Source organism: Athene noctua, chromosome 2 (genome assembly GCF_965140245.1).
Source record: "Athene noctua chromosome 2, bAthNoc1.hap1.1, whole genome shotgun sequence".
NCBI lineage: Eukaryota > Metazoa > Chordata > Aves > Strigiformes > Strigidae > Athene > Athene noctua.
In genome coordinates, this window is record NC_134038.1 from 99,292,852 (window position 1) to 99,364,940 (window position 72,089).

A 72,089-nucleotide genomic window follows, 5' to 3' on the forward strand; every position below is an offset into this window, starting at 1 on the left:
TGCACAGCTTGCTTTTTTTTTTTTTTTTTTTTTTTACTCTGATTACATTATTTTCTTTCCTTATACAAGGATACTTCCTCCACTCTTCACCCTTCCTTCTCACCTTCCCTCCCCTGACATGCCTCCAGTGCCAGGATGACAGCTCTAAGGCTGCTGGCAGTCCGTTGGCTGTTGCAAATCAAGGACTTTAATCACAGCATGATGCCATCATGTGAGCAAATATGATATTGATGGTGTTTGCTAATATGCTTTTTTAAAAATAGTGAAAATGTTGAAAATAAGTCTTTTAGGGGAATTTTACATATTAATGCATGGTAATTTTAATATGTATTAATACTTTTTCCATTCGGAATGCTTAATTGATAAAGATTATGTGGATAAAAATCTATAATTAACTGATAAACATTAAAACATTAACAGATAAAGATTTATATTGTTCCTGAGGAAAATGATAAGAGTTTTCCTCTTGGCTGCACCTTTTTAAGGAGTGATAAAGGAAGAAAAATAGGGATATGGCATTTAGTAGGGCTTAAATGTAACTTGCTTTATTGTGCCATTGCTGAATTAAGGTAATTAAACTTCACACAAACTTTTTTTTTTTATTATTTTTGAAAGAGAAATTAATTTCAGCCTAATTGTAATACTTCATTTTCTCGGAAACTGTTCTGGACCAAGAATTGCCATAATCAGGGATCAAAGCAGACAGTTTTCCTTCTGTATTCCTCACCCAGAACTCAACAGAAACCACAGCTTGCATAACAAAAGATTAAAGGCTGTGCAGCCTGTCTTCATGAGACTAAAAATTTGCTCACATATGAGGAAGTCCATCAAAGCTTGTCTAAAGGTTGTATGTGACAGGAAATACGCTAATTTTACAGAGTGGTTAAATGGATTTTCCTACCAAATCAAAAGTAGAAGTAGAACTAGAGCCAAATCCACCCACCAGTGGGAATTCAGTGGAAACACCTTCCTTGACTTTGCATCTGGAATTAGTCCATCAGACCTCAGGACCTCACTCCAGCTGATCCCACCCTGGACCCACCAGACTTTGCTGCTGCTCTGCTAAGGAGACTGCAGCGCTTGACTTCTGAGGGCCAAGTGCTTGGCTTGTTCACTGCTCAAGGCTGCACTGAACCTTCCTTATTATTGTGCCAGTGCCAAATCCAGCCTACCTTTTTTAATACGTCTTGTGTGTAACCATTTTCAACCACTGATATTTTCCTTTTCTTAGCTTTTTTTAAAAGGTTTTTCAATACAGATGTCTTGAAATAATACTCCTGCAGAACAATGCTAAGATGTAATGATCAGCACAGTCCTAATGATGTTGCTCCTTTAGCCTCTGTGCACTAGGTATTTGCAATGTAGAATGCATTTATGATCACTTCTCCCAGTGAAGAGAGTAATTATTAGTAATGTATGGGCTGTTTACCAGGTTTTTTTAACACCTGTGTCTTTCACTGTGATAATCTACTTTTGCATCAAGAATTTTGCATTTATCTGGGTGAGTTATTATCTTTCACTCTGTTTCAAAATGAAATTTGTGCCTTCATACTTCTGAATACAGATCTCACAGTCTCAAATCAACTACACTGAATATGGAAGGTCAGTGCAATCCCCGGGGATATTTTTTGAAAAAAGAGGACACCCCACCCAGCATCTGTATTTTGTAAGGAAAAAGGACTCTCTTGTTAGCAGAGAACCAGTGTGTTTTCTACGTCCCAGGACATGCTGTTGCCAATCCTTTATCCTCTCAGACATTGAGAGCAGGCATCGGCCACGTCCAGCCCTTCGTATTCCAATAGCCATCACCATCCTCCCCAACTCCTTTTCCCAGCACATCCCTGCCTAGGAAGACCACCTGTGTCCAGGCAAATGCCATCAGCAGGTCGTAGCCCTTCTCAAAGGCATCTCTGGTGACTTCTACAGGCTGACGTGATATGTCTGTGCCACTGGTCTCTCTGACTGCATGCTCACCTGCAAAGAGAAGGGCCCTTCCCACATGAGCAGAATAAATAGAGGTGCAATAATGGTGTGGTGTGATTATATCCAAACTAGCCAAAACCAGAGTCCCAGCACATCTGAACATGCATACAAAATGGGCACCCTTCCCCCAGAGTTTTGGCTCTCTGCTGACAAGGAAGCACAACTCAAACTCCTTTCACTGTTTTCTTAATACAAAAATAGTCTCCCTTGCCTTGAAAAATTATTGTGGCATGACTAATTACACCTAGAAACATATATATTTTTTCTAAATATTGGTAACTGGATGATTAGCTTTATTCCAAAATCATGTCCAAAGCAGTCAGCTACGTTACCGCTGATCTCTTTGCCTGTACTTCAAAACTGCAGCTTATTTGGGCACACTCAAGTTTAGCTTTCCCTGGCTTCATTGGCTAGTGTAACTTCACTTGGAGAAATAGCTTTAGGAAATGTTGATTAAAAAAGAAAAAGATCAGTCATACTGCTCCGCTAATTACATTGGCCATATTAATGGCACAGACTGCTCATTTTCAGGCTCTGTTGGAAAGATTACCCAGAGAGGTATTATTCTCTCAGTACAGTGTCAGATGTCACCCTGTGGGATATTAAAGCCATGTCAAGATTGTGTTGAAAAATATTTTTTTTTCTTCTGTACAGTAACACATACAGCACTAGATTGCATTAAAAAGAAATCCTTTTGCAGAAGAAATGTTAATGTGGGCTGCCAAATGGGAGAGATTTTCCATAGTTCACTGTTAATATAAGACCTCAGCTCTTGTGGAACATGCTGTCCTCTAATGAACAGCTCCTTAATGAGAGCAGAGAATCAGGGTTTCACATCTATACGAATGACAGCAAAGTTTGGAAGGTGTTGTTTCTGTTTTTCTTTCTTATTCCTTTTAATACAAGCACTAATTGGCTTTAAATAAACCTGGGTAGAACACAATAGATTTATGATATTTTTGTGAAGCAAAACCAGATCTCAGCCATTCAGAGAAACAGGCTCCCCTTTTATGAGGTAATTATGATTTAGTATTTACTGTCTCCCCGTTGAGTCTGTGGGTTGCCTTTAAAGTGGCTCTGGGATGAATGTCAAAAGTGGAATTTGCCTTCTCAACATGTAAAATGCAGGAGATATTTATTGTTTTCCTAAGTAATATTTCTCTTCTGCCTCTACATTGCTTTTTTTCCAAAACAACACCTATAAATTACCCCCAGTGGACAGGTTGCTGCATCATCAGATAATGTTTTTTTTGGAAGAGTTTGGGAAGATTTCCAGGAATGTAGGTATTTCTTCTAGTAGCAGCAATAGTCATCTTCCAAGGTTTCTTTCCATCTTTCACTTGATTTCCAAGTTTTTGTTGATTTAACAGGATGTAAAATCCTTAAAGTACAGAAGGTGACACTTTCATACAGGCTTGCCATTGGGTTCGTTTCTTGGTTTTGGGAGAAGACTTGGGAGCAGGCTCTCTTTAGGGTTTAATTTCACAGGACTGTGACCCAGCCCCAGGACTTCAGTGAGAGCTCGTTCTGCTATGCAGAGCTGGGCCAGCAGTATAGTTCTGGAAGGGCAACTGAACAGATTGCTAACAGGTCTCAACCTGAGCTTTTCCAGAGGTCCTGGGAAATCAGGCAGTGTTCTCTCTTTCTTGCACCCTCTGCTCTTTGTCCATTGAATTAACCCGCACATTCAGCAACCCACCCTAATGGCATGCTGGAGCTGCATGCTCAGAAAACCCAGCATCTCACTTGCATCAGTGCAGCTCTCACAAAAGTTCCTCCAAAAAAAAAGTCACCACGTTGCTGATTTCACACCTGCACAATTTATTTTTAAAGCCCCTTTCCCTTCCCTTCCCTGCTACCAAATTCAGAAACACTGAGTAGGATTTAGGAATGGTTTAGGGAAAAAAATTACAAACAATGAAAAAAATAGAAATTGCGAAGAATTGCAATAGTGTGGCAGTGCACACCATGTACTTCAGCTGCCGTCAAGACAGATTGTGGGCTACATGTGAATTTGGCAGGGCTGCAGGTGTTCAAATCATGCCTTTGTGCAATCTAGGAGATTTCTTCTACTTTACAGTCTCTCAGCATACAACATCTCCAAAAGCCCAGTGGCACTGAAAAAGTGTGTTTCAACCCTGACAGAAAATATCAATAAAAAGTCCACGAAAGCTATTATCCTTAGAAACAAAGATGGAAATGAAAAGAACACAGGCAATTGGTGAATCTGCATCAGCTCTTGGTTGTGCGTAGCAGAGGATGAATCTAGCATAAGATCAATAAACTGAAATACTGACTCATTAAAAACCAGCACAAAACTCAAGTGGTTTATCCGTGAAGATATCTGGTCATATGAGGAAGCCATTGATCAAAAAATGGGCTCAGTGCAGATGGAGGATGAAAATCAGAGCTTTCTTCCTCTATGCTCTGGTACTATTTGGCAAAAGTAATTGAAAATGTACACATCATTGCTATACACAACAGCAGGTGGTCAGCATGGCTGAAGGAGGACTCTTTTGGAAACCTGCTCCACCAAGAACCTTTATCCCTTCATGGGAGAAGTGAGTGTCAGGACTCAAGGCTGCAAAACACAGCCCAGTGTACACATTGTGGGGTGATGCTGCAGGCACCCACCCACAAAATCCAAGGGTATTGAAGGCCTACATGACCTATGGGGGTCACATGTTCACTAGTTTTCAAATAAAAAGGCATGGGTGGTTTCCAGTATTTTCAGTATCACAAGCCTTGGTGATCCTCAGTAACATACTTACGCATCTGTCTCACTCAGCTGATTTGCACCCAAATGCTCAAGTTGCATTTTTGCCACCACCCCAGGTACACAACTGCCAGCCCAAGGAGCAATTGCTAACTCTAAAATTTTTATTTACAACAAACATTGGTGCAATTACTTGGAGTGATGGACAAGGCAAACAGGACACCGGTTGAGCAAGTTCTGGAAGAGTTTCAACATCTGACATGTCTTGGAAAACATTCTTGCCTTATGGGACTTGATAACCAGCAAGACAATCAATGGTGTTTGGAAAGACATGCGGAAGGAGTGCACTCAGAGCTCTGGAGTATCTGAGGAAGATGATGGTGTAGCTCAAAGAGTAAGCCTTGGATGGAATGCTGTAATTGATGAAAGAGAAGAGATGGCTATTCAAGAGAGTTACTTGAATTTGAACCTGCTGAAGAAGAGCAGAGGAAGAAAGAAGGTGGTACAAGCATGGAACAGTTAAAAATCTTTCTAAATTGTTAGAAGAGACATATAGCTAATTCTTTTTATGTTAGAAATAGATCTGAACATGAACTAAAGCCTGAGATAAAGATTGTCAAGGTTATTGCAGTTTGTCAAGAAATTTATTAACACAAAAAGCAAAGTGATTCATTTCATGTGGGTTTTTTTTAAAGAGCCCATTGACCCCTGGTATTGCCTTTCCTGTTTCAAGTGGAATTCAACCTGTTGCACCTGAAACTGTTTTGCTTCTCTGTTCCTACACCACCTGTGCTTGATGATGACCCAGATGAACCTTCACTGCCAGTAGTTTCAATGGTATCTTTCCCATCTGTGTGGCAATGTGTGCATACTCTACATTTTTTTCAGGTACATTATTACTGCCTTACATTTATTCTTATGTAGTTTTGTTGCCTTATAATTAGCCATTGTATTCCTACTATCTTTTATTTCAATACATTTCTATGATGACAAGTGTGTATGGGGTGCATTAGGGAGTTTGGTGAAAGGAGCTGACATACGTTCCCCTTACTTTCTGTTGAAATAACAGTTTGCAAATGCTGGCTTGACTACTATGGAGTTCCCTTAAGAAGGCATGTGTTGGTATTATGGAGGGAGCGTCATACGCTAATCCCAGTCTTACTGAGCAGAACCCATCCTTACCTAGCACTCTCACCCACCTCTTCTTGATAAACCATAATTATCTAAAATTTCTGGAAATGTTGATGATGTGAGAGAAAAAAGGTCTTGTGCTTTTCTCATCTCCTTCTGTATCTGGATGTGAGAGCAGAAAACTGAAAGCTATGGTAGCTACTTAAAAAATAATCTTTTATATATTTCTTTAAGAGTCTGAACTGTATTATGTAGATTTAGTGATGGTGTATAAAATAGTGCTAGGTATGCATACCTAGTTCTTTATTTCTGAATAGACCTAAAATGCCTACTCTCCAAGACTGCCATTTTGTGCACTAGTATACTTCAGGTGTATTTTTCGTCACTAAAATACGAAGGAAAGTAAAATTCTGAAAATAGAAAGTATTATAGGGTCATATATAAACAAAAAGGAAGGCTTTTTACAAAAAGCTAATAATGCAGCTACTGTAAACTGTCAGGTTTCTATAGAAGAATTCTGGAAAATCAGCATATGACATTCATAGATGCTTCAGTGTACTTCTGTGTGTTGTTGATAATGTAGTTAATGTAGCATCATATTAAGGATCAGCACTAAATTTCATTTGTGACGTATCAGACAATATAAAATGGTTTTGAAAAAAGTAACTCAATTTTATGCGCTAACTATAAAAAATAATTCAATGTACATCAGGAAAAGTCTAACTTCAAACCACATTCTAAACATCCCTTCAATGACTATACTGTGATAATATATATCACATAATAATTTTTTCATTTTTTCCTAAGCTTTTCCTTACTTTCCTTATCAAGCCCAAGGCACAGGTATGGGGGGAAAAAGTGAAAATTTTCTCAAAATAGTTTTTTGCTGCTGGCTTTGACATCTGTAGTCAGGGTAGAATAGGTATGAACAGACCAGTGAAACTGGGTTATGATAGGAGGACAAGGAAGGACATTTTCCTGAAGGCTTAAGACCCAGAGCACCTAGTGTTTGGCAAAATGTCAGAACTAGAGTGAAAAAAAAAAAAAAAAAGGGGGGGGGGATATCTTAGGGGCTGTTTAAATAAAGGCAGCTCATCTAGCTGGAAAGATGGGTATCTCTGTCGTGTGTATGGCCAAAGAGGTGACAGTCCCAGCTGCAGAACACGATGAGGAGCATGTGAAAGAGAAGTAAATGAAAGGTCACACAGCAAAATACAGGGAGTCAGAGGAGAGCTTTGGAAAATGGGTAGAGCATTTTGAGATATATAGAAGGGGGTGGTGAACCTGATAGGAATCAAAATTATGTGCACATGGTCTCGTGTGTGAAGGACCATTTTAATTACACCAAACTTAAACTTTTGGAATATCCTTTCAGAAGAATCTCAGAATATAATTGTAGCATTGGATGTGGAAAAGGATTAGTTGGCAACCAGGATAAGTCAAGAATGGAATTTAAAGTTATATTATTTTTAAACAAAAAAATGAAAAAGCTTCCTCAGAGGCCAAATTAAAGCAATGATATGTATTGTTTTCAGTACTGACATGAAGTAAACCTGAAAAAATTAACCTTCCAGAAAAATTATATCAGATTGCCACTTTAATAATGGCCTAAAAATGGCAGGGTCCTATTTTAGAAAACCTAACTGAGAACAAATATCTGAATGGCTTCTTGCATTAAGGCAATGCGTTTCATGAGGGTGCAATAAGCACAAAGAGCAGGGACAAAGTAACTGTCCCTGCATAACTGGAGCCAAATAATATAATTTCTAAGAAAACACGTGTTAGTGAATTTCTGCTAACGCTTTAGGAAGGCAAGACAAGAATTGAGAATAATTACTTGTGATGGTTTTATTCCCCAAGCAAGCAAGGAATTAAAAAGAAAAATAGCATTGAACAGAATTTTATCTTTTTTTTTTTTCTTTCCTCCTTGCTAAACCAAAATCTGAAAACAAAACATGGGACAGGAAACCTTCAGTGAAACCCCAGTTACAGCATTTGGCACTTGTAAGGATAGCAAAAGGAAATATCAGAAGTTTGACTTCCCTTGCACCTGGGGGAAATTTGAACCCCTGTTTGTAACTTTCCAGAAAAGTGCTCTAAGCATTAAGTGCTGATGATTTAGGGGTAAGGAGTTGTCCCATTTAATGTATGAGAGTGTTCAGTGGTGCAGGGAGAAGGACAACCCCCACCCCCGTGTCTGCATGTGTTCTTGGAGGGGCTGATATGTTTCTCCTCCCCAAAACACCCTCAGGGTGAGCAGTCTCCATTCCTGGGGGCTGAACAGACCTTAGTGATTCAGGGACGGTCAGCAAGGAATCACATACTTTCTCCAGTCTTCCTGGGCAATCTGAATGCAAGTAGTGCTTTTTATGAAGAACAATGTCTCCTCTCTCCATCAAGTTACTTTTGAGGTGGTGGTGAGCGTGTCTAGGGAGAAATCAGGAAAAGTGAATCCAAATTTTCCGAGTCATTCGGAAGGAGGACTGTAGAGGATGAAACCATGCAAAAGCACCTTGTAAAGGGAGAAAAGGAAGCCCAAGTAGAGGTTTACCACATAACATATAGAATTAGACTAGAAGGTCACGTCTGCCCTGAAGTAGGAAATTGTATATTCCTGCCTACAAAAATAAGCAGAGCCTTAACCATTCGACTGTAGCTCCTTATAAGCAGGGTTTGTACAATGGTTCCACCGAAACGAATAGGCACGTAAAGTTCCCCCTGCTCTGGTAACAGGAGTCCACTAGAGAGACTGGCGCTATGCAGTAAATAAGCTCCCTTCAGGCACGATGTCAGATATTTAAAATATTTTGCCAGGCAGTGTAGCCAAGGCGAATGTGCCAGTTTATGTGTGCTACTTTTAAAGATAATTTGCTACAGAAGTTCTCAAAACCTTTTCAGTGTGACTCCAGGACTGTCTGAAATAACTTCAGGTTTTTTTATTTATTACTGGTATTCCATCAGGAATAATTAACTTTGTAACCTCCCCAAGCCTGTGTGCATGTATGTGTGTGTGTCTTTCCTCCTCCTAAGTGAACATCCCTGATACATAGATAATTTATGAAAACAGAGTAGATGCTTTTTAATAATTAAGTAACAGATAATAGGAGGAGACTTTTTCCAACAATGTACAGTGGCTTTGAAGTAGAACACAACCCTGAGAGGTTAGTGGCTGCGACGAAATTACATTTAGAAAAAGAAAACCTGAAGAAAGCTGTTACCCTCACACCGTATCATTAAGTAAATTAAAACACTGAAAAGGTTCTTTTTATTTTGCACTGCATGCACTTCATTGCAGTAATGTGTAAGCAGTAGTCCTGTGGCAAAAAGCCAGCTGACTGCCCCAGACTAAATCACGTAGCATCAACATGGCCAATTCTCTCTAAATTACAGGGCAAACAATAACACAGGTAAAATTAGCCCCAGCTGTAATTATACAGCAGAAGTGTGTTAAGGACATAGAATGATAAACGGCAAACGCAGAATGTGTTGTGTCATATCGTGTAATCTCTCCTGCTACAGAGTTGAAAAACAAAGGGAGAGTTGTGCCTTGTTTGTCTAACATGCTCTATATCACAAATTAGAAATCCTTCCTAATTAAGATATTGTTAAATTTCCTTTGTTAACAAATTTTTAACAATGTTAATTAGTGATCATTGATGACATTTTAACAATGTTAATTAGTGATCATTGTTCATCTAACAAACAATTAGGGCGATTTGCGCTGGAGTTCTCAGGCACAGAAGTGCATCCCAAAGCCTTCCTGCCTTTTTACCCCCAGGCTGCTTGAGCCGAGGGAGGGCATCTGGGAATGCTAATGTAATACGTAGCCACTCATTTAGCAGAAGCATTGCAGGGAAATCATGTCTGGCTTATGAACGTTTAATAGTTCAAAACAGCTGTAGCTTCACAAGGGTGTTCTCATCACACAAGTGCTCCATGAGGTCACTCAGGCCATTTTTGCACTAATGTAATATAATACAATATAAGGTACACATGATCATTCATTTCCCACTATTTCATTAATTCTTGTCTAGCTGTGTGGATGGCAGTGACTCTTGGAGGCCTGAGGTTGTCAGGGTGGTTGCATTTTACTGTGGTGTCTGCACTTTTACTGTGGTTACTGCATTTTCTGGTCTACGTGCTGGTGAAAGGAGTAGAAACAGCAATGTGTACTGTGGCCCACACCCCTGCTGCCTTTGTGAAAATTGGGACCAAAAGCATCTGAACAAGAACCACTGTCACCTTTACACTACCAGCCTCAGAGTTGCAGTACCACGTTGATTTGCAAGAAACATCCCTGAGAAAGAAGGATGTTAGCATCAAGAGTTATGAAGGGGCTTGAGAAATCAGATTGTCAGTTAGACCACAGGAGCATAGAAATTGGACTGCATTTCCTGGCACAGAGAAGTGGAAAGCTACAGGCTCTGACAGATGTCAGGCTTGATGCACACTTCCTCTCCACAGTGGTCAAAACATTATCTCCATCTAGAGTCAAAAGACCTAGCTCCTACTAGGGGAAGTTAGGTTAGATGCTAGTTCAATTAAAAAAAAAAAAAAATTAAGACCTTCACTGAGGAAAATGGACAGTCTGGAGGTTCAGCGGTGGGATGATATTGCTCGAGAAACCTCCTACTGATGTCCTGCTGCCAGTGATAGCAACACTGGGGCAATCAGATGTAGGGCCACCCTGCAAGTGTTGGCCAAGAACGCAGATGGGGTGCTAGCAGCTGCCTATATTATTCCTGTGTTTGTGCTTCTGCTCCAGACAAGGTTAGACAGCCTGGGTAATAAAATATCAGCTTATGGAATATATCAGTGCTCCTATAGTAAGTGTTGTCTGTGGACCACCAGAGTAGCTATGCAATGTGGAAGGCTCTTAGAATGGGTTTTGGTGCTGGGGGGTGTTACTATGCTTACCACAGCGCTTAGCAAGTGGCATGAATGCACTTTTCTGTGAGCCTTGCCTAGGCAAACAGGCTTGAACCCAGATGCATTACAGTTTCTTTCCTTGTTTTATATTTGCTTATGATGCGAATACCTACTGTCCACCTGTGGTTCAGTTCTGTAAACTGATCCATCTTCCGTTCACATCCATAGTTTATCCCCTTCGTGATATGAGCCCTGAATTGTCTTCTTGTTGCTATACTCAAATGTTTCTGCTGCAAATGGTAGGTGAAAATGAGTGCCAAAACCCCCACAACATCTTCTAAATGTGATCTGTAGATTTGGAAAATCATTGCTTATGCAAGCCTGACATAACAGGTATGTTCTTGCATTGTCTAGGTTAGTGGATCGCATTGATATGATTAGATTATAAGGGTGAGCCATTAATCCCTCCTTTTCCTGATTATTATTGACAAAATTGGAGTGTAAACTAACACTAACCTTCTTAGCTGCAGCTACATTCTCATGAATATAAATGTATCAGTCCAACAAATTTACATTTATAAAATACCCTTCACTCAAGGACCTCAGAATGCAAGAGGCAATCAATATAAAAATAAAATTGTTAGCCTTGATTCAGTATGAAATGTTCATCTTAGGAATTTCAAGATTTTCTGCTGGCTCTTTCTACACTGGAGTTGAGTGGGATATGCCTGAGTTATGTCTTTCACCAGGCCACTTGGTCTTGTTCTTGTGCAAATCTAAATGCTGATAGAAGCAAAGGATTAGCACTGCTTGCTAGGATAATGCTTTGTACCTGTTTTTAAAAAAAAAAAAAGTAGTGCTGTTTTGACTTGCCGTTCCCTGGGAATGGCAGTACATATCTTTTCAGCAAAGACTTACAGCTGCAAAGACTTTGCATTTCAGCAAAGACTTCCAGTTGCTCTAAAACAAGTAGCAGTTTAGAGACCACTAAATAAATGGCTGCAGGCAAAGGCTGTGAAGCTACTCACATCACTTTCTGCACAGAAATCAGATGCTGACCCTTGGAGAAGCAGCCAGATTGCTGTGTGTTATGACAGTAATGTGTTTCCAGTTTTCCAGGTTGAGAACCTGCAACTGGGAGCCTAAAATCACCTTTTAAAGAGCAAATGCATTTAGGTGCTGCAGAGCTTGTCTATGGCAGGTTTGGGCAGGAGCATCTGACTTTAAACATCTTCATTTGGTGTGGTGGGAGAAGGAACCGATAAACGCTTGCCTGTGTTTCTGGGTACCTTTTAGTCATAGGGCAAGGAAATTTTATTATTGTTTGTATTATGGATTATGATTGTCAGACACAGATGTAAAAGTCAAAACATATTTTGACTTCCATGGGGACAGATGGAAATTATAAACTGATTTTCACCTTTAAAAAATGACCAATCACATTGTTGAATTAATTTGTTCTGTTGCTATGACTTTGCTGCGTTCTAGATCCCAAGCAACTACATTTTATTTTTCCAAAACAGAAGCAGGTACCCCTAAGGGAAAGTGGAAGTGTTTTGAGAAGGTAAGGCTGGTAGTGTGTTAGCTGTGGAGGAGTGGGCTGATTTTTATTATGGCTAGATCCATTTGCACCCAGTAATTTTCTGTTAGTATCTTCAAGTGACAGTAAGGTGCTGCATTCCCACCATCCTGTGGATTTACATATTTACTAATTCTCTGTGTCTTCACACTCCTAAAGTCAGTTGTTTCTGGCATCATTACGTGACAGCTTTCTAAGCAGGATATTCCTAAGAGCCACAGCAGAAACATGGGACATCTCAGTAGCAGAGAAAGGCTAAAAATTTCCTTTGAGCTCAGACTAACTGACTTTCTTTGCCGGTCAGAAGTCATCAGTAAGCAATACCTACACAGCACCTCTGTGACTGCTGTCTTGTGTTGTAATATTAAACTAGGCTTCTCTTATGTTAGGCAAAGGTAGCAACAAAAGGCAGTAAGCAAAGGAAGAAAAAGGATCCTCGGCATCTGATCTGCTCATTTCCTATTTCAAATATCTCATGTACACTTGCTCCTGAAAATCTGTTGGACTCTCTTGCAACTATACTGAGGTTTGGAGATTCCTTAGTCTGGAGGAAATCAAGAGCAGGATGAGGGAACAGCCTTTTTTAGCCCAGTGTATCTGCCCTATTTATATGCTTTCACAAAAGAAGGGCTAACACCATCTACACAGATAGGCATTTTCCTGGATTACACTCAGCACCAAACCCTCTGGGATCGAAATCCTCAAAGATCTGCAGGACCTATTCCATTCCTAAGATCTGCAGGACCTATTCTACTCCTAAGTCACCAGGTATTCTAGTGACTTGCACTGTGTGGATGCTACAGCAAAGATGTAGCACCAGCCAGTCTGCTCTGTTTAAAATACCTGTGGGTGCAGACAGGCTGCTAGCTGGCAGGATGAACTGAAGTTTCCCCTGACACTTGCAGTTCCACTGGGCATGGCTGTCATGCACTTTTATGCAAAACATTCACCTTAACTGGAATTAGTTGTTTTCATTAAAAACTAACAAGTCGTTCAGAAAATGGATTAAAACAAACAAACAAACAAACAAACAATAAACCGAGCACCACAAAATGGAATCTCCAAAAAAGCCAACCCAAACCAAAATGTGATGGTGCAAGTAACATGCACATTGCAGTTTTGTGATATGTTCTTGGTCATTTCCCAGCTGGAGCACAAAGGAAGAAAGCACAGGAAAAGAATGCAGTATATAGATCCACATCACAGGGAGAAATGCTGATAAATGTTCAGGAAAATTCCAGTAGAGGTGTGTATTAGTTTTCTTAAACGGGTGCAGATAAATAGTGTAATGTAAGAAATCTAAATCAGCTATTTTTGTACTTGTACAGAGAGCTACATCTCCTTCTAAATTCAATTCTTTAATCAGTGGCAACTGTACCTCATAGGACAATCAAAAGATCATCATCTATGTTTTTATATTTAATGCTAGATACATAAATGAACTGTCTGAAATATAAGAAACCAACTTGAAACACAGACTCATATTCTGTGCTCTCCCCTGTTCTTTCTTCTGTCTTTGCTTTGAAGGCTGCTGCTTGGGAAAACATGTGGAGCATTCTTCCTGAATGAAATACTGGTATTTTATATTGCTATGAATTTATGCGTGGATAATTAGCGTCAAATTCCTCCCAAGTGGCACACTCCTGTTCTTCTCTCTTTTGCTCTGCTCCGTCTTTCACAACTCTACTTCCTTTTTCCTCCTCGTTCCCACTCTTATTTTTGTCACCAGTTTTTATCTCTTCAGACCCTGCTGCTACTTTGTTCACCCTTCCTTACCTCTCAGTGTCCCACGTTGTAGCCCTTCCTCCATGTGTGATGCCTCCTCTTCACCCCATCTTCCCCTGGTCAGTTCTCAGCTCCCTTCCTCTCTGGTCTGTTGCCCTGTGGTCTTCATTTCTCTGCTTATTCCTCCTCTCTGTCCTTTATTTTCTTTCTGCCACTTGGGTGTGTGAGACATAACTAAAGGCCACCTGCCTTATCAGGAAGGCAGGTACTTTAGGAAGGCCCTAGTTAACTTTATGGTTGGTGGGCTGCCTGGCACCAGCCCGTAATAGGCTTTACCAAGCTAGAAAATTAAAATGTAGCATGGAAATGTTCAGTCCATCATATTATTATGCAAAGTGTCATCTAGTGGCTCATCTTATCAAGAAAACTGCCCAGTGCCATCACAGCTTTCTTCAGTCTTTACAGCCCTGGTCATTGCCTCATTTCCAGACAGGAAGGATTTTCTTAAACAATAAAAATATCCATAATGAGTCTGCGCTCTAAATTATACTCAGACATGCAATCTCTCACTCTAATTTTCAAACCCAATTGAATAAATGAAGGCACCCGGTTCTAAATTTTAATTTTCAGACAGGCATTTAGGCACCCAAATACCCATTTTAATCTCTTAAGTGCCAATCTGAGCACTCCAATACAGCAGGTGAATGGGGACCCTCACCTAAGCCGTCAAGTTCAGAAATATGGTTCTGTCTCATTGAATGCAATCACGTGGCCATTCACCGTTACCGTGCCACCGGCACCCTACTCTGTGAAACCGCTGCTCCTCCAGCAGAGCTCAGCGCTGGGTACTGGGGACACTCCCCCATGAGGCATCCTGCTGTCGTCCCTCACCAGGGGACCAGCTTCACTGACACATCCCACACTGCAGATCTTGGCGTGGTTTAACCAGGAACAGGAGGAATGGGAGATAACTGAAAGATAACACGAGTGCTTTGGCTTTGCAGCAAAGTTGCTGCCTTTGCAGACAGCTGCTAAGTCCCGCACCCCGTAAGAAGAGGCGGCGCTCAAAGCATCCCCCAGGAGTATCAGTTTGCAGCGTGGTCTCCTTTGCTGGACTTTGACTTGCTGTGTGTGAGTCTGTAGCACGAAGGACTGCTTCTCCGCTTAAAGCACCTTCTCAGCTAATTTAATAATCTGTCTAGGATCATCCCAGCTGCGTCACACACACACAAAAAAAGAATTTAAAAATCCCTAGCATCCCACTGCTCCTGGGCAATGGCTTGATGGGCTCCAAATGTGATTGCAAAATCGGACATTTCTGGCAGAGGTGGACAGCAGGAAAGCATGGCTGAGCTGCCCTGGGTTAGGCAGGCCGCGGCAGGCAGGAGCTGGCAGCTGCCGTCAGCGAGGCCCGAGCTGCCCCGAAACAGTCCCAAAATGAAGCGATAAACCGCATCGGTCGCACGCGGCTCACCAGCGTCGAGGGCTCTGGCTGCAGTGCATACAATGCACCGGGAGATACGCAGGCGTTTGTGCCTGAAAGCAATCATATTCTTTGTTTCCCAGTTTAATGGAAGCCTCCTCCAAAGCACCCAGCGGCTGATTTAAATCACAATAAGGCGCTGACTCCAGCTCACAAAAAAACAAGGAAACAGACATTTATGGCTTAAATCTGGTCTGACACCTGACCTTAACTGTGACTGCCATGCCAGCAAACAGAAACAACAAAAAAAGAGGCTCAATTTAAAGCCTGTTCTTGTTAACTAGGAGTGTTAGATATAACTGTGAAATTCCGGCTTTTGTGGGGTTAATTGCATAACTCTTTGCTGTGCTTTAACAAGATGTTTTGTAGCTGAATAGCTGTGATTTCCTTTGTTTCTTTCTGTGGGCCGAAGGTAGTTTAAGAGGGGAAATTAGCCATTTAATTATTATGAGTGCAGGAGAAGTAAAAAGACCATATGGTTTGCTGTTGAAATTAGTCACAAGAAACTTTTTTTTTAATAATATGTGATATTTTTAACAAGCAGATGTGAAGCCACAGCGTCTCCCACAAGAGCTTTGCCAGGCTTATCTCTTGTACCAAGTGCTGCAGGGGGGTATTTTTAGCACAGGGGGTCACTGCATGGAGGAAGAGGGTAAGGAGAAGGGGGTTACAAGGCAAGCTGGAGGCACAGCTACAGGGAGGGGAAGGGCAGCGGGAGCTGGCCACTGAGCCCAGCACATCTGCAGTTAATCCATGGGGCTCTTGCTCCTAGAGCAGCAGTGGAGACAGTGCCAAGCTCAGACCTCTGCTGCAGGGTATTTGCTCCGTTACTTGCTGTCTTGAGCATCTCCTCCCTGGCTTGGGCTGCTGTTTGTGGTCCCAGCACCAGCGTTTCTCTATTGGCATGCCTCCTGTCCTGATTCCCTCTCCAGTCCCTCACAGGCATCCCTGGAGCTTTTTTTCTGCCTTTCCGTGACTCGCTCACCTTTCCAGGCTAGTCACCAGCACAGCAGGCCTGTGGTGGTATACCAGGCAGTGCTTGCCTTCCCAAATTACAGTTTAAAAACAGTGGTAGGAATTCTGCAGGCACCAAACCGTGTTGCTTAACAAGGCAAAATGAGGCCCGTTGACTGATTGGTGTGAGATAAGGACGTGGGGCTGGGCGAGATGTGTACTTGGCTCCCTGCTTCCCTCAGGTTTGAGCTTGGTGGGAGCCGGGAGCAGCTGCCTCTCGCAGATGCACAGCTGCTCCCTCTTCCCCATCCTCCCAGCAGACATTGGAAATCTTTGCATGATATCTTTGGCACCTGTAGCTACAGCGTGTTGACCCCTGTACCTGATAACACAGATCTCATTGTGTAGCTCTGGAAATTCATTCCTCGTGTGTTTTCTGTTTCTTAGCCACCTTTGTGGGTTTTTTTGCTCCTTCATCTTAATCTCTTCTATCTCATCCTTTTTTTTTTTTTTTTTTTTTTTTTTAGGAGGACTTTCATAAATGAAAACAGGGTGATAACCTTGCCTTTATCCGCTGTTTGTTGCCACCTGTCTAGATACAGAGGTCATATCAGAGAGACACAGATTTTCTCTATGAAAGTCGTGCCCAACTTTACTTTGTATTAAAATTTTGCAAAAAACAGAGAAATAATAAGAGAAATTAAGACCAAGGGGTGTGAATATCGCTATAGAATTCTATAGAAAAATTTCAGAATATTTGAATAATAGTAACAACACCGGGTTACTTTTGCACTGGCTTCTGGCCAGACCAATAAAGTACCACCCAGCAAGAAATACTGTTTTCACTGCTAACCCATGCAATCCTTTTGAAGTTGGTGGTTTTGCAAAAAAGGCTAAGTCAGGGCAGGATTTGAGCCCTTCAGGAAATTTTGAACAAAGTGCTTGATCATTGCCTTGCTCATGCTGCAGTTCAAGAACTCAATTAGGTTGGCATTTACTGTGTGCAAGAACACGTATGCTCCTTTTCAGGTCTCTCTGACACCGGGGAGCTGTAACGCCGTATTGAATTGTAGACAGTGCTCCTAAGCAGCACTGCTTTTTAAAATGGGAACTTCAGGGTTTTACTGTGGATCCGATGCTCAATTTGAATCTTCTTGGCTAAGTTTGTATTCTCACCTCTCCTTTGCTGCCCAAGGGTTTCTGATACTCCTATAATACAGACAATGAAGGGGCCTGGTTTGCTTTTCCTTGAACTTCAGGAATTATTCAAGTCACCTTAGCAAGATAATTCAATAAGGTCTTCCTGTTCAAAATCACCCAACTGAATGGCCTACGATGTCTGTTCCTTCCGTTTCTTTCTTCCTGCCTTCCTTCCTCCTTCTTCTCTGGTTCTTTACACCAGTTCTAATTATTTGACGCTCAAATGATAAATGAGTTTCAAATAATTAGAGGCCATATAAAGGACTGCAGCCGGGAGATTTACGCCAGCCGAGCTGTCTGAACAAAGAGCCTTCTGTGGGTATCGTTTTTCTCTCTGGACTTTGAAGCCCTGTTCTGCTGTCTCCACCTTCAAAGAGCTATATCATTTTTAACCCACATAATTTTATTCCCTTTTTTCATACCTGGGCAATGTCACAGGCCCTTATTAAGGAGCAGACCAAATGTCAAAGTTTTGTTGTAAATCAGCAGGAAGCCAGTAACAAGTAGGGGTGAGAGGGCTCAAGAGAGGCCCTATACAAGGACCCAAGTCAGATGTGTTGCCAGTTCATTAGAATGGAGCACTGTAAAAGATAAACCGCCTCCAACTTTCTTTAGGACAACTTAGCAACAATAACAACATTGGATTACTTTTGCATGGGCCCATGGCCAGACCAGTCCTGTCATCTGGAAATAAAGGTAAACCTGTCTGACTTCTGCAAATATTAAGCAGGGTTCTTGTCTGCTGCTAAATTGCTTGTGAAAAATTATGAATTTTTAAAGTCAGATAAATAAAAAAATGCCTGTCCAGGACAAGGACGTGCTGAGAAAGAGCCCCTGAGAAAGAATATGTTATTAGCAATCCTCTTTCCTTTCTCTTACTCCCCTGGCGACTCCATATAAACTTTGTAAGGAGCCAGACTTGCCCTGTCATAAAACAAAACAGCTGAAAGCCCTCCTTCTTCCCTCTGAGGCTCATGCAGGGCTTCGTATTCTGTCTGTGAAGGACTTCTGCTGAATCAGAGCGATGGTTTGCATGCTGCTATCTAACAATTGAAAGATGAATTGCAATGCAAAACTGAAGTGAAACCTGTTTTATTTTCTCTTCAGGCAGGACCCTCAGCTGTGCACATGTGTTCATGTGTGACTGTGTGAAGGGAGGGAGACTGAAGGTGGAGGAGAGGTGGATTTAGCACAGAAATATTTTGGTGCAGACTGTGGAAATTGTTTCTTTCTCTGGGGAAGCCTCCTGGACTCTCTAGTTCCAGTATATGTGGTGATGGTAATGGTATAAATATTGTATAATGCAACTTCTCTTGTTTATCTGTAAAAACTAGGGTGTAAGGCAACAATTAATGTTTAGGGGAAGGCCTAAAGTGATTTCCAATACTTTGGCTGAGGAGTGAGTGAGGAAGGCTTCAGTTTCTCAGATACAGGATGGTAGGAAATGCTGCCCATGATGACACTGGCTCTTTTGCTTAAAGCTTTGTTTTGCTTTTCTGTCTGGGTCTTTGTTTTTTAGGCTGTAGGCTCACTGGCATACTGCTGAGTCCTTTACAGTCTTTTGTAGATCTACTTGTGTGCTGCTGCTTTGCTGCAAGGTACTGTCTGGCTGTAGAGTAGGCATCAGTGACTATCAGTATTTTCACAGTGAAAAAGGGATATCTTAACTTAAAAGAGTTTATTTCTCTACTGAACTTTCTACCATGGCTTGCCTTGCTTTGCCAGGTGCTGGAAAATCAGAACTAAACTGAGAGCAGTGAGTTTGAGAGGGATGCATCTTCACTCTCTTCTTCTCCAGGATGAAGCCGCAAACTCCCTCTCAGTTCTCTGGAAATACTGTGTTTATGCAGCTTAGCATGGGAACATGACCAGAGCTTTTCCTCTCATTTTTCAGCCAGGAAGGATGAGCAACCACACATCAATACAGTGACAGAAATAGAGCATTTGTGAATGTTGACTGAAACATGGGCACTATGTACAACAGTTTCGATCACAGTAAAACAATTGCCATGAAGATGTGCCATCAACATTTGTTTGACATCATCACTATAAATCCTTTAGTAGAGTTGGGGAGCTGTATGTCTAGGCAGACAGTTGGATGAAAGAAAGATGAACCCATATTTTCAGATATAGCGACTTTAGTAGCCTATTGCTTTGGCATACAAAAACATGTAATCTGGAGAGAATATGGCAACACTACAAATCAGAATATGTGGAGTATTTCCTCCTAGACAGTGCAAAAAATGTGATGAACACAAAAAAAAGAAGAAACTTCTTCTAAAATAAGCCTGTTAGAGGGTAGCTGTTGTAAGAAAATTGAATTAGAAAACACAAAGATAGGGAAGCAAAATCAGGAGCATGTGACTAGCCTGTGGAATCTGCTGAAGGCAAGAATTAATTTCACACCAGAGAAGGGTTGAAGAAGCCTGGCAAACTACACCTGCACAGAGCACAGAAGAGGCAGTGGTGTTAAAGGTGGAGAAGAAAGTAACAAAGGAAAAGAAAAAACAAAGTGTGTCTCAGCAGAACAAAGCATCTAATGCCACACTGGTAGGACTGATGCCTTGTGGATGTGGTCCTTGGGAAAAGGATCCCATACTTTACATGGCTAAACTACATGGCCCAGTAAATGGCTGACTTGCCTGGACTCTGTTGCATGGATCAGCTATCTGTGCCACACTTATCTGTTCAGCAATTGCATGTTATAGATGATGAAGCTCAAAGAAAGGTCATTTGATTGCACAATGGCTTGTGAGCAGTGTTAGTTAAACCCCTTACTGAACCTGGCCCTCTCTCTCCAAACCCTTTGTCAGGGTGATGGCCGGTCAGTTATCTCAAGGGGTACCCAGCAGGTCTCTAAAGGCTCTGTGCCCAGCAGACACTAAAAACACCATCTCTGAATCAGTGTTTCCATGGGCTTCTGGCTGGTGCACAAGCATAAGACCATCCTGGCAAGGTGTGATCTTAAAATTGGGAGAATACTAAGGAAATTTTGTTAGCAGAGCAGTGCAAAATGATTTAACTTAAAAGTTTTTGTGATCTTGACCAAACACATTTACAACATCCAGCTCATTCTCTAGTTAGGTGGTCTGGAGACAGAATTCATCTTGGGGGCCAAAATATGAAATATTTGAGAATTCTGGCAGGCTCCAGGCAACTATTCATGCTTCTTGTTTATCTCACAGTGTTTCTTTGCATAATGAATGGGAAGGGGTGAAATAAACACAGCGATGTTTAAAACAATAGAGCAGCTTGGATTGAGACATTACTGACCCCCATTTAGATTTTCAGCAACCAGGCAAAATGGTTGCTTTAGAGATAATAGCGCTTTTTAGATTGGCTGTGTGTCCAAGAGCTTGCTTTCTGCTTGTGGCATTGCTTGGGAGGGAGTAGAAATGCCTTCCTACGGTTAACTCCTGCCCAGCTGGTTTTTAAAGCTCAAAGTGCCACTTCTCTTGCCCTTGCAGCAGACAGAGGGTGCCCCAGACAAGAGATTAATTACAAATTCAGGCTCTTGCAAACACGTTTGACCAGCAATTAGCGACAAACTTTCCATAATATTTTCCAAGTGAATGGAGATGGTTTGGTTTTTACTATGGGCAGAGAAGTGTCAAAAATGCTCAGCTTGTTTGTGGATGTGTGTGAGGCTCACACAAAATAGTTAAGGTGCCAGTGGGCAGCACTCGGGAATACATGGCAGTGTTCTGGGTACTCACAGAACAAATAGAGTCTGTTGCTGGGACCAGTAAATGGTGTTCTTCCTGCACATCTTCTGCCCTCAGCACTGCCCTCCTGCTTATGGGGCTTCTGTTTAAAAGAGACAGATCTATTACTGTTTAAGTCATTGTCAGGGGGACAGGGCTCCTCTTGTCTCTTTGATGTCCAAGTGCTTGGGCTGTTGGTAAGAGGGGACTTGAGCATCTCTGTCTTCTATTCGTTTTCTTTAACTGAAAGGGAGTTTCAATACTGATTTTGGAGTCCCGTACACAAAACCATACAGTACAGTTTTAATGCAAATCTGATAGGCCAAATTCTGTTCAGGTTTTAGGACGATGTGGTCCCTCTGGCTTTGACGAGTGTGCGCACTGCATAAATCTGCATGAAATGTGGCTCGCTCTGTCTGCTTGTTCACAAGCCCAATGATACATTTTGCATTGAGGGAGAGAATCAACAACTTGCATATGCATCCAGGGATTTAGCTAAGCACATCGCCACATACAGACATCAGAGCTCACGTACCCAGGGCAGGTTCTAAGTGCACAGTTAATGGTCACTCCTTGCCAAATCTTCCCTTGCGAGGAAATGAAATTATTTCCAAAATTTCAAATGAATAATTAATATCCTACCAAGAAATTAGTATAGTCCTCTGAGTGCTCTGAGGTAGCTCCTGATCCTGCAAACTACTGTATCTTCATGTAAAGCAGGTTGCAGGTTCAGGGCATTCCTTGCCATGTCAAATAATCATTAGCTTTTCAACAATATCAAGGGAATCTTTTTTTTTTTTTTTTTTTTTTTCTGCTTGCTTTTGCGCACTGTAGGGCACTTGGATGCTCATTAACATACATGTCCCTTCCAATTTCACTCTCATTTGCACTATGTTAACAGCTACTTTTTCATCTTTGCTGAGACAAACGATGGCCTTTGTAACCAGGAATAAAATTAGTCCTAAATGAAAACCTGTTTTAATGAGGCCAAATTGTTATTTAACTCCAAATGTGTACAATATTTTTTCTCTAAATCTCTTTAATTCCTCCCTAGTATTAATTATATCTTGTCATAAACAGGCCTCAGAAATGCTCGCTCCTGCAGCAGAATTCAAAATAGAACCTTATGGCAGAGCACCATATTAATAAGGTAAAAAAAAGGCAGGGGGGAAACTCCTTTTGTCTAATTTTTCCAAAACTTCTCATTAAAATATATGAGATCACTGGGATTGATATTGGCAAATTTGGCAGCTCCTCTATATTTACTGAAACTGTGACATAAATCAAAACTGAGACTCTCCAAGAATGTGTTATTTGTTATCAGAGTAAGTATGTGTTAGTGACTCACACATGAATAAGGTACTTCTGTTACAGCTGTTTATTAGAGAGTTTTCTTGGCTTCAATTTCTTGCTCTGCCACTGCCTTGCTTCATAACCTTAGGGGAGTCTCCGTGTTTTGATTAATTCAAATGATGTGCATATGTATATATCTGTTCATACATATATAACTATGTATATAGTAATTTCCTGCTAAAATGCTGTAAAAGATGAAATGAAGATGACCTAGAGGCTGTTTGTTAGCATACCTTCTTTAACTGTACACATAAGCCAGAGCTACTCAAGCAAAATCCAGGCAGGTACAGTTACCATCCATGGGCCAACCCAAGTTTTTAGGTGAAGGTAGGTCAGAAGCAGCAACCATCTATCATATCTCTCCCTCTCACCACCACCCCAAAACTACTTATTCACAATAATAACAAGAAGGTATTGTTTCTTCATTAACCCAGCAGTTCTTGCCCAGTTACAGACAGAATTTGGAAAACTATGTGTTGTTATAGTGCCATCTGGTGATTCCCCTACACAAGTGGGTGAAGGTCTCTCATCAGGCACTCCAGCAGCATTATTACTGTTCTGCATTACTTAGCATACTTTCTTAGGTATCTCGTCATGTGTGATTTTTTTTTTTTTTTTAACTCTTCAGCATTTTAAAGCATAGGAAACTTCAACAAACAGCAATCAAAACATTTTCCAAATGTACTCTTAATCAAGTTTATTAGTAGCAGTTTGATTTTAAGAAATGGAAGGCAAAGCAGTACTAAAAGCAGTGTTTCCTAATCATTCATAATTCATCAGGAGCCTGATTGTGCTGGTGCTGCAGCCGTGCACAAGGGTGTGTACTCTTCTTGGTACACAGAAAGTGCTACAGGTATGTTGTTAGCATCCTGTATGCATTTGTGTGGCACCTGGCTTTTTCAAGGTGGCAAGCAAAAATTATCAGCTGCCGCTCCTCGTGAGTTACGGAAGCCTTGTCCCCCGTGTTACTTATGGGAAAATGAGTTGGAGATGCTTGTTTGAGATGAGTTTTAAACAGAACTGGGATTAGAGACGTGGATGCCCGTTTCTCTTCTCCTGTCTGAGAGCAAGATGTGTTGCCCCTCCGGATGTGCCTGTTTGTGGCATAATGTGGTGGTATGATGCTGCTTTGGGGCTTGGCATGCCTCTGTCGTTGGCTTTTCTGGTCACTTTGCCCATTTCCCTCTCCCCAGACTGGGAAGGATGATTACTTTGTTCCTCTGTAAGAGTTGAGTATTTGTGTATCATTTTGCTTAACAGAGTTAAGGGTTTCCCTGACCTGGGGGTTTTCTGAGACTGGTCTTACATGCAGTGTTTAGTCCTCACGCTAGTGTGGAGTAGCTGCTATTAAAATGTAGGACTAAATGAGCTTCTGAAGCTTCAGATCCTTGTCTGGGGTGTTCACATAACCACAATAACTGTTTCCTCCACTTCTAGAATAGATCAAAACAAAAAATCCTGTTGTAGGCAGAAGACCAGTTTGCCCTCTGAAAACATAGTGTGTGTGTTTTATTAATTGAGGTAGAGGCATATAAAATTCCAAAGGATTAATTTAATTAATTATTGAAAACCAGTAACAAATTCCTCATTTCCCTTCCATCTTTTGGTAATCTATAAGGGAAGGAGGCCATTTCTCTCTCTCACTTGCTCGCTTATCCCAGAGGAAACGCAGTTCCCTCTTCTACCATTCAGGTGTTAGCCTTTGTCTCCTCTGAAAAGTAACAGCCCTGTCTGTCCTAAATGTCTGCAGCGCCAGCTTCTTTCCTCGTGTTCAGCTCAGTTCCAGCCTGCTGCGAATGGGGATTTGAGGCAAGAGGTGTTTCTGGTCTTTTCCCAAATCCTTCTGAAAAGTCAATCAATGTCCACTTTTTAAAGAGTCTACAGGTGAAGGTATTGCAGCTCAGGGTGACAATTCCCACTGTTCCAGGGAAATGGCATACAGTTGAAAACACTGTTCATATAGTTGCAATCAGTATTAACCACACGGCATTTTTAGAAACACATTCCCAAGAGCTAATAAAAATATATGGTATATATGCTTCAAAAAGTGAAGAAAGCAGTCAGAAGCAAAGAAGGTGTGATATCTGCAGGCAGGGCCAACTCCGAGAAGAGTTTGCTGTTTAATTGGCCAAGTTAAACAAGATACAATTAGGTCTAACCTGGTCCCCTAGGATTCATAAAGCCTTACTTGGAAGTTTTGGGGAGATGGTGGGGAAGCAGTGGCTTTAACTGTATCTTGTTTAACTTGGCCACTCTAATCACACTTCTCTGACTTGGCTTCTTTCATAGATGTCACACCTTTGAACAGCTGACTAGCCTTTCTTTTTTTCCCTAATGTAACTTTTTCTGTATATTAACTGCTCTGAATCAGATAGAAACCATATTTTACAGGGAGGAAGATTTTAAATTTATTATATAACCAGATATGAACAATATTTTTAATATAATGGCTCAGATTCTCTGCAGCTTAAATTCTGGAGAACAAAATGGTCAACACCAGCCAAGAAGCAGCTCCACTGATCATGTGGAGACTCATTGCATACTTCTGCTTTACCCAGGGGCAAAAGCCACTCAAGTCAGCTGGTAACTGAAATTGCTGATGCATTCACTTTTCCACCAGCAGAAGAATGTGGCAATCCATATGTGTGATAGAGGTGAGCGCTATGGACTTACTACATGTGTGTCTACCTGTTAGATATGGCTGAGACGGCTAACACTGGAAAAGCAGAGCTGGGTGTCAAAATGCAAAAATATTTAGGCCAGTCCTCCAAATGCACTTCACTGCAGCTGCTTTGCCACACTCTGAATTTCTCCATGTGCCTGTGCTGCTGAACGTCTTTGACTATCCAGAGGTACCAGGTCTTACGCAGTGCTCTTCAGAGTTTTCCTGATTAAACCAGCTCCTGTCTCACAGCAACTGGATATATTTTGGGAGATGTCGTCTGAAACAGCCTAAGCCGTGGGGGAGAATGGAAGCATGAGACTTTTGGCTAACCTTCTCCTAGGGCAACGTCCTCACCATAGGAGGCCAGAGAAATGTTTGTCAGGAAAGACTCTGAGCACAGCTGATCCTGCCTCAGGGCAGGGCTCTGGACTAGGGTCTCTTGAGCTCCATGAAAAACTGTGGTTTTAAGATTTCTGGGTAGAAGTATTTTGACTTGTGACTTTTTTTTTGTCCAGTCTTTCAAAGGAAAACTTTGATAAATTCAGTCTTTCTTTGTAAGGAAATTAGTCATAGGAAAACTTCAATTTTTCTAACTGGTGCTGTTTTATAAGGGAATAATAAATCTCATTGCAAGACCAGGGATCAAGATCATAAATTCCTCATGCCAGACACCTGGTTTTGGGCCTTTTAAGGCTTAGGGTGTCATTTAAGGCTATAGCTAAGCTGAACTAATCACCTATGAGCTGCTCAAAGGGGCAGTGTTACTCCTCCCTTACCTCTCTTGACCCTGGCTACCCATGGCCTCCTATCTGTCTGAGCCTGCAGTGAGACACCTCGGAGGGCTGAACCAGCACTGACTGCCTCTCTTCTTGTGACACAGTTAGTTTTCTCCCAGCTGAGCCCCTTAAACCAGCTCACTGTGAGGTCAAAAGAAAGAAGAGCCAGCAGCCTGCAGACATGAGAAGCAGGGAGGACAGAGAGGAGGATGCAACTCCATGGACTGCTGTAACATAAAATAGGGCACTTCATTAAGACTGTTAGATAAATTGGGCCCTGACCATTTGGCAAAATCTGCGTGCAAAGGTCTCAGTCCTTCAGGGCATAAAGCAAGGCTAGGCTGTCTCCCCCCAGCCTCAGTGAATGCCCATCCATTTATTGCCAGCTGTGGCACAAGCTGTAGGACTGAGGCAGTTTGGGACTGAAAAAAAGTGGTGTGTTTGTTCTCCTCTCAAGAGTGTCTTTTTTGTAACATGCAGCACGTTGGTCATGTGAGCCAAATAGCCAAAGGTAAAAGAATTTACAAGCGCTGCTGATAGAACTGCGTTTATAAAAACAGAGTGTCTCTGGATTTTTCATTTTCTCGTCTTTTTTTCCTTGGGGGGAAAAAAAGGAGTAGAAGGAATTTAAATATAAAGCCATAGAGATTGTGAAATTTAGCACTCAAAAGTGTTCTGAAAGTTAAGGTTTCTCCTGCAATGGTAAATTGGCCATGTGATACCCGGTGAGTATTTTCTATTATTTCCTTGGGCTTTGATGGACAGGTATGGTTTTGGATAGATTTGTCATTCCCAACAGTCTTGCTAGATGGTTGTGTGTGGGCAGATGTGTTGCAATGAAAATGAAAGGCCAATATGTTTACAATATATGTACACAATGCCCACCTCTCCACTAAGCCTCCTAGTAAAACAGGGTTTCATGCACTTCTCCTAGATGTGCCTAGATAATTCAAGCCTGTATTTTTATACCATGCTTATTCTCGGGAAGGGAAGCACTTGGTGGCAGGCCCCATTTTTGTTGGACTCAATGCTGCAGCTCCCAGCTCCTTCTATTGTTCCTCTTGTCAGTGGCAAACTTTGGGACCTCGACTTAGAAAAGAGAAGAAAAGCACTCAGATGAAAGCTCCTACTCAGTGGCTGGAAAGGGGGGAGGAGAGGGCTTTTGAGTTGCCTAGCAGTGTTTATCTCTGCTTTTTCTTTTTTTTTTTTTTTGTTTTGTTTTGTTCTTCTGGTTCAGTGTAGCATGAAGCGGGATGAAGGGAGAGGCGACGGGAAAGTGGCAAAGGGGTGTGGGGGTCACAGAAGCATCCTTCCAGTGCACCATTGCCGCCTGCTCCGGAAGAGCCTTATCTCACCGGCCTGGATCAATTTGACTAATCTATTTTATCTCGCCATCTAATCTATCTGTTTCTGCTGAGCTATCCATCTGCCTCATGGTATTGATCCCAACAGTTTTGTAATTGTATTTATAAAATGCCCTTTCACCCTCATGGGAAAGGGGGATTTCGTGTAAAGGCAGATGGGGGGGCAAGGGCTGGAAATCGCACACTCCATTGCTCCTGATGGCAAAGCCCCTGGCACCTGCTACAAGCCCTCCATCCCTTCATTTCTTCCTCCTCATGCAGCCCTTCCTCATCCCCCCATCATCAAAGCACTGGAGATGAACAGGTTATCAAGCCAGGGGAGCGCAGGGCAGTGTGCAATGGTGGAGGGATGACTGCCAGGAGCAAGGCCATTTGCAGAAAATGGAGCAGTGTCCATCTCCAGCCTGTTGCAGAGGAGCTTGTTCCAAGCTGAAATACATTTATTTCCAGCAGTTAGCTAGAGCAGGTTGAGACTGACAGATCATCTGAGGGGAAAAAAACAGGGTGAGGGAAGAAAGTAGGATATTTGTGATTTGGAAGGAAAAGGCTTTTTTTCCCCACACAAAGTCAAATTTAATCCAGAGATGAGCAATGACAACTTCCAAGTGTAAACAGATCCTTAGAGATGCTCACGCACATCCTCTGGATAAATATCTGCACGGCAACAGAGCCGCCTCCTGACTGCGGGAACCGGCTGCCACGTGTCCTCAGCAGTTTGCTGTGATTGTTTTTGTTTGTTCCTATTTAGGCAGGAACCCATTCTCTGAATGGGGTTGGGCATCTTCTCAACTATGTCTTATTTAGAAATCAAGACATATTTCAGTCTCAAATTTACCTACACTGGTCTCTACACTTTAATAATCAAAACTGCTATATACCAACAAAGTTTCCTGCATGATGAATCTGTGTGTGTGTGTGTGTGTCCGTCCATGTCTATGTTGTCTTCTTATTTTCCATCTCTGGAACATATCACGTCTCACCTCCGAGATATGCAGGCAGAGTAAAGGACACTGGGGTCACACTGGTCTCTGTTTACAGACTTCCTTCCAACTTCTACATAATCAGGAAGTGGTTTGTGATTAGCCTAATTTTTTTTTATATCAGTATAATGCTTTTATCATGTATTTATTGTGCATGACAGTTTATAGTGCTGAACAGTGGAGACCTATCGTTTCTACTCAATAGTATTTCCCTGGGTGAAACACAGTAACTTCTGAATTGCACAAAGGAGAGATGTCAGGATTGCAGGGAACGCTGCAGGCATTGGTGAGCATAACCCAAATGGTTCCCAGTTGGGAGCACTGGGAAAGGCTGGTTCACAGGGATGCAAGAGCACCAGGCTGCCTTGTGCAGCAGAGCATGTTTGCCACCCTCTGCTGCTGCTTGCTTACTAGCAGAGGAAAAAGCTTAATTTTCTGTGTTAGGAGATAGCCTTTGAATCTAGGCTGCAGCCAGGCAGTGTCTACATGAGGCTCTGCTGAGCAACATAACTGCTAGTTTGGGATCTGAAATATCTTAGTTATTGCAGCAAGGGATCCTGAGCAAGCTAAAAACACTTTCAGTGACCATAACACCTAAAAGCCCCTTTTAAGTGCTGTCAAATCCCTTTGCTCATAGAAAGATTATACACCCATGAAGTAGCCTGTTACCCCTCTCCCAGCTCTCAGCAGAGCCACAGAAGCTAGCAGTGAGTGCAAAGCCAGACCTCCTGACTACAGGTTGGGGGGATGGTGCTAAAGGGCTATCTCCAGCCCCGTAGAAGATGCTCACATCTCTGTATCTTTTTATGACTTGGTCCATCCTCAGTTATCTGCCTTTCATTAGCAAGGGTAAAAGTAAGACTACATTTAAAAACATTATTAAAATGTGCTAGTTGCCTAAAACTGGCATTTATAATGTAATTTCATAAAGTTTTATATTGACAGTGCAACACTTTAAAAGGCCCTTTCTGATTAACAAGGTTCAGAATTGCTCCCCTGGTTATGTTTTAAGAGAGAGAATAAAATGCTATGGATCTTGAAACAGCCAAAATCATAATTTTCCAATATTATCAGCGGCCTTGTTTTAAAGAAGTGGAGGCTGTGATCAGCAGACCCCTGTCGTCTTCCCCTGGTGACTCAGCAGAGACTGACAGCTGTTTGAGTCTGGAGGAGGGTACAGCTGACAGGGTGGGACCGCGGCCAAATTACACTTTGGCTGTTCCTGCTTTCATCTGAGCTACAGGGGCCGTGGCCGTGCCAGGCCCCTGCCTAAGCCATGTCCCACATGCCTACCTTTGCTGTCTCCAAGGAAGTTCAGAAACTTCCATTGAGATGGGAATTAGTGTTTGCATTCCTGCACCCATGGGCACCTGTGCCTTCTACTCTCTTTCAGTTCTCACTATCTCTCTAGGCAAAACTAGATTGGATGTACTGTATTTTCACTGAAGACCTCTCCTTGCCCCATGTTCTGGCAGTTCACCCACAAACAGCAATGTGAGATCCTCAGGATGCCTGGGTGAAACTCAAGCTCTCCAAGCAGAGCATAACAGTGGAATAACAGATTTACTGGCCAAGTGGAAGAGCAGACACAGGCAAAAAAACTCATTTTGTGGGCTGTGACATTGACACTGAGCTCTTGTCAGAGCTGCTTCTGTGAGTGATGTGAATCACACCCATGCAGGCACATCCTGGAAAAGGAGATTATTTCTGATTTTGTTAGAGGTGGATGGCATATCTTTATCCAAATCACACTCTTTTCTGTGCCACACATAGCAAAAACTGGCAGGAACACTGTAAGTCCTCTCACTGTCATAGCCATGTATTTACGTGTATTTTAATTGCAGATTCCTTATCTGTTTTGCCTGAAGTGGATTTTACTGGTTTGGTTCACCTGACCATCATCACCATGTTCCTTAGGGACTAGCAGCATATCATCACGATCACGCTGGCTCACCTGGAGGAAGGCTTTGGGAGCAGGGCGCTGAAATACATAAAGCAGTGTCTGCTCTTTTACTTAGGCAATAAATCTATTGCTTTATTATTGCTGCTGGGAAACTCAGAGCCAAATTCTTTGCTGGCAAAACATTGACTTCAGTGGAGTTCGGCCAGCAGAGAGTTTAGCTTCCTGTTTTTGTTCCAATTCAAAGAGTGTGCTCAGCCCGACTGTTGTTGTTGTTTTGCTTTTTAGCTGTTTTAATTTGAAATAATTATGTGTTGTGGGTTGTTGGGTTTTGGGTTGGTTTTTTTTTTTTTTCAGTAATTTCTTCTTCATACATCACGTTGTTTGTAGCAGTTAGAAAGAAAAAAATTATTATATTGCTACATATCCTCTCCTTTGTTCAGGACTTATGAAACTCGAGATCTCATCCAAAGGCAAGGCTTAGCCCAGGCTAAGCACGGCTTGGTGTGACCTGCTGCCCAGGTCAGTGGCAGCACTGCCAGTGGGTGTCTTCAGCCCAGGGACCTGGAGATGTGTCTGCAGCTGGTTCTTGCAGGAGACTCTGGGCACTCATATGGGTTTTCTAATAACACAGCAGCTCCCCAGTAACCCTCAGCCCCTCAAAGAGTCGCAGTAATGTAACCTGTGACTTGTTGGGGCAAGTCAGGTACCTGGCATTAAGACACTAAATTGTTTGTTCTGAGGGCTATTATTAACTCGCCCTTTGTACAGGGATTGGCACCAGAGGGCCCTAGCTTAGTTGGGCCCTGTAGCTATTCCTGCAGTATAAATGTTATTTATACAGTGCAATTAAGCTGAGGTTTAATGTAAACTGCTGCCAGTACTAGGGTATGTACCAAAGTGAAAGGAAGTCTTGTGAGACATTTTGGAGAACCAAAAGCACAAAGTTTTAAATGCCTGTTAAACAAAGAGACAGCTTTCTGGGAGAAGTGCAGCAATCCAAATAGCAAACGATCTGGTTTCGAGAAATAGCTCTTTTCTGAGCAAACTAATTAAATGCAGGTGTAAGTCAGAGACAGGAGCATGGCTGTCTTGTCTTGTCTGGTGTTCTCTTACCTGGTGGCAATGCTGCAGGCTCCTCTCTTCCTAATCTTGGTATAACAGACTTAGAACAACTCCTGTGTTCTAGCACACCAAAATCAACGTAGTCAGGAGTCTGTAAATGCATGTCAGAGAAGGACTAAAGCAAAAGCACATATATATTACACCTTGCTATTTGCACAGTTCTTGGGCTGGATTCCCCTGGGGCTTTCCCCACTCCCCCTGCCCTGTGAAAAGACTCAAAGGGGCAGGCTTGGCCCTCATGAAGGCGCTGAGCACCAGCTAACCTGCTGGGCTTCTTCATCTTCTCATCTTCTGGAAAAAAGCACACAGCTGGAATCCCATGACACAAGCCACATGAAATTTTGGAGTATGTTTTCACTGGTGCAGCATTGATTTTAGTTGGATCAATATAAATATTACTTTAGCTTGCAACTGCTAATTATATCAACATAAACTTAATTTATAGTGATGATCAGAGTCCTAATGCTGTGCTTCTGCCAACCCTCACCACTGATGCTTTGAGACATCATGTAAACCTAGCCATTAGCAATCAAGTAAATGCTCCTATTACACATTAGTGATACTGGCTAAAGAACTTTTTAATTGACTTCTTACAATTTATGGCAGATGGTGCAGACTGTGTGCTTAAATTCAGAATTTTTTTTCATGTTTTCTATCTGCTGCTGCTTAGATAAATGCCGGTCTTATATATATAATGTAACATTACATGCTTGACATTGAAAAGACTGCGGTTGTTTCACTTGGAAAGAAGATAAACAAGAGGGCTCAAGATAAAAGTCTATGGAAGAATGAACAGCATAGAAAAAGTTGAATGGGAGCACCTCTTTCCTATCTGCTAAAATAAAAATGCTGAAATAGTCATTGAAATCAAAAGGTCGTAAATTCAAAAGTGGTAAAAGGTTTTTTCCCTATAAACAGAATGTGAAATCTTGATTACCAGAGAAAATCACTAAGGCTGAGAATGTAGCAACTTTCAGCTAGGGGTTGCACATTTATATGCAAAAGACTATCAAGAGAGGTTATACTTAATGCTACCAGGAAGGAATATAAAGCTTTAAGGCCCTGTGGCTTAAACTGCTTTTGAACAAGCAGGAGTTAGCATGACATCTTCACAGAGGCTGGATTAGACAATAAGGGTTTCCTTGTCCCTTTCCACTGAAGCATCTAGCTATAAGGAGAATAATAATAATTTAAAAAAAAAAAAAAAAAAAAGAGTAATCTAATGGCTTTTTAGTCCTGGATGTTTTTAGGTTTGAGATAACGTACTGGCATTTCAGATGTTCCACTGCTGAATGAAAGCTAAGGAAATTTTCCTGTATGGGGGATTTCCATCACTCCTGTCCACAAAGAAACTCCCGGAGATATCTATGAAATAGGGTTCTTGAGTTGCAGGGAGAATATGGCAGTAAACCACAAGGCAAATTATTGTAATAAACTTGGGATTTGAACATTAGGGGGACAGTAAAATAGCGCCTAGGCTACTGTGGGTTAGAGGTAGCACTGAAGAGTGGGTAGAGCAGGGCAAAATCCCACTGGATGAGACAACATTTCTAAATATTGTGTAACTCTGAAGTATGGGAGCAGAGGTAGGTAACATCTTCCTGTGAGATAAGCACAGGGGAAGGACTCTGCCCCCACCAGGGATCTCCTGTGCAGAACTCATCTTTCCCTTTTATAAAAGGATGTTATAAATTGTACCCTTAAAAAAGAAGCGATGAGTATGAAAGCATCCTTGCTAAAGAGCCCTCTCAGATTAGTATAAATCTTGATTCCTTGATAAGATTTATTTCACCAGTTTATAGGGTGTTTATTGATCTGTATTTGTTTTGTAGAGGACTCTGCTAACCATGGTTTCAATAACAGTTGAGGATTCAGATGAATTGATTAGAAATGTATCCAGATGAAGCTGTTCGCTTTCTATGGTTTTGTCTGCATCCCTGTCACACAAAATAGTCTGTGTGCTAAATGGCAGCTAGATCTTGAGATGGCTCTGTTTTGGCAGATTTTCAAAAAGGTTTCTGTGTTTTGCCTACCTGATTTTGCTGTCTGTTGAATCTGATGACATTTGTTAGCGTGCAGCTGGTGGACTGAAAAAAGTGCAGATTACAACTATGTGTGCTGTTCTCAGGTGGTTGCAAGCGTGTGTGTATGCTGCAGATACAAGTCAAATTCCTCCAGAAGTGTTTGTCCCAGTCTTGCTGACTGGGACACTCAAGTACATAAGCACATACGATTTACTCCCAGTTTAATTGTACTCGCATTAGTGTTCAGATAGTATTCTGTGCTTGGGTTTAGAGCTGAAGATTGCTGCTGTGAATAGGGCAGGCTCACAAATGCAATCATTTTCTGCATAGCAGGATGAACTTTATGCTTCAATTATCTGATTTCCAGGTTCCAGCAGCTGTTGTTTTTTAGGTCTAAATACCCTCTCCTGGCAAACAAGAGTTCAAACAAGAAGGAAGTAATCATTGTAACGAATCATAGTAAGCAATATAGGGATTTTAACTCCTGAGTAAGTTTAGCAACATTCAACAGTCCATTTAATGGCATAAGACGTTTGCCATTATAGTGAATTTCCTGTTCTGCAGACATAAATCTCCACTTGCAGCAAAGCGACAAGGTTAAAGAGCTCTTTAGATCATTTTGCATTAAGCATACGCTGGCAAGCGGATTAGAAGTATCATGCATGCAAAGACTAAGACAATAGCGTTGAGAAGAAAAGATTGTTTCTAAGTCACATTACAGGTATCTTAGCCCTTCCTAACACCCAGCCTACAAACCCACAGTTTTGTGCAACTTAGGGGGTTTCCCCTGGAAATAAGAGTGGTAACTATATTTCGATTAAGTTTGAAAGGAATCCAACACTTACTTTTTCATCATCTTTGTGCTTCTTGATCTATCTAATGACCTTCCTCAAAGCTAAAGCTATAAAATCGTGTTGCAGCCCCTAGTTGTGCTTGGCCGTTGCTTGGATAAGAAAGTGTAATGGACGTAAATGTCCCTCCTGCTAGGCAGCCACTTCAGAGTAATTTGGGCTACAGATTTACTCTGTGCAACTGAATGATTAAATTATGAGTGAGACATTCTGTTACAAAAAAGAGTGGCACCCTCAAGGCCTTAGGCTGATACATTCACCATAGAAACACGAAGAGGGAAAAATATTTATTTCATTAAAATTAAGACTGTTTTTCACCATGACATAACCTTAAAGTGGAGAAATTCACTCGTTAAAATAGAACAATTTAAGAACAGTTAGTTCCACAGCATGATGCACCCCACAATATTATGTGAAATTATAGGTTAAGAAATGTTGCAATTGAAATGGCTTAAAAAGCTTTAGCATAAAGATTAATTCCTGACTTTCCTTGTCTTCATTCAGAAGCTCTGAAAGGTTACAGCTGAGTCAAACAAAGACCTTAGATGCAGGATAATACAGATGCAATAGAATAGCTAAGATAGTGTGACAAGAAGATATCATCCCCAAACTGGCTTATTCTTTTATTCTCTCTTTTTTTTTTTTTTTTCCCCCTAACCTACAAAAATTGAATTGAACTGCAATTGAATTGATCTGGAAATTAAAGAGAAAATTTCAAGTGTCCAGTGGACCTGCAGCCAGTGTGAAAGAGAAGTATTTCTAGTATTCGTAAGGAAATACTGAAAGTAGAGTCTACAAACTGCAAAGCCTTTCTCTTCTCATCCAACAGTGATCCTCATGCACACTGAATCTGGAGGAAGAGAGTAGGTTCTCAAATGCCTTTCAGTGGAGTGAGCGCAACACTGTTCTGGTATTAAATGAGCCATCCCACGATTTAACCAATTCATACTGAATTTTCATGGGAGAGGATCTGAAGAGTTGTGGGATGATGAGCACTAAAAGACATTGGGAGAGGCATTCACTGGAGCCACTCACACAGCCTCACCAGACCCGTGAGTTCATGAGACAGAGGTCATCTTAGGTTGACTGCTCCTCCTTCTTTCCTGCAGTTTTTACTGACCTGAAGTTCCTCCTAGCAATAAAGAGACTGAGAGCCTGGAAATGAACTGGGGTTCATTAGCACCATGTGATCTGTAGGCTCCTCAGACCCCATCAGTGAATGGCCTGCAGGCCATGACTTGGGACTTGCAAGGGAACCAGAGGGAAAGGAAGCCAAAGCTTTGTTTATACAAAAAACTTCCACCACTTTCAAGAAATCAGTTTAACATGGATCTAGTTAAACCAGTACAAACATCTTAGTTAGATGCACACAAACCAATGTAATCCTTTGCTTAAATCAGTTTACAATGATTTATCAATGCAAGCTAAATACAATGTGTGTAAGGATTACACTGGTTGAAATGTCTGCATTAAAGGTATGCACCGATTTAATTAGATTGATTTTAAATAGATTTGATTATGTAAATGCAACTTTCTGTAATTTCATTGGTTTATTGATATGGTAGTTAATTAAGCAGGAAAGGTAGGTGGAAAGAAGGAAAGATCTTGTTTTAGAGTAAAAAGACATTCATGAATAATTTATTCTGTTTATAGATATTTGATAGAAATACTGACTATTTTGATTTTACAGCCTCTTTTCTTTACAAACCTAATGAAATTGTTTTCATGCCAATTAGACACATTATACCAACATTAAGGGCAGGCCTTGTGTTTTTATGTCAGTGTGGTTAATTTGAGACCTAGAGGTATTTACACACAAGTAGCCAAGGTCAGTTTGCGTGCAGACAAAAAATTGCCACAGTCCTGACAAGCTCACAGTATGAGTACAAGATGAGGCAGAAGCAGGCAGATGCTAGAGCCCGCACAAACCATTGTATGGTATCGGTCAGCAAGGTAGGCAGAGATCTCAACTGTAGTCTAACCAAGTTTTGCATAAATGTCATGATAAGGGTTTTAAATATTAGAATGGGGCCAATGAGATGTCAGTGTGGATTTTTTATTGGAGAAGGAACTCCTGGAAGGAGTGCTGGTTTGAAAAATTACAGTCTTTTGATACTGAGCATGAGACATTAGTGTGAGGATGGTCAGCTCGAACACAGCCAGCCCATATTCTGTACAATAGAGAAATGGAAAACAGTGGAGGAAAGAGAGATGAGATCAAAATAATGGTCAAGGATTGTTGGCTCTCTAGGAACATCCTGAGTGAATAAGAGTGAAGAGGCCAGATAAAAGGATGTTGCAGCGATGCAGATGCAGGAGAAGAATTGTAGCAGCATGGCATGACACAGAGATACCATGCAGAGACAATGTACATGCCTCGGCCATAGGCAGGAAACAAGAATATAGAGAGATGCATGCTGAACACAATGCCCAGGTAGCGGTATACAGGTCTGAGCAGAGGCTAACACGGCAATCACTACAGTGAACAAAAAGGAATTATATTTTTTTTTTTTAATCACTTGAATTTGAAATGATAGCTAAGAGAGGTGTGAGCAACAGGGTGGCTATGGTTGATGGTTGTGAGGGTGACAGACTGGGACAAGAAATAACGACCTGTGAATTGCCCTCAATCATGTGATTTATGAATGGCTTATGGGTCAAGGAAGCTCAAAATGGAGCAGCTCCCTGACCTTTGGCCAAGAGGAAGGTGTTAGAAACTCTGGCAAGAAAGGTTTCTCCCGAGTGCAAGGCAGGAGAGCATCCAAGATGCAATTAGAAGAAAACAGCTGCAGACAGTGGTTTGCTGGATGCATAGGTGAATGTATTTGGAGCAGGGTGGGAGGAGAGAGGGCCCCTACTCAAAGAGGCAGAGCAATCAAAAGTCAGGGTACTTCCTAAGGTGGGGTTACTAGACATCTTTCTTCGGGGAGAGGAAAGAGACAGGCAACAGTGGGAAGATGGCTAGAGGGGAGAATGAAACACTCCTGTGTTTTAGAAGGACAAGAGGTTGAAGAGGAGGAGGCAGAAGGGAAGGTCAGATGGTTGAAAAGCCACTCTGTTTTCACCACTTTACTCCAGGGAGGCTGGGGTGAGATGCTGAATGGCAAGGAAAAGGCAAGCAGGAGGAAGGGAGAGTTTGAGACCTGGGTCAAGAAGTGAGATGAAGAAGCAGCTGACACCGCACATCATCCAGTCAAGCTAAAGTAGTGGAGTGATTTCACTGGGATGATCACTGATGTTAAGAGATGGGAGGGTCTGCAGATTTCTTCTGGGGAGAGATGTGGCAGAGTCACCTAGAAGGGAATTTGGGGCAGCAGGAGGGGGCAACAGCAGGGGTACAAGCAGTAGCCAGGGACGGCAGATGGCCATGGGATGGAGGGGTGTTAAATCTGGACTTGACACAAATGGGGAGGAAGGCACGTATAGATACTGTGAGTTTGCAGTGGCAGGAGGGAGGGGAGAGAAGGTATGGGAAGCACATGGTGGGTTTGTGGGATCTGCTGGTGGGTCAGGGTGAGGGGGGCTCTGCCAAAATGAGGATTGGCATGTGGACAAGGCTGCGAGGAAAGCAGTCACAGATTTGAAGCTGATGTCTGTGGCTATGAATCTTTCCTCTCCCTTGCCTGCACGGAGATGCTAACCCAGTGTGATTAAATTATTTCAGATTTCCCTGATTTGGAGGCAGTTTCCTCTTCCTCGGCAACAGTGTGCACAGCCAGCCCTCTAATTACAGCAGGAGGGCTGTCATACTCTGCAGGCACAGAGCTTGCACCCTTTTGAAACACGACACTCCAAAATCAAAGCTTGCAAGGATCCTTTTTAATTAGTATCACTTTATAGTTTGGAGGTCTATCTCCACATCTTTAGCTTCAACCAGTTGTAAATAAACACCTTGGAAACCTAAATTAGGTGTAAACATGATTATTCTGCGAAACAAAAGGTCTGAGAGGTGTGAACTGCTTTATATGCTCCCGGGAGTGGCTAAACCCGACACTTAAAATGGCAGCTTAGAAGTCAGCGTTGGTACTGGTCAGAGCTGATTTTAGCTGAAGGCTTCGGTTAAAGCATGTGCCCCGCGGCAACACGCTGCCATCCCAGAAGATAAAGACCCCTATTTAATGCCTCCAGTGCCGCTGCCACAACCTCCATCTTCTTCCCAACTGCTCAGGCACGTACAGCCAATCCTGATGCCTGTGGCACACTGAAAACTGGGTGACAGCAGAGACCGGTACCAAGCAGAGGGACAGAAGAGAGCATTGAACCGGTGGCGTTTCACAGGTGAAGGCCGATAGCAGTCAAAGCGGTGTGGGGGTCCGGAGGAGATGCACAGGGGAGCCTTGGCCGTGCCTGCCTCCCTGCACTGGGGTCGGGCTGGACCCCTGGTAGGAACAGGGCAGAGCAGTGGCACCTGCTGCGGGCAGCGGCTTGTTTGTTTTCAACGGGAGTTTCATTTTCCTTCTTTGCTCCTCTTTCCTCCAGTCTAACTCTGTTTTTTAAATGTGTCTCTGTTAAGGCTATATTTAGGGCTTATTTGCTAAGCTGGCACTGCTTAGGCTCTCTCGGATAGATCTTCCTGGGGTTTTTTATTTTTATTTTAAGCCTTTGATACATTTAAACGTGTAAATATCTGGCCTAATTGGAATGCCTAAACAGTCATTTCCCAAACTGCCAACATGTTAAAATCTGTTGATGTGTGCAGTCCCGAAGTTACCATGGCGACCACCTCCATTGCCAGGCAGACATGCCAGATCTCCTTCAGCTTGTGGAGGGCATCCCTCGACCCCAAACTTTAGGGAGTATGTTTATTTCCAGCTCCTGACGCCCAGCTTGCGGGACTATATCTGCATTCTGCTGGTGATCAGGAAGGGAAAGGAGCCCTGGCTGGCTCCCAGGCTGGGAAGAATGCTCGTACCCTCAGGTCCCACTGTACAGGTGGCTCAATCTGAGCAGTCCTAGAATGGCATCACCATCCATCACCCTGGCTGGGACAGGACACAATTATGAGTCTCATGGGATAATAAGATGTATCTGAATTTTGGTCACAAACGGGTGGGAACCACGTTGAGTAAGTGAGAAGGTCGGTTCCTGTGTGTTAGTGGGTGCTGGACAATGGCACTGTGCGATGGGGAGAGTCTCTAATTGCTGTGTGGGAGGTGCTGTGTTCATCACCACCACTGCTGCCAGGGTGGCTGCAAAGTGTTGCAGGGTATGCCTCCCCATGGCTGGTCCACCTTTGGTGTGAAAGGACAATCCTCTGAGAAGCCTGAGTGTATTGTGAAAGAGACACCGTTAATAAATACCTCTTTCTAACAAGCAGTGATCACCTTTTTATCCTTCAGTTTGTTCTCCAAGGCAGCTCTTTCTAGAGCAATTTCCACAAGTCTGTTTTTCTTTGCCCCACAAACTATAGTTATATACTACAATAAGGGTGTATGTGTGGTGTTTCTATTTTTTTCCTTTTGTGGTAAAGCATCATGTAAGGAAGATGATATTTGCAGTTACTTTCTCACATCCTTTTGTCCTTCTTTAGCCTCAGTGTTTCTACCCCCAAAGGGTCCACAACTCTATTGCAAGAAAACGTTTAGAAAGGGGCTAGAGCATGTGCTGAGAGTTTCCTGGACTGAGGCTTCCATCAAAAACACACAGGGATGGACTCAGAGCTGACATCCACGGTTTGCTGCAATTTCCAGGGTATGGGAATTTGTTTTCATTTTACATTTGAATGAAATCCAAGAAAAGCAATGTGGCCATGCAGAAGGCTTTGCCTTTTGCCTTGTTGCTTCTGTGAAACTTGTCTAGGCTTTCCATAGAGAATGAACAGTTTTTATGATTACAGTGTCCAACATCAGACAAAACATATAAAAACTTTGTGAGTTTAATAGCTTTGGTATTCCCACCATCTCTGACAATTGCAATCCATTTAATAACTTAGTTTATTTTTAAAACGTATATATTTATTTATATATGCATGTATGTATCTGTATATACGGCCCCACGTTTTCACAGCTGGACAGATATAGTATCAGTCATTGTGAAAGTATGCTTCAGCAACAATCACTCTTTCCTCCTGTTTAATATCCTCTCCAGATCAGTTTTGCTAACATCAGCATTCAAAAATCATGTCAAAAAACCTCCCTGCAAACCCATGCATTTGCTTAAAATTCATAAATATTTATTCAGAAAATAAATAACAGGCTGGTTTTAAAGTTTGAGTTTTGCTATTTAAAAAAAAAACCAAAACAACCAAACCTGCACTTTGAACTTTCAGGTTTGCATGAGTCAAGTTTAACTCTGCAAGAATGAGGGTTAGAAATTTTAAATCACCAGTATTCTTGTGAAGAAGAATGACTCGAGCCATGAGTGCTAATAGCTCTTTGCTCTTGTTCATTGCGGGCAGCTCCCGATAAAATGTTGGGGTGACAGTGGCCCAGAGTCCAGCTGAACGGGAGGACTGCAACCCCTTCAGCATCTCAGCAACTCAGAAAATGCTTTTTTCATGCTTCCTGTACCAGTGCACTTTTGTTAGTCTAGTTTATATGATGTTTACTAACCCAAAACTCAGTAATGCTCTGTAATAATTAACTTACGTTAAGGATTATGGCAGGTTCTTGACGAATTAGCTCTCTTTAACTGTGGCCACATCAATATACGCTGGTAGCATGTAGGGAGGAGCATGTAAGCACTGTCCCTTGCAGCCTGATCTGCTCTGGTCGGCCTTTTGACTCCAGCATGAAGGGAGAAATCTATGCTGGCTTTCAAAGGACCTACTCAGCTGCTGTGAAAGCAGTGACTAAGGTTCACAGGAAAAGACAGCTTTTCTCTTCATGGGATTGGTGGGCTGGCCATTTTATACCTTCCTTCAGTGGTCTCAGATGCCTTCACAGCTAGCGAGCTCTTTCTTAACACTGTCCTCTTGGTTTATCCGAGGTCTGTCTTCTCAGGTCCCATAGCCTTAATAAGCACTGCTTAAAAATTTTGTTCAAAATTCCCTAAAAATGCCATGTCAGTTGGGAAATGTAGTGCACTCTTTTCCCAAAGGGATCCCAAAAATTCCACCCACTCCCTGGGATAAGGAGATGCTTCCAAGGTAACAGAGAGGCCTTAGGGGCAGGATATGGGTTGTGCTTTCTTCCTCTCTACTCCCAAATGTCCATTCTTACTTTCTTTAGGGTCAGGCCTGCAGTTCCTGGCAAATCAGGGTGGTTTGGAAGTCTTTCAGCTAACGAAAGGAAAAAAAAAAATCAGCTGTACTTCAATTAAAGAAGAAAGAGATGAAAAGAGCAAAGATGTTTTACCCCTTCACTAGGAATGATAATTTAAACTATAGTTCTAGTCCTAAATATTTTAATAAATGGGCTGCATGAACTCAACATGCTACTGACTCTTCCCTGTTCCAGCTAGTTTCTTGCTTGCACAGCCATGTAAAAGGTACCCCTCTGAAATGTGCATCTCTGTTTTAGAAGGAGCTGGTTTTGCCCTCTCTGTTTAGTCTTGATCTCCCTGACATAGGCAGCCTGGGGAGAGGAAACTTTACTGCCAGCTGCCTGGCTTTTATGGGAAGAAAGAGACCTGGCTTCTCTGTTCCTACTTTCTCCTTGAGCTCCAAAAGCAAGAAGGATTGCATGGTTATCTAAGCCCAACTAAGCCCACAGACAGTTTTATTTGTCTATCCATTACCAGTCATCCATCATGAGTTAAGGCAGGAAAGGACGAACAAGTTTATTTTCTATTCTAGCCCTTTTACTTCCCTGAAGATTTTCACTCTGGAGGGGGAAATAGAGCATTTTTTTCACTGAATACAAGTTTCAAACAAAAAAGGAGAAGAGAGTGCCTTTCAAACCCCTGTGAACATGTGTCAGAGATGCTATGTAGTCATGACGCATCCTTTTCAATCCCATGCAGGTGTCATGACCCTGGGGTCCCTGCAGCCCCAGCTCAGCCCAGACCTGGCACAGCTCCTTTGGCAGACCTGTGCTTGTGCCTGTCTACCACATAAATATCAAGCTCTGACACAGTCCCATGTGCAGGCAATGATGTTCTGTGTGACCTCGGGTGACCTGCGGCTCAGCACCACCATTTTCTTCTCCTGCCCCTTGGGTTTCTTCTCCCACCTATTTGGGCTCCAAGTTCCCCAAGGCAGAGGCTCCTCTCCCAAGCACGCAGAGTGCTCTGCACAGAGGTGGCTCAGTACCGTCAGGCAAAATTATTGCAGCGGAGAAGGAGCATCTGCAAGCCTAGTCAAAAAGAACACCGCTTATTTTGCTCTGGGAAAAAAAAAAAGCCAAAATCAAAGGATTTTAATAGTGTTTAAGTAATGCTTTTTTAAATGTGGAGACACTTGTTTTCTCACTCATTTGTAACAAAACCTATTACATGTATGACAGTGCAATCCATCATAAACGCAATGAAACATGTAAGGTGGGAGGAGGAACTTCTGACATGTTTTTAATAGACGTTTCTTCCCTTCCCCCTCCAAACTGAAGGTATTTGTTATGACTTTTACTTAAAATGGGGAAAGGGGAGAGGGAAGGGAGTATGTTCTGAATTCACTGGAGAGGAAGGAAGATTTGTTTTATTTTATTTTAGTAGCTCCAGGCTGCCTTTGAGTAACTGGGTATTACAGTCCTGGTGCATCTCTAATTAATAAGATCAACTGCCCCTGAATTTTCTTTTACAAACTAATTTAGATATGTCAAGGCTGCAATTATTTTGAGAAAGATCTGACTCTTTGCTTATTCATCTTTCCTCCTACTCCCCAAGAAAATAAAACTGTCAGCTTAAATGCCCTTTGAAGTCTGTTTTAGGTACTTGATTGAAAATTAAATACTGCCCTGCTGCTGTTAAAGTGGTCGAGGCTCCTGCTCTTTCTTTTTTCCCCTCACCCCCACCCTGCAATTTGCAAAGGATAACGAACCCTGAGATCTGGCTTATTTCCAAATACAACCTAGCATTGCTGTGGTCAGCTGGGGCCCTGCCACCAGCCGTGATGGAGATTATGGGTGAGATGGTGGCACAGTTGAGGCTGATGGCAAAGCACCCAGCTCGGAATGTCCTCCGGCCCCAGCTGACTTCTCAACCTCATGCAATCAAGCTCTCTCTTAGTCCCAGAGAGCCCGAAGGTTTATGCGGAATGGTTCTGAAAACTCATAAAGATCAAACCATTTATTGGCATGAGTGGTTTACTTTTATTTGGCAGTGTTTGCAAAGCCCGGGCAGTGAGGGGTGCTGGTCGTCATCCCAGGCTTGTGTTATAAAAGTTATTGTATGTCAGGTGCCTCCCAAAATCCTACTCCAATAATCTCTGCTTGCTGGAAGCCTTCAGAAAGAAAGAAATAAGGGAGGGGAGAGGAGACGGGGGGGGGGGAGAATTTGGGCTCCCACTTGTTAAATCCGATCGGTCAAGCTTTCATCTTTTGGCTGAGGCAGTGCAGCTGGAATAGTCCCCCCGGGATGCTGAAACAACAGGCCTGGCCTGGGCTACATGCTTGTGCCTTGTAGGGATGGAGCAACAAGGCAGGGTAGCAGTTCCCTAACCAAAGCAAAGAATGGGATCAACTAGCAGAGAAAAACTATCCATGCCTGAGTTTTACAACAAAAGCTAGTTCTTGTTACAAAACAAGCTGAGCCCCTTTAAATGAGGAAAAGCTACCTGGCTGTGGTTTTGTTTTGCTCAGGCTGTGTTTCCTATTCAGGCAGAGTGACTGTCTGCCATCCAGGGTGAAACGTCTGCCCCCTTCCTCCCTGTCTCTCCCCTCTCAAATTCAAATGGAATCAGCAAAAAACCTGGCTCGAGGAACACTAGCAGGCAGGCAATTCTCCAACACCCCATCGAGCATCCTCCACCCTAACCCCTGCCTAGCATGGTTTATGACTTAGACTTTATTTTCTGTTGACAAAGACTTTTCTAGAAAGCGATTTTTTTTTTTTTTTTTTTTTTTTTTTTTTTCCCAGAAGCTGACAGAGCCTGACTGGAGCATAGCAAGCTCTCAGCAGAGCTTTAGCTTCATCGATTAATTTATTTGGAGGTTTCAACCTAGCATTACATTCAAGGTGATCATAAATGCCATCTGGCTGGAGTGGCAAGGTGGGAATTTCTAGCCTAGTCCCATCTAGACCAGGGTTTGTTATGGAGAGGAAGTTACAAAGGGGGGACTGTGGGATTGATCTGCAGAGTGGTGCCATTGTGGGGGGACTCCGGGCATGTCTGAAGTGAAAGCCTGGCATCGGACCCCCACTAAAGCTGCTGGAAATAACTGAAGAGCTGTCCTTCAGTGGGCTCCAGGAAGCTCATAACCTGAACACACGTGGGCTGCTGTTAGCCAGAAACTAAAACACACTAGATTTTATTTTTCTTCTTCAGACCCAAGAGTTTCAAGGCTGAGTTAAGGTGAAGAGCAAGGATGTAGCTGTAAGAAAAACACGTTTTCTTTTTGAGTCTGGATTGGTGTTTTACCTGTGTCCAAGTCCATATAACAGAGTGGGAAAAATAGATATGAAATTAATATAATATACATGTATATTTGCATAGTGTATACAGTATGCTACCTATGTAGCATCCATGCCCATACGGAGCAGAGTTAAATGTAAGCCACGTGCTGTAAAATGTGTTACCGATGCAGATGGCACAGTGAGTGGTTTCCTATACTCGAATCATAGCAACCACGCGCTCTGTGGAGAAACTTAATATTTAAAGTATGCTGACAGCACTTGGCTCTGGAAGACTAGACAGCAAAGCCCTTGTAGGATGCTGTTGTGCATTTAGCTGTCGAGTCTGTCATCATTATCATTTACTTTCATTTGAAATTTTGTCCCTTTATGCTCTGTATTTCGAACAAACAACATGAGACTATCAATAGTGTTTTGTCATGATCACATTTCATAGCTGCAAATGTATTTTAAATACAGAAGGGGACAGACAAGGAAAATGTTAGTATGTAATGTGTGAAGACCACCTTCAGGCATATCCACCCTCCCATTCCACATTTTCACATGATAATTCTAGTCCTGTCCATTGCAAGGTACTGCGATATCACATTTCGTTGAAGTCAGTTTTGCCAAGTGAAATGCATCAATTTAGATGCATTTAGATCTATTTTCTCCCCTTCTACTCTGCTTTTGTGAGACCCCACCTGGAGTACTGTGCCCAGCTCTGGGGTCCCCAATGTAAGAAGGACGTGGACCTGTTGGAGAGAGTCCAGAGGAGGGCCACAAGGATGATCAGGGGGCTGGAGCCCCTCCCTTATGAGGACAGGCTGAGAGAGTTGGGGTGTTCAGCCCAGAGGAGAGAAGGCTCTGGGGAGACCTTATAGCGGCCTTCCAGTACTTAAAGGGGGCTACAGGAAAGATGGGGAGGGGCTCTTTATCAGGGACTGTAGGGATAGATAGATTTAGGTTAGATATAAGGAAGAAATTCCTTACTGTGAGTGTGGTGAGACACTGGCACAGGTTGCCCAGAGAGGCTGTGGCTGCCCCCTCCCCGGCAGTGTTCAAGGCCAGGATGGATGGGGCTTTGAGCAACCTGGTCTAGTGGAAGGTGTCCCTGCCCATGGCAGGGGGGTTGGAAGTAGATCATCTTTCAGGTTCCTTCCAGTCCAAACCATTTTATAATTCTATGATTTTCACCAGTATTTGTTTCCAATTATAACAACATAGCTACTCTATTGAACATACTACCCTATCATTGTTTCTCAGTGAAGCTAATATTTTTATGTCTCAATGCAAATAGAAAATAATGACGTTTATAGGCAATTTTTGATGTGAATACTGCAACTCGCCATTTGTTTGAAATGTTTCTTTTCCTTCTTTCTGACTATGATTTTTGGAACTTAAACTCTAGCAAAGTGTAATTTTCCTATGCTTGCACATGGTGAGTTTGCCTGTTGGAGGGTTACAGAGCAAGATCTCTCACAAGAGTTGCTGACACAGACCTGCCCAATGCTAGAATGAAAGTGGCCTTGCAGTTTATGTTACAGAACATTACTTCCAGTCATTTGAAGCGTTCAGTAAATATTTTCCATTTTGACAGAAACTTCACTGTGTTGACCCAAAACATTCTGGTTTTTGCTAGGACATGGTGATAAAAAGCACGTCAGTCTGGGTGAAATTTTTCTTCTCTAACCTATTTGTCTCCTCTGTTCACCCTTCCCCTTGTTTTTTTGTAGGGAATTTATTTTTGTGCATGCCTTATACATGCCTTAACAGTATGCTAGGAATAGTGCAAGGGAGCTGAAACTGCTAGGAAAATCTCAGCCTTTTCATTTCCTGAAGTATATTTAATTTCAGGAATATCATCGGTGCTTTTGCATTTGACTGCTTTGAAAAGGAGCATCTAAACTTTTTGTTCTGTAAAACAATGTGTTCATCAAGGCTGCCATGGATCACAAATACATGCATACACACACAGACATGCACATCCCTTTTAACTTTGCATTTAGGCCCGCTGTGATTGAAAGTGAATCATCTAAAGTGACATTCTTTAAAGACCTTAACAGCTCAGCAACTGCCATAGAAACGGAGCCACTACGAAAATGAGAGTTTCCGACCACGTGCGCCTTTTAGGAAGAAGCACACGCTTTGCTCAGGGCTAAACCTTGAAACAAGCTGGGCCACCATCAGCCAAGTATTGTAAGCCTATGCTTGATTCTCCTTCAAGCAAAAAGGGGGTGTAAAAAACCTCGTGCAAGGGGTACTCATGAACGTCACTTTATTTTTATTGAACTTGGTAAATCATTCCTGAGCACAGTTACTCCCCTTCTTGGAAGAGCAGGCTCTCCATACTTCTTATGTGTCTAAAAATAATATATAATGAAATATACATTTGTGTGTTCCTGTAATCTGTGTCTTAGGCTGTCATGTATATTATCTTTGTACATCAGACTGTGCAAGTTATTTTTAAGTCCAAATTTTCTTCTCTTTATCCCATTCCAAAAACAATAAACAAAGCTCATGAGGAGAAGGAATAATAATGTATAACTTCCCTATAAACACATGGGTATCATTCTGCCTGAATTCCTCTCCTGCCTAGCAGCCACCCCAGAGCTTACCTCCTCTCGCAGCTCATGGTGCCTCCACTGGATTGGACTTTGTCTTCCAGTAGGAACCAGTGGGTATTTATACATGTTGTTCTAAACTGCCTTGTATGAGGTTTTGTTCAGCTGAAAGCATTTTTAAAGCCATTGAGACACTTTCTGCCCATGCAGTCCAGCTAAGGCCACTGCTATGCCATGTAGGATGCCCATACGATGGATGTAGTATTCCTGCTGCCACCTCTCACCTCTCAGGGTTGCTACTGAAAAACCCAGGCGGAGGGTTATGAGAGAAATGTTTCACCTTAAGAAACAAAAAAAATTCTATCCTTCCCAGGAAGGAAAAAAATTGAGACACAACCCAAACCTACTGCTATGGAGGAGCCGAGCACCCAGTAAGAACCCAGCAAGCTACATCATGTTCCCATCTTGTCGAGAAAGGTACATTTTTTAAGCTGTATTTATAAGATGTCAGCTACAGCATTGCCTTGAGATGCACGCAGGACAAAAATAGCTGTGATCATATTTCCTCCTGTTTGCCTTGTAGGTGAGGAGATATGGGAATATTTCTCTCTCTGCTGGGGTCACAGCAGTGCAATGTTTGTTGTCTTCTGCCTACTGTCATGTGCCCCATAAAAGCTAAAAGAGTCCTTCTTTCTATTGAAAGAAGTACTTGGCATATTTGGAGCACATGCTGACACCAGTTGCTTTTCAAAGGCTCAGTAAATTCCAGCTCACTCTTCTATCCCATTTTCCATTCAGAGACACAGCAAGGGGCATTTGGCAGACCATGAAATAAAACTGCACGTGCTGTAATCCTTTTCAGGGTGAGGCTCAAGCTCTCACTCCCTCTCCTTCCTCTCTCTCCTCCTTTTCACTCCCAGTCTCTTTCTATACAAGTGTGACCAACTACAGGAGCACCTTGCCTGGATTAGACAAGGTCATTGGAAAATCTAGGGCCTGTTATGAGCTCAGTGAGCAGCCATACTGACCTTACTAGTTTTGATAGCACAGGGGTTTAATTCTGTCCTATGAGCTGTCTTTTGCTTTGTCCCCCTCCTTCTGTTGCTAGCCAAGGTTAACTCTTGCAGGCTTAGGAAAGGTTGGCTACTTTGACAGCCATAACAGAAAAATACACAGTGTCTAAATCACTGTATTGTACTTGAGAACAGGCAAAAAAAGGCAGCTCTGTGATTTGTGACTGAGCTCAGCCAGGTTTGCGGTAGACGTGCCAAGTGCTTCAGTGCATTCCTGGATTAATTTGATATTCCTTTTTGGCACTAAAGGAGCCTGCTGCCCCACTTGGAAGATAAAACCCTGAGACCAAAGAGCATGTTTCTCAGCTTCAGTGTCTGTCAGATCTTACTCTGCAAGGGGACCTTTGGAGTGCACCAGTGCAAAACTGGTACATTGTGAGGCAGTGAAAGTGATCCTCAGGAAAATCAAAGGGATGGAGAGACTTTGCACCGATAACTTCTGAGCTTTAGGGACCAAACCTACTTAGTTATTTTAAATTGGCTTTGTTGCGTTGACTTGGTTTCTCACTTAGGCTTAGTTTCATGTGTTTCTGGATCCTTTAATTTTAGGCCCCTGAGGAAAAAAAAAAAAAAAAGTCTGATTTCCCAGTGTCTATTTTCCTCTGCAAGGTTCCACCCATCTCATGGGTCAGTGCTGCCAGCTACCAGCTTGCTCTCCCCTCTCCTCCTCTCCCCTCCTGCCTGCCTCCAGCCATGTGCCCCTGTTCCCCTTCTCAGCTAAAACATGGGCAAAATGGGTGCTGGAGGCACCAGCCAGGCAGTGGGAGCAGAGAGGGAGAGAAGAGGTGGAAGAGGAGGACAGGCTTCCCCATGTGGTACTGGTGAGGTGTTGTGTTGGGTTATCCCATTGGAGTCATCCCTTACAATGTTGATAATTTATGACTGGATAATTGTTTGCATTCACTGAGCCTTCCTACGAATGAAGTCACTGTTATGCAGGGTGATGGAGAAGGTCCTTGCCCTAGAGAGCTGACATCAGGAGGTGAGAGGTAGAAATCATCCGTGGGAAAAGCAGCTGCCAGGGGATGCGCTATACCATGACCAGGGCAACTGGTAGGTGAAGGAACAGATCAAAAGAAAATGCAGAAATGCCTATGAGGAAAGGGAAGACTCAGGAGGGAAGGATGAGTTAATTACCTTAATACCAACCAAATTGCATTAGAAGCAGCACTTTTATTTTGAGTAAGTAGCTTTCCAGTATATGACCCTGGCAAAACTTCCTAGCCTGATTTCTCTAAATTGAATTCAAAAATCCATTCTTGATTTGCTTTCAGCAGCTTGGAGAGAATTCATATCTAGATGCAGACTTCATGGCTTGGTCCAGTCCTTTCTGCTTCTCTGTTTATTTAGTTTCCAATTTATAGCTTTCAGATGTGGGCAAGGGATAAGGGAAAGTTGTTTTGTTAACTTAGGCCAGTTTTAACTGTCTTCCTGTAGAATAGTCTTCAAATACATATTTGTACTTCTTTGTTTTGGTTTAGAAACTTACAGAAATAAGCTAGCAAACATAAATACATTAATGAAAATAAGCCGTATTTCTCCACATACCTCTAAACCAGTCAGTCTCTTTATACCCAGAAGGCATATAGTTTCTAGCTACCCCGATTTTTAACCCGGTGACATTAGAGAAGCACAGAGGCAACAGTGATGAGCCCCAAGGTGTGTTTACTTAATGTCTTTGGAGGTGCTGTAAATCCATGCCTACTAGTGTCTCCTGTAATTCAGAGGATCTGTGTGGAAAAAGGAAGTGAAAATGCTGATCTCAGCAAATTTGTTATAAATTTGGGCAAAGGATCAAAGAATCTGCTTTTATGGAAGCCAGCTCATCAATCCTTATCTTTCATGAAGCAGATCTCCTTTTTTCTTCTTTTTTTTTCTTTTTTCATCATTGTTGTTAAAAACGTAAAATAGAAACTAAACACTTTATCAGTGGCCAGAGCATGATTTCCACCAGCATATGAAGGTTTCTTTGCCTTGGTCTTTTCTAACAACCAGTAAATATCTGAACACATCGTTGTGCCAGATAAAAGAACAAAGTAATAATACCATATGAAATCAGCCCAGGCAGCTAGCTAATGAGTTGGCTTTCTTTTCTTTCAGAACTACTGGAATCAAATTCAGTTCTGCGCCGGTATTTACTGTCAAGTGGCCTACTTCAGATTTTAATGATCTCTTGAGACCCTGGCCTGACCCAAAATGTTGTTACAACTTGGCCCACCCCAGTATAATAAACTATAAACCTGTCACATGGTTCCCCTCATTCAGTAATTAGAAACGTCCTAAGACCAGTGTTAAGTACTGTGCCTAAAAACAGGCTGAGCAAATGCCAATTTACAAGGGATTCATGGTCAAGGTGCTGAGTGAATTGCTGGCTGAAGAGGCAGGCCACAAAAAAGAAATGAAAAGAAACCTTGCTAATCTCCCATTGGGAAAATTGCAGCAGCCTCCTCTCTGCATAATCAACAGCTGCAGGAGCAAAAGCATTGCTCATCTGTTTTCCTAACAAGTGGAAAATGTATACTGTATGCATCATGGAAATGGAGAAGATATATAGGGGTATAACGATACTATAGATAGAAAACATTTATAAGTGGCTAGTTGGAAGTTACTTTTCAGGCAAAGAACCAGGGAAGTAAGAGATTGTTGCAGAAATGTGCCAAAATATGCTTTAAAAATAGAGGAGTAATGAATATACGCTCTTGTGACTGTACATTATGAATGTAGAATTAATTTATATTGCATTTCAGTAATGTTATACCCTACCCCACACTTAATTATACTAGATAAATACCTGAAGTGAGGAATGTGTTGCTGACACTTACAGCTGAGGAAGTCTTTTGTCATAAAAATAAGGACTAAATTTTTGCAAGGTGGAGACAGCTTTAAGTATTTTCACAGTTAACCCAATCTCTACTGCTATTTCTAAGTAGACTATTAACACCCTACAGTACCATAGGCTTTTCTGCTTGAAGACCTTGACACTTAAACCCCACCTCACATCTTGAGATCAACGCCGATTAGTGATGCTGCACCTTTTTTACCCTGGACAGCTAAGCCAGGTCCACAAGTTTTTGTCAGACTACGTGATGTGTTTTGTTTCCTTTCTGCTCCATTTGAATACCTCCTCAAGCCATGGACAAGTCAAGTCCCTCCATGTTGCAGCAGTGGCACGTGCAGCAGGGCAGCTATGAGGGGGGAGGCTGCTCCTCTTCCTCCCTGCTGCCATGTCCCACGGACACAAGCTGCTGTCGTGTGCTCTGGCATAAAAGCAGCCCCCAAAACCTGTAACAGTTTGAGTAGAACTGCTTTTCCAATTTACATCCTCATTTCAGGAGGTTCCCTGGTTCCACAAGATGAGGTGATATCCCAGGTAATGGAAAATCGCCAGTAATATCAACAGTATAGCTCTTACCTGGGAAGTCAAGAAGATGCATTCACAGGGCCCCTTGCAAGCCATCATGTCCTCTGACAGTGGAGAGTTAACTTCATTTGTCACATCATTAACCCCACTAATCTTCTAACAACAACAAAAAAAAAAACCTCACAGAGAGCAAAAGGGACTGCTTCTAAATATATTTTTTAAACCCTTACAACCTAGATCAGGAACAAATCCTTTCATGCATCATAAGGATCTTGCACATGCAATTTATTATTCCTTTTTGCGTCACCTCTGGGAGCCAGGGAGGTGGGTGCAGGCATGGCACTCCCCTGCATTTGGTGGTGTAAACCTCCAAGAGGGCTTGGGACAGGCTTGCGAGCAGGGAGGAGGAAGCAATTGGAGGGAAAAAGGCAGGTTTTAAAGCCTTCACAATCAGTTGTCCCCCGGCTTGGTGAGTGGTGTGTGATGGAGAGCAGGGCCGTCGTGCCTTTCCATCATTCTGCCACTCAGCTTCACAGGGGGAGCAGGAAAAAGCCTCTGCAAGCCTTCAGCCAGGAGGCCTGGTTGTGCATCGTTTGTCAAGCTGCAGCTTACGCTGCCACTTTGAAACCCTGCGGGCAGGCCTGGCCACACCAGTGTTGTGGAAAACTTGGAAACTGCAAAGAGACTGTTTGTTCTCATTGCCCTGGAAAGTGGAGCCCCTAGGAAGAGGCTGCTGCTTTCCAAAGTAACCCTGTTAGGAGCAGTTACCAAAAATGGAAGATAAAATAAGCATGTGATAAGATTCATGTAAATCTCCCATGACTATTTAGGGATGCAGCAAAAGAGCTGACTTAATGCATTAAAATATTTTTTCCCTTAGTAGCAGATAGATTATGGTTTGAGTTCAAAAATAAAATCACCACGTGCAAGGTTTAAGTGTGCAGTAGATACAAAGCAGCTCTTAACCCTGGTATATAAATAATTTTGTTGAGTTCTTTGGCCTGTTATGCGTCTGTCACCCTGGCATTGGTGGGATGGGTTTGATCCCACAGACGTGGGATCAGAAACCTTTCTTAAGCTTCCAAAATTTTTTCTGGGGCCTCTTGATGACAATTTTCTGGAAAGAGTCTTTCACAAAAGAGCTTGTAAACTGATACAAAGGTGAGTTGGTGGTTTCCCCTAACAGGATTCCCTGCTGTAGAGATATTTAGAGCTAGGTTTTGATGTGGTTTGATTTTAACAGGCCACTTGGTTTGGAACTGGTATCTTTTATCTGATCTAATTGCATTTATTTTGTGATAATTCTATGAATAATGTTAGAATTAATATCCATCAGATTAGTAACTGCTCAGGGTAGTACTTAATCCACTTTTAATTTGAATGAGGGGATTTAAAAATCTCTAAGTACATTTTACAGCATTGCCCTGTGGGTTTGGTCCCTTTCCCAAGGACATCATTCAGAGTGGTATCAGAGACTAAAAAGGTCACTGGTAGGACAGCTTTTGTCTACTGGATGACACTGAGTTGGCACACAGATGTCAGGCATTAGCTGACTGAAAAGAGGGCAGACACGGTGATGGATAATGAACGCACACATTGAAATAACCCAAATTCAGTCTGCAGTTGGCATCTCTCTGGAAGCAGCCAGCCTCAGGAGTTTGCTTGCAGGTCTGTCCAGATAACCCACTGAGAAGTCTAGAAACTCAGCAGTCTCTTCATGGGGAAACAACCTCAGGTACCTTATTTTGGGATCACCAGAAAGGCAGCATGGCTGGAGGAGAGCCATACATAGCTTGTGTTTCCCGCCCTTCTCCATATTGCCACTTTCTCCATTAGCTAATTGAAAACAGCAACATGTGCATCCGAGTCTAACTGCATGCCATCATTCTCAGGTAGAAATCATTTGCAGAAGTACTATGTAAGAGAAATACCAGGTTATTCCCCTTGTTAGAATGCTCCAGAGTTGGAATTAGGTGCATCACCATCAAGTAGGTCAGATGCATCCCCAACTCACGGATGCAGATGATAAGGTAGATAGGAAAAGGAAGCAGTGGGTTACACAATATGTGGTTTTAATGGATGTTTAGATTAGCTGTAAATGTGCAAGCACGTGTTTGTTTACAGTTACCAGGATATGAATCAAAGAAATAAAAATAGCAATGCATTAAGGCTTAGAGAACCTCTTGGGAAGAAGCAAATTAATATTTTTAAATGTAAATATTTTGACCCAACCTATTAGTCATCGTCTTGTGCTACAGTGTGAGAGATCTGAGTCTTATGTGGTAACTTGTCTCCTGTTTTCTGCAGGAACAGCACATTGTGCTTCATCACCAGCACCTTGTCTGTCTGATTAAGTAGTGCTATTTTTCAGGTGACAAATATTTCTCAAAACCCCATGCTTTTCAGAAAACACGTGTATCTTCAAACTTCGCAGTATTAAGTAGCACATAGTCTCTCCCTGGGTTATCATATTACCCTGTTAAAAATAATAAAATTAAAACCTACTTTTTCCCAGAGTTTCTATTGTTGGTGTGTGGCACTGCCCTCAGTCAGCCAGTGAATTCCCAGTCTTGGCTCTTCTTTTAATACCTTTACTGCTGTGAGAAATTGCTAGAGACAAGCATACTTCATTAAATCAATGAGTTTCCTCTTTTCTCTCTACTCCTTGTAATTCCCATGGACTTTAGCTCAGATTTTTAAACAGGGGTGATGTTTAAGAAGTTTAGTAAATTATTACTAGATGTCAGGACATTACAGGCATCAGAAGTATGTTATAGATAGTTAAAAAACATTGTCATTCAAATATGTCAACATAGTCCTCTGTCAATTTCTGAGATACTGTACCATTATACAAGTGATATTTTTTATCCCAACATCTTCCTAAGATATTTACAGATATAATAATACTACTACTACTAAATATGAACTATATTTGTAATGATTTATCAAATTGTTAGAATTGTTGATAATTGGAACAATTAGCTGTGCTAACAGATGTATGTCAAGAAAGATGATTGTAACAATTTTCTTTCTTTGACTCTGGCTGGCTTTTCTCAAGAGTGCTGCTAAGCCAGAGGAATCATCTAGAGTTTGCACAGAGGTAGCCCCTAGTCATGGTATTAAAACATTATAATTGAGGGAAGAGTGCGCTTTCTTGCTTCGTGCCTGCTCCCTCAGGTAGAATTAAAGTCCAGCCTGAGTGTTGTTTCCTCCTGCTTTGTCCTTTGCAACTTACTACTTACCATACCTACAGCTCACTTTGGGTAGCACAAGCCTTGAAGTAGACTCTTCTGCTTACTTAGCACTGTTAATTAAAGCAAGTCTATTAAACAAGTATACCAGTGCCTGCACTGGGCTTCTTATCTCTATGGGAGCAGTTCAGGCTATGGATGATGTCTCTTTGTGAGCCATGTTGCTTGGGCAGCACACCATGGCAAGAGCTGGAAGTGCCTGGAACAGTTATTATAACCACGAACATTACAGTTTAGACTTAAAATCTGGGTCTGTAAAAGAGGCATTGCTGGGGTGTGGTGGCCCCAATTGTTGGAATTTCCTTTTTCCATTGGTCTGAAAAAAGAATGAGCCCATGATATGAAGCCTGTCTGCTTCTTCCATTTCTGCCTTACAGAACAGCTATTATGAGGAATGTAAAGAGTTTTCTTCTAAGGAAGTAGTTTAAAGAGGTTTATAATACTTGTAGATTTAAATTTTTTATATGTCCCCAGATATGCTGTAAAGAATACATTTTATAAATGCTAGAATAAATAATGGAATTGCGAACAAAAAAAGCAATGCATGTCACAGCTGTGTGCTTTGCCAACCTTTGTTTTGAGTGACCCATTCAAGGAGAAATGAAGCAAAGACTCCTTTGACTGGGCTCACTTCCAGTCATTTGGCATTTTAACTATATTTAGGCCAACCCTCTTTCTGAAAGTTTTAATTCTTACAGAATTTATAGACAAAGAAATAGCAGTAAGGAGAATGATACAGTAGCTATATCGGGCAATAGAGTGTTACCAAAATTTTTGCCTATTTAATGTCTTTGAGCTCTAATTTTTTTTTTTTTTTTCCTTAAGTCTTTCCTGGGTGCCTATCAATGTATGGAAAAAAGACAAATTTCTGTATTTATTGAGAATCTTGCTGTAGTATTAAAGATACTTTATTTTCAATGTCTACTCCTGACTGACTGTTAGTTGACTAACAGTAGACTGACTCTCCTGCTTTCTACCCCTTTTTTACTCTTTCTCAGAGACACACAATGCTACTTATTTAACTTACTTTGTGCAAGCTTAGTTTTTCATCTAAGAGGTTAGAGAACTGTACAATCAAAGTACTGGTATTGAAAATTATATTGGAGATTCCTGTGGGATAAAGGATGAAGCAGTTGGAGGTTGAGCTACCTCATATGAAAAGGTGAGAAAAAACCAAGAAAGTTTAAAACCTGGTCTACTATAGATCATTACTGACCAATGCAGGAAGTCAGATGTGTCACTTAGCTCCAGCCACTATATAAAATCACATTCATTTTACCACAGCTCTGAAATCTCCTTCCCAGAATGCCTCTCTCTTATACTGTCCCCCAAAGACTTTGCCTGTCTTTGAGGTGACATGTCGATTTCCCATAGGAGTTATAATTCAAATGAAATCACGTCACAGTGACACCAGCACAATTAAATCATAAATAAAGGCCATGACATGTATTTCTAAAAGCTATTATGAAATATATATAGACATACAATGTGCATTAGGTTGTTATTTAAAAGGGGTTTTTTAAAAGCTCAATATAAGTCGAAGTAGATTGCCCCTATTTACTACCCTTCCTTTCTAATCTCAGGGTTTAGCAAACATGAACCTGTGTTACTCTATTATATAAATAGGAAGACTGAGATATTAAATGACTTTCTCCTGGTCAGAGAGCAAGGGGCATGGGAATGTTTCAGATCTCAAGCTTCCCAACTCCTCTATCCTCTCCGTTTCATTGACATGTCTCCATAATTCCTTATTTAGCTATAGGCTAGAAGTGATCAGGGCAATCCTCTACTAAATCTAGAATCCTACCAATTTATTCCCATTAAGGCTGTTCTTCAGCTCTTACAAGCACCCTTCTCAGCCAAAAGTACCTGGGCTAATTGGAGGTTTTACTGTATCTGAAGCAGATTCTATTAAAATTAGACATGAAATGAAACACAGTTACTGGCATTAGTAGGCATTCATTTTGTGGGTCTAGAGGTGGCCAAACCACACACCATGCCCAGCTCAGTAAAGAGCAGCACATGACAGAAAAGGGAGAGAAAAAACACTTGCACAGCTCTTCCCGTGGGGAATTAGAAGTCTGCATGGGACATCAGCTGGTCCCAGATCCTCAGGAAATGGCTTAAGCTTTATTTGTTGCCATGTAAATAATGCAGAATAATCCCATGCCAGATGCCATCTTTTCCTAACACACTTTGAATAGGAGCCAGGCTGCGTTACTACCATTTAAGAATGAATGCCTCTGAAGGGAATGTTAGCATTTGCACCATAGTGCAAGGCTCAAGGCATACAGCAAATGTCATGGCTTGAGATGACATGTGATGATGATGTCATGGGAGGGGAGAGTTAACTGACATAGACATATAAAAGTTTGGGCTCTAGATTTACTGTTCTGAAGCTTATCTTTGTTTCCTAATCCAGCTGATTATCTTTTCAAGAGTATTTAATTTCCTAGGCAAACTTTAATTTATTACATTTTTTCTCTATCTCTGAGTAGTGAATGGTAAGAAATCAACAAGATTAAAGTTATCTCACAAAGAAGAAAAAATTTACCCATCTGGTGATGACCTGGAGATACAATTCCTAACTGGCAAAGGCCCAGAGGAATTGAGACTCTGAGTCCGTGAGGTTTTAACAACGGGGCAAGTGGGGACATGGAGAACAGCAGCTGAAACTCCGTGGGCTCACATTAGCCTGGAGCATATTGCATGTCAGCAACATTGACAGATGCCACAGGAATTCAGCACATTGTAGCTCCACCCCTGCAAGCACTTAGGCCTGCACTTAAGATGCACCGATGCACGGAGGAAGGGTAATAAAGCTCAGAGTATGCAAAAGACTTTATGGAAGAGAGACATTTTTTTCACCCAGAAACAGGCTTTGCTGCACAGATTTTTGTGCCTCAGAATATGAGGCAGCAGCAGAGTTAGATGGAATCATATTAATAAGCATGGATAATCCCATCATCTGGGGCCGGGCTGATGGCAAAGCAGCTCTGAACACAAGCAGATGAGTGAAATTTTCCTGCAATTAATTGGATTTGATTAAATTTCTCATTTAGTGGCTGGAGGAAAAGAAACACACCAAAGACAGCAAGTTTCTTGCTAACCTGGAACTTTGAGTAATAGATGTGGATGTGGGAAACTGGGTTCCCCACTGCATTAGATGGGAAAAGTGTTGCTCTGAACGTAGAAGCGCAAGGACAAGAACCCAGTTTCTCATGACCTTTTTCCTTGTACTGACCTCCTCCTTTTCTGAAAGACAAGACAAAAATTTTGACCCCCAAATGGCTGTTCTGATGCAGTTATATTTCCATTAAAAAAGTTGAAACCTTTTAATTTTTGTTCCCAGGAAGGGTGAAAACCAATTTCAAGGCCTTGAAAGCTACTGGGAAATGGAGCTGTCAATCTCCAGCCAGCTTTAGATTATGGTCTGTGAACTCAGATGGGGGCACATAGCCACCAATACCATCCTTGTTCTTGCTTACATGGGGCTGTGCTCTACTCAGAAACACTGAATCTTGATTAAAATCGCTTACAGCCAGGTCCTGAAAAATCCCTAAGTGAAACAAGCAGTTGCTTTTATCATCTTGCTAAAATTGTGCATGACACAGGGAGTCTTATGTGGATACTAAATATGGCATAGATTTGCCATTTGATGAATCCTGAACTAGTTTTATACTAAGTGTCTTGTCTTAAAGGGTACAAATTGAGCCAGGTTTCAGCTTCATTTCTCATCTGTATCATCAAACTATAATAGTTACCTATTGGAAACTTGATTTGTTTTATACCAGTGACTTGAGTCCTTTTTAGTGCCACCTTGAATAAAAACATGAAAAAAGCAAACGAATTTTCCATAAAAACCTCACCACATTTTGCAAACATTCCCATTGCAACATACAGATCAGCTTTTTCAAAACCTACCAAAAGTCTCAGTGAGCTGAGATATTTTTACATATTTTTCCGTCATGGTTAACACCAGTGATGTAACAACAGTGAGAATTGACATCTGCTAGATCACCTGGGTTTTGTCAGATTTGCACATCATAGTGTTTAAGTTAAGCTTTTTGTTACGGGGGTCCTGCTGTCTTTCCAACAAGTAGCAGTTTACATGATGACAGGGAGTCCAAGTCTCGTGCATGGCTCCTGATGGCTCAGACATCAAGATCTCAGCATCAGTACATTTACTTCCTGAAATCTTGTAAAATTTCAACACACAAATTTAGTTTATGTTGAACTGATTTACGGTACTTCAACAAAGGACAATTAAGAGAATCAGTGTCACAGCTCGGTCTTTCGTGCACATGTAAACACATAAAGTCAAATACATAAAACATGTATGCGTATATATGCATGAGCACACCTGGCCACAATTTCTTAACATCACATAGTTTCTTAACATCAGTGTGACTTCTCTGATTTGTACCACATATATATGGATCATTTCTAAAACCACTGTAGGATAACGTAACTTGCAAATGACAAAAAAATGCTTTTCGTTCGCTCTTGGTTTCTCACATGTCCCAGTAAACCAAACCCCAAGCCACATGCAAAACTAGCCATGCTGCAATGAAAAAACTGTAGTGAAACTCTGAGGGGATCCACCTCAATAACTGGTACTCTGGTTTTGAAGGTTTCCGAGGCCAAGGGGAGGATTGCTCCTGTGTTAGCCTAGCTGGACACTGACAAATGCTCCGGTGGTACCCTGGTTACTTCAGCTTCAATCCCCACCATCTCAGCGAGCAGTCCACAGCCGAGCTCTCCAGAAGGACACCATTTCACTTGCTAGTCTAGGCTGTTCCCAATATCCATCGACAGCACTGTGAGGCAAAGCACCTGCAGCCAGCACTGCACCTTTCAGGTCCCTGCTTCGTTATCTGTCTTTCCTGTCTGGCTGCTTTATTTGTCGGCTAAAAACTTCCAGGGTTCACCCTGGTATAACCAACCAGGCAGCCAGGCAGCGTGCAGCAACATCCAGCTGCTTCTAGACCAAAATCTGGCAACATCTGCTGCCTCCCAGCCACTGGCATGCCAGTGGGACTGCTCCTGCTTGCTGTCATCCTCCTAAATTTACAGTGAACAAAACACCTTCTCTGTCTCTCTCAGCAGTAGATGGGGGCACTTCAGCCATATGGAGATGGATGTTATTCTGCCACTGAAAGGCACCTAGGCTGGAAAGAGCTATACTGGCAAGGATGTGCCTTTTTTCCCTGCAATATTATGGGCAACAACAGCCCATACAGGCAATATAAGCTAAAAGCATAGTTTCTCATCTGTTTGTTTTCCTTGTATAGCAGCTCCCTGTCCATTACAGATGGTACCATTATCATTTCTTCACAGCCAGGGATTTACAATGCACAGATTTAAAGAGGAATCCAGGCTACACTGAAATCCACAGATGAACTCCCAGCCTGACCTTGGCAGGGCTGGGATTTCACCTAAAATGACTTGTGTGATGTATCATGCAGAAAGGCTGTGGTGTATTATGGGATTAAACATTGGTTTGGGGAAAAGAGCCTGTTTAAAACATTTGTCATTTTGAAAAAATACACACTTTGAAGAAATAAAAAGCTTTTGGGTCTCATCCTCATTTTGGTGGTAATTTGTCAAAATATTTCTTCAAGAACAACTCAATATAAAGTGGACATTTTGTTACTTTTTGCTAAGAGATTGTTATGTTTTGTTTGAATCTGTTTTTCTGAAATCTATGCCACATTGTTATTGTGAGAAACACCTGAACTTCCTCTTGCTTTTCTGAGTGAACGTAAGGACAATTGAGTTGAAAAGGTCAGAATAAAAATATGTCACATCAGCTTTTCAACACAAAATACTCTACTTCACTACATACAAAATTAAATCATTCAGACTTTCTGCGCTGCAAAAAATTCTCAGCATATCTGTGCTCCTAATTTGGATGCAACAAAGTTCCCAATCATACTTTTTTCACCTTTTTGACCCAAAACCAGGATTTCTGGTTTTCAGCCAGCTTGGGCAATGCGTCACTAGAGAAGAGTCACTAGAGAAGAGAAGCTGATGCCAGAGAAGACCACCCTGGCTGCAAATCAGGGAGAAAAGGAGAGTTTACAGCCTTTGGAAGAAGGGGCTAGCCACACACAGTGATTACAAGAGGCTGTGAGGTTATACAGGGTGGAAATCAGAAGGGCTAAAGCCCAATTGGAAATTAATTTGGCCTCTGCAATCAAGGATAACAAGAAAAGTTTCTATAAGTGTGTCAGTAGCAAAAGAAAGTCCAGGGAGAGTCTCCATCCCCTGCTAGAGGCAGGAGGAAATTTGGTAACAAGTGATGAGGAGAAGGCTGAGGTGCTTAACGCCTTCTTTGCCTCAGTCTTTCATAACAAGGTTAGTTGTATTGATGAAATCCAGCCTCCACAGCCAGAATACAGAGACTGGGAGAACGACCCCCCTGCCATCCAGGAGACAGTCAGTGACCTGCTGCATCACATAGACATTCACAAGTCTATGGAACCAGATGGGATACACCCGAGGGTGCTGAAGGAGCTGGCTGGGGTGCTCGCCAGGCCACTTTCCATCATTTACCAGCAGTCCTGGCTGACTGGGGAGGTCCCGACTGATTGGAAATTGGCCAGCATGACCCCATCTATAAGAAGGGTCGGAAGGATGATCTGGGAAATTACAGGCCTGTCAGCTTGACTTCAGTGCCTGGGAAGCTGATGGAGCAGCTCATCCTAAACACCATCATGCAACACATGAGGGACAACCAGATGCTCAGACCCAGTCAGCATGGGTTTATGAAAGGCAGGTCCTGCTTGACAAACCTGATCTCCTTCTACGACAGGATGACCTGCTTATTGGATGAGGGAAAGGCTGTGGATGTAATTTACCTTGACTTTAGCAAGGCCTTTGACACTGTTTCCCACAGCATTCTCCTGGTGAAACTGGCTGCTTGAGGTTTGGACAACCGCACACTTCGCTGGGTAAAAAACTGGCTGGACGACCGGGCCCAGAGAGTTGTGGTGAACGGAGTTAAATCCAGTTGACGACTGGTCATGAGTGGTGTCCCCCTGGGCTGGGTTTTGGGGCCACTCCTATTTAACATTTTTATTGATGATCTAGACGAGGGGATCGAGTGCACCCTCAGTCAGTTTGCAGGTGACACCCAGTTGGGTGGGAGTGTTGATCTGCTGGAGGGTAGGGAGGCTCTGCAGAGAGACCTGGACAGGCTGGAGCGATGGGCTGAGGCCAACTGGAGGAGTTTCCATAAGGCCAAATGTCGGGGGCTGCCCTTGGGCCACAACAACCCCCAGCAGCGCTACAGGCTTGGGGAGGAGTGGCTGGAGAGCTGCCAGTCAGAGAGGGACCTGGGGGGGTTGATTGACAGCTGGCTGAACAGGAGCCAGCAGTGTGCCCAGGGGGCCAAGAAGGCCAATGGCATCCTGGCTTGTGTCAGCAATAGCGTGGCCAGCAGGGACAGGGAAGGGATCTGACCCCTGTACTCGGCACTGGTGAGGCCGCACCTCGATTCCTGTGTTCAGTTTTGGGCCCCTCACTACAAAAAGGACATTGAATGACTCGAGCGTGTCCAGAGAAGGGCAACGGAGCTGGTGCAGGGTCTGGAGCACAGGTTGTACAAGGAGCGGCTGAGGGAACTGGGGGTGTTTAGTCTGGAGAAGAGGAGGCTGAAGGGAGACCTCATCGCCCTCTACAGCTACCTGAAAGGAGGCTGCAGAGAGCTGGGGATGAGCCTCTTCAGCCCAGTAGAAAGCGACAGGACAAGAGCAAATGGCCTCAAGTTGCGCCAGGGAAAGTTCAGACTAGATATTAGGAAGCATTTCTTTCCAGAACGGGTTGTTGGGCGTTGGAATGGGCTGCCCAGGGAGGTGGTGGAGTCCCCATCCCTGGAGGTGTTCAAGAGTGTGGTCTATTTGGAGCTTAAGGATATGCTGTAGGTGGGAACTGTGCTAGGCAAACAGTTGGACTAGATGATCTCCAGGGTCCTTTCCAACCTAGATGATTCTGTGATTCTGTGACTGGTGTCATCACATTGCCACATGAAGGATCCCCTCTCCATTCTGTCTGGTTACTGGCTGTCTCTGGACTCACCTCTCATAAACTGCCTGGCTGGTGCTCACCCTTTGCTATGATACACCAAGCAAACACAGTGACAGGGACGTGGGTTAGACCGGTTTGGGTAGCTGGCACAGCCAGGCTCATCTTGCCCCTAGAAGGTAAGGAAGGAGGCGCAGGAGACTGTGTTTCTGGATGAAGAAGTTTGACCATTATTCCTTCGGAAGTAACCCAGTCTACCAACTTATTTCATATTGGTTAGTGCCAATCGCAGTGTCTACGAGGCTGTGAGAACTCTGCTGCTACAAGCCTGTGTAGGATTCAGCCCACTGACCTCGAGGTGAAAACCCCTCTATCCCATTATACACCCCCTGAGACACCCAGGCCCCCTCTACTTTGTTTTCTCTGCTCCCTGTCATTTATTTTCATCTCTCATTTTAATCTTCTTAGCATGTCATGTGTGCCTGTCAGAGATGCTTTCTACACAATCTAGCAAGTACATTAATACGGTTTGTTCATCTTCACTTTTGGGTATCAGTGATGCTTTTTGGCTTTTTGTCAGACATTTCTGTTTCAGCAAAGTTCATCTTTCAGTGTTTCCTATAATCACATTAGCAGGACAGACATTAAGTAGAAGTGGGGGAAAAGTGCTGAGAGGGGCTGGGGGAAGAGAGAGCAGCCCTATGGAAATGACTGCTCTTTTTTTGCAAGAAAAAGGTGTCTAGGGGAAGAAGATGATCTCTGGATTTGTTTTCACATCAAGGCTGAGAAATAAATAAACCAAGCTAAGGAGGAGTGCCTTTAGCCCTACTAAAGTCTGGATACAAATATTCTTGCAGAAATGGCCCAGAAATTGTACTTTGCAGGTAAAGGGAGTGAGGGGAAACACGACACAACGACCCTCAGAGCTCAATTACAAGAATGCAGAGCAGCTGGGATGAATAAACCTTGTCAGTATAAAAGGTCTTATTCATTAAAAAATGATGGCTTTCGTATTTGTGGGGCAGGTCTGTGTTAGGGCTTTCTGGGCTTGCTGTCCTTAAGTGAGGCTTCTCACTGCAGCTGGCTTTGCCCAGAGTGGCCCTGCAGAAAGCAAGGTGCTCCCGAGGCTGGCTGTGGCAGAAGCTCCAGGCCTCAGTTGCAGTAAGGCTGAGATTGCTCTGCCACCCTGTAGGTTCAGCTAAAAGACCCTTTTGGTTGTTTTTTTGTGCCTGAAAGGATCAGCTTTGTCCCAGGTGAGGAATGTTACCTCTGATTCCTCTTGTATCAATCTGTCCACATCTGTTTAATTTTATATGCAAACTTGAGGTTTTAAATAAATAGCAGTACACCCTTATTTCATACCAAATCATGTATTTGAATAGATAAACAGGGTTTTGTTCTAAACTGGAATTCATAACACATTAATGGAAGCCCTGTTTTTTTATACCTGCAATCTTTGGTAAAGCTCTAGATATTTTCTTCTCAAGCAGTAAAACTTACAGCTGGAACCACTACTCTTCCAGCTACCTACCTACTTCTACTCATTATGCTAGGAATTAGCTTTGTAGGATCTTGCTGTTGCCTCTTGATGCTTTAAGAGGCAGTTCTACAATTTAGTACTTTATTCCAAGTATTTTGTTAAAGTACATGATACCAGTAGATAACAACATTACTGCTGTTTTACTTACTCAGTTGAGGAGAGGTGAAAAATAGACAACCTGAGGAAAAAAGGGGATGATTTTGTATGATTTTTTTGCTTGTGCTGTGCAATTGCTGCAAGCGACTGACAGTGATACAAAAATTGTTGTATTCTTGTTTAAAAATTTAACACGGGGGAGTCTGTCATTTCTGTGCAACACTTGATACAATTCCTAATTCTGCTCCACCAGATCTTGCATAAACACCTAACTGGAGAATTTACTTGTAGTGTATTTTATCCAGGTATCTTCAGTGGTGTGGAAAATAAGCCAGTTCTTATACTCTGCTGATTCTGTACAACTGGTGGTGCAGTGGGCTGTATCTATTGGTGTGACTCTGCCCCAGGGTGGCTCTGAATGCCAGCCCTTTGCCATTCCTGCTAGGTTTGAAGCAGGACATAGTACACCCTAGCATCCTGCTGCTTGCTGGCAGCTAAAGACCTTAAGGCAATTCCTAGACTGCTCTTCTGCCATCTGTCTTCCTTATTTACAGTAGTTTCTGATTTGAGAGGAGCTCTAGATAAGGAGGGGTTTTGGTGGGATTAGTAGGGAATGAGTTTGAGAGGGGCAGGCAGACAATCAAGATGGGAGAGGTTGGTGTTAGCAGGGGACTGGTAGGAGCAGAACTTTGTTCCCTGAGGCACCAGAAATGAGAAGGCAGAAAAAAAAGCACCTGAAAAGGGAGGAAACCCATAAAATTCTAGGGGAAATTGGGACTGAAAAGGAGGGGAAGGGCTGCAGTTGGGAATTCTGCCAAATGTTTCCAGTGCAAGTTGCATGGTTGGTAGTGTTGTGAGGCCAGCAAGGACCTTGGCCCAGAAGTACAATGGTCTCCATCCTGTGCAGTCTGAAACTGGTAACCACACAACATAGAAACTGGGCCATAGCTGTCAAAACTTAAATATGCAGAGTTTGGTATTATTTTTCGTGTGCAGATAGATTATTCTGCCTAGAATATATGTTTTTCTTAACAAAGCAATAGGGGTTTTTGTGTTAAATAATGTCTTGTCCTGGCTCCTACTGCCAAAGATCCCACAGGCTGAATACACCTTTGGGTACAGCAAGAATCAGGATAGTAAAAAAGGCAAGGAAATATTGAACAGTTGTGAATCCTGGTTACTCTTTCTGCATCTTTTCCAAGTGGGAGGGGCAAATTTGCCCCTGGCCTCAGTCTATGAAGTCAAGATGAAAAATTTTCTGATACGAATCTGAAAAATCTTTTCCAGACTTTCTTACTAATGTAGTAAGTTTTTGTTTGCTTGGGTTTCTGTTTTTTTTTAATGTGTCCAGCATTGAAAATTTTATATGCCTGAGTACAAAATCACACGTATCAAAGACAGTATAATGAAAGCCACACTTTCACGAGGCTGATGAGATAAAATGTAAGGAGGAGCATGTTAATACAGTCACAGAAGTTTTGACTTGTATATCCCCTCAATCATTTGCCTCTAGCAAGTCCAAGTTTCATCTCTCTGAGTGTTAAGAATAAACAACGAATGTTGTGGACAACCACAAAAGCCTTTTAACATAGGTTTAATTACCAAGCCCAGAAAGATGTTTTGGCTCCTAAAAGAAGGTAGTAAGCAGCACTTCATCTGAAATAGGTTGTTTCATAGCTGAGAAGAACCAAGCACAAAAAAATTTTTTATTAAGTTAGGAAGAACATTAGCATAATGGAGGTTGTTATTTTTATATCATGCATTTAGATTAGTACTGAAGAAAGTACTTAAATAACTTCAGGTCATTGGCAATGAGGAAAGCACTTATGCACATTATATAACTTTTTGCAGGTATTAAAAACATCTCAGGTCTCTGGAGCATTTGCTGAATCAAACTCAGTATTTATTAGTAAATTGTATGAAAAGCCACTTTCATATACACACAGCTTGAGTTCTCTAAACCCAGATGTGAACTAGAAATATTTCCATGATTCTTGCATTTAATTGCATGATAGAGAAAGAATGAATGGTCGGAAAGAGAATAAAAACAGTCCCCTGTAGCATATTACCAGCTTTTGAGCCCAGAAAAGGAGATTATGCGCAATAAATAGACAGGACAGTCTGATGTACTTATTACACCAAGAAATGGAAAACTGATATGAAAGAGAAAAATGTGGGTTCCTTTAAACCTTTGTCTTGGGAAGCTTTAGTTGTTTATCCAGTTAACTATTTGAAAAATGTCTTAAATCAGGCTTCTGTCCAATCTTCGGTGCACCTTTGTGCAGTTTGAAGGAATACTTGGAGTGTAACAGTATAATTTACAGTAATAAAGGACCACTAAGCCTGGCACTTCAGAAACTCAGATCCCCTTCCTCTTGAGCAGTTCTTCATCTTGAGTAACAACCTGTTAAGTGTTGCTTGTAATGTGAGTCAAGGCATTTCTACATACTCCTTGATTTTGATCTTTGCAGCTTCTACTTCAGTTTTCAAGGGAAAACATTCATGTAAAATGATGCCCTTTGACAGATGCAGGGAATGAGTCAGGCAGAATAATACCTGTTACGGTGTTATTCTAAAGAATATGAACTTCAGTATCAGCACTGACCAGTCTGGAGGAAAGAAAGCAGGAGCTGTCTAAGCAGTGACAAGTATATGGATTTGATCTTATTTACAAATCAGAGAGATCAGACTGCCCTTGCTATAAAATCATCAGCTGGGGGAGTTAGTCCAAGCTTTCTTGGTTCCCCTTAAATTATTTTCCAGTGTTGGAAACCTGTGTGTATACATACCAGCCTTTTAAGTCTCCTTGAAAAGGGGAAAATTTGGGTATACCAGTGAGTCATTCTGTGCCTTTTTGGTTTAAAAAAACCCCACCAAACTTTAAAGGTAAATAAAGACGCAGGTCATCCTGTGTGTTTATGTGGCACTGAGAACAGAAGGGGTCACATTTCAGAATGAGGTCAGAGCAACACAAACTACAGCCGGAAGAGATGGTGAGCAAAGTTACTTCTGCTTTGCCTGTATGCTCATGTATTTGTTGCAAAACATATGGCCTGATTCTTCTCTCATGCCTATATAGGTATAAGAAATCTCCATAGTAAATAGAACAATATCAGAGGAAGGGAGGAAACAACTGGTCGGTTTATAATTGCTCTGCTACCAATATACTCCTTCAGCAGCTCGCCCAGATTAGACATAATTGTGTATACTCTCTGAAGAGTGGTTCTGAATCCTGTACCTATAATTTTGTCTTTCATCAGAAGATGCTTTTATAATGCAATCTGTATTAATAACTGGATTCTACATATCCTATTACATGGATACTTTAATATTAATTACTTTGACCTCTGTTTGACTACTGGGTAAAGGGACAGAGGGCTTTTTCCAGGAACATAATCCTTCTTATTTTTCCAGTGAAATGAATTTTGTTTAGTTTTGTTTCTCTCCAATCACTGGGTCCTCTTATAAGAGGAAATGATCTTTTTGTGTGAGCTTTTTTCCCTTAAAATCTCCCCCCAGACTTCTTTTCTATCGAAAGACAGAAAAGTAACTCTGGTATGCTGAAAAAAAGCTAAAACCCAGGTTCCTGCAAGCACCCTGCCAAGCTGCAGTCAGCTACTGAACAACACAACTACCTGGCTTTACCTTGGGGCAGGCAAGGAAAGGAGGTTGCACAGTGCCTCTTTCTGCGGAGGATTTAGCTGCTATTGGCATGCAACACATGTCAACATTTAACGTGGAGCAGCATCTGCACCTGAGCGTGACTGCAGAGGAGGCAGAAGAGGCCAGTTCATGCTCTGCCAGGAGACCCGCTCCCTGCTGCTTCTGCAGGAAAGAAGAAGGTTCTGAAACCCCAGGCCTTCCCTGCATTGCCATTCCCCTTCCCACCTTCGTTCTGCCTTGCCTAATTACTGTATGAGCTCTTCAGGGCAGTCTGCCACCGTGTGCCTGGCACAGTGGGGCTCTGATGTGGGTTAGGGCCCTGGGGCACTAAATGCAGTGGAAGTCATTAATAGGTCAAGAAAAATATTGTTGAAGCATGCTGTAAGGCTGGAGAATGAGCAAACCCCTGAAAATTCCCAAATGTTTGCTGGCCTGAGCTTGGAGGTAACTGTTCTTTGAAATCGAAGATCTTGGCTTAACTCTTTGATGTTGCTTCTTTTTCCTGACTGAGGAGCAGTGGTTTTGGCCAGCCCTTCCACTGCCCTCTTCCCCTCTCTTGGGGAGCAAATGCTTTATTTTGTCAATAAAGCATTTGCTTTGTCGTAACGTCAGTGATTCCCATATTGGATGTGAGCATTTGAAAAACAGCAAACAAAAAACATTGTAGCTAAAACCTTCACAAACGACAGCATCAAGGCAGAGGTTTATCTAGCCTAACTGGAAGTGGGGACAGGGAAGGTGCTGCATTGCAATGACTGAGTTACGTGCTGCATAAGCAGGCGCTCATCTGCCAGTACCCATGAGGGAACTAATGTTCCCTTATTCCCCCATCCCTCCACCGCCAGTTAATCTGTGCCTGCCCTCTAATTTCCTGGCAACTGTTCTAATGTACAGGCTAATAATGTTTGCAGCAATCCTGGGAGACGTCAGTGTGCAGGCTAGCTATGGGGTTATAGGTTCCAAAGGAGGATTAATTAGGGGAATTGTGGCATCTGGAAGGGGGGAGATTTTGAGAAGCCCCTCATCCAGGTGGTGTGAGCAGGAGTTCAGATAAACACCCAAACATTTCTGTGAAGAACTGGAATGCCATCCCTAATTGAAGTTTAACTGCTACTAAGTCCCCTTGATAATTTTTCGTCCTTTCTTCTTCAGACTATCTCTTTTGTTGTTATTTCCAACTATAACTTAATGAAAACACATTTGAAAGTAAAATGATGGATTTCTCAGGGACTCTGACCCTTAGGGGCAACTGTAGCAATACTGCAGAAGGAGCTGAGTACACAAGCTTCTGTTAATTAGAGCAGAGAGAATGATTCATAGGAAATAATTTATTCAATTAAATTAGCTTCTCTTTCTTTTGCAAATTATCTATGAAAAGTTTACAATTTTATTGCATTCAGCTGCTAGACAGCGAATGATTTCTCTGCATGTAGTTGACCCCCACATGGTTTGAAATGTAAGCTCTGGCTTTTAGTTTTTCAGTGGACAGAGGTACTGGAGTTGGTGTTCTTCCTTGATTAAACAACTGGCTTTTAATATGTGCCTTGAAAAACTGATGTTCATTGTTACAAATGCAGAGGTGACCTTCCATGAATATTATTAACCGTGGCATAGAAATAGCTGTACCGGTGAACCCATTTGCTAGAACAATGATCTGGAAAGTCTGTCCAGCACTTCCCCTCCTGTGTCCGACATGGTGTGCCTTTGTGAGCCTTCCCCTCTGGTGTGCTCAGGGAATTTCCATTCTCTCTCCTTCACCAGATCTGCACAGAGTCCTTTGCTTAAGCTTATCTCCACATTGAGGCAGCCTCTCCAGAATATCAATTGTCTGATCAAAGCAGCCATGAAGCACAGTTGTTAAAGTCAAAGTCATAAAATTCATTGCCAATAATCTCATGCCTACTTGCTGAAGTCCTTGTCAGCAAGGTGGATATTTGTTCACCAAGAAGCATTCATGATGCTTACTGGTTTTCACAGGAAAGATTACAGAATACCTCACAACCGCCACAAAATCCTAAATCATACCTGTAATGCCCTTCCACCACCAAGCAGCAAACAGCCCTCCTCCCTAGCTGTTGGAGAATGGCTAGCAGAACAAGGCCATAGCTCCCCGCAGGAGCTGGTCACAGCCACCTGAGGTAAACAGAGGAAAAAACCCAGGGTACAGTTATGCTAACAAGGAAGAAGATTCAGGGCTCAGTGATGCTAACAAGGACTGTTATGAGAGCAAAGAGATAAATTGGGGCCCATTATGGCCTTGGGGGTGATTGAAAAACAGTCCTGGGAGGAAAACAAGTTCAAAGGAAGAAAAGTGTTTATGCATACCTGAAATACCGCAGGGGGTGGGATATTATAATGTGACCCTTTAGATGTATCCAATGGCTGATATATTATAATGTAACCTTTAAAATGTATCCAATAGATTTGCGAGTAGTGTATTGTAGAATGCTTATATAAGGTGTGATTTCTTTCAATAAAGTTGAAGCTTGCTCTATCATTCACACTGAATCGGCTGCTTGCTTCCTCCGCCCGCCGCACCTAGCCTTGCAGCATTTCCCTTTGTCTGACTTCCACACCTAGGGTAAGTGAAACTCACACAGACCTTGGGTATGGGTGACTGAATTCCTGTATCTGTCTGTCCAGGTTTAGGACACGGTCATTGCCTCCAGCTGACTTCTGCTGCCCTGAGAAGAGGGATGCATGGCAAGCCTGACCCATGGCAAGCAGACTTTTCCTGAGGTGCATCCAAGCTTGTGGGTTGTAACTCTGTGTTCCAGGTAACATTAGTTTTGGTACACCTTTTCTCACTCCATCATCAAAAAAGGTTTTTAAAGAGCAGTAGTACTGCATGAAAATGAGTGCAGGGCAGCATTCTTGTAACAGGTGTGTAATATTTCAGTAATAGGCTTGTGAGATGTTTATTCACTTGCCAAATTCATTTACCAGGTATTGGATTCAAAGGATTTCCCAACAGGATATCTGCAGAGATTAGTGAGCTAGGCAAATGTGCTTTGAACAAATGTATCCTTTCATCAGGCAGTCATTTGTATAATTCCAGCACCAACACGCTCACTTCTGGAATGGGTCAGCTGGTAACTGCATTAACTATTTTTCCGGCAGTCAAATGTATCTATCCCTTTAGATCCTACACGGGTAAAGTTTGGCCTGTGACCTGCTAGTCAAGAGGCACCTGTCCATCCTTGCCCGTACACGTGCGGTTTCAGCTAGCCCAGTGTTGCCCAAAGTAACCTTTCTCGCCTGGAAAGAGTTGCTGTATCAAAAAACCAGAAATGTGCTGCGAGACTTTGTCAGCACAGGTTGACAATACTTTGTTTTGAAAAAATAATTGAATAAAAATTACTTTGAAGATATAAGAACATTTTATTTCAAAGTATTTTAGAATACTCTTCATTTTCCTTTTCTTGTCCTTTAGAACATGTTTTATTTTGTTTTTAAAGTTGAAAGTAAAATGAAACATACTTTTAGCAGAAGAAATTTGTCAGTTGATTTGAACTTTTTTCCCCTGGAAATTTTTCTTAGGAGAAGTTTTGAATGGATTGTCATTTTGATGGAGGACAGAAATTAATATTGAAATGAGAGGAATTTTCATGGTTTGAAAAGTTCAAAAGTTCAGCATTAAGATAGCAACACTTGCAACAAATATAATGGAACCCATGTTTTATCAGCAAATTAACAAAGAAATAAC

At 42.2% G+C, this 72,089-nt stretch overlaps 1 long non-coding RNA gene across 4 annotated transcripts; it reads right to left on the minus strand.

Moving 5' to 3' along the window:
- Positions 1 to 3,876: 3,876 nt before the first annotated feature.
- Positions 3,877 to 52,381, minus strand: LOC141957748 (uncharacterized). 4 transcript variants are annotated; one of them, XR_012633163.1, is made up of 5 exons: positions 51,857 to 52,381; positions 31,499 to 31,598; positions 21,357 to 21,447; positions 8,117 to 8,257; positions 3,877 to 5,112 (listed from the first exon to the last, which is right to left on the minus strand). It is a non-coding gene; the product is annotated as an uncharacterized LOC141957748 (long non-coding RNA). The 4 variants fall into 4 exon arrangements; XR_012633164.1 differs by lacking the exon at positions 21,357 to 21,447 and having other exon boundaries at positions 51,857 to 52,378; XR_012633166.1 differs by lacking the exon at positions 8,117 to 8,257 and having other exon boundaries at positions 51,857 to 52,377.
- Between the last annotated feature and the right edge of the window lie 19,708 nt (positions 52,382 to 72,089).